The sequence below is a fragment of the Setaria viridis genome, chromosome 7, assembly GCF_005286985.2.
Source record: "Setaria viridis chromosome 7, Setaria_viridis_v4.0, whole genome shotgun sequence".
Taxonomy (NCBI): domain Eukaryota; kingdom Viridiplantae; phylum Streptophyta; class Magnoliopsida; order Poales; family Poaceae; genus Setaria; species Setaria viridis.
Genome location: NC_048269.2, coordinates 21,765,787 through 21,825,599, shown reverse-complemented (window position 1 = coordinate 21,825,599; position 59,813 = coordinate 21,765,787). Strand labels below are relative to the sequence as shown.

Genomic DNA, 59,813 nt, shown 5'->3' with positions numbered 1-59,813 from the left:
AAAATCAGCACCAGAGTCCATTTTGAAAATTAATTTCTGACAAATTTTCCAAATAAGTGGACCAAGACAACTATACAGTGATGAAGTATGAACTTTGGACAAATAGATTCGGGTGTTGTTGATCAGGAACAGTAAAGGGAACAAATTCAAAATTTAGCTCAAAGTCAGCACTTTGTCACAGTAAACTGAATTGCTGAATCTGTCTAAGTCTGAAACAGCAATAGGTAGCTAAGTTTGGAGCCGATTTCAGAAGAATGTAGAACAAAAGTTGTGAGTGTTTATGAGCAAAATGGAATCCCTGATGGTTGTATAGTGTAATTAGTTTGTAGTTGGACTTAAAGGAAGGGATTTGGACCACTGAAATTATTTACAAAGTTGGGTAAGTGACCATGACCAAGTGACTGACGAACTGAATCGGAGTTCAATGAAGTTCAGTTACTTGAGGGCAAACATTTTGAAATTGCCAACAAATGGATGATAATCTCGGGCAAGAGTTTAAATATGAGTTGTAGAGCTCGAGTTTATCTACAACTTTGTTTAAGTGACTTGTGGACCGTCGGATTCAAAATCAGCCGTGGTGAAGCTCTGAACTTCGGGCGTCAGAAACAAAAGAGGGGGGGGGGGGTGACAGAGCCGCGCCCGACGTGTTGCCGCCGGCGTTCTCGGTCGACCACCAGCGCAGCAGCTACGCCACCTCCTCACCACGCAAGCCTAGCACTAGGCCACAGTGTCGCCCATGCGCGCGGTAAGTCTTTCGTATATCTACCGCTCCCGCCGCCGCCCTTTTTATCGCCTGTTTTTCTACCGCCGCCGCCCTCTCTGTCAAGCCACCGCCGCCAACCAAATTCCACTGCCACACCTTACCTCCCGTCGATTCCTCTCACCCACTCCTCCACAGATACCCCAGCTACACCCCGGTCAACTTGTTGCCCAGCATCCTTGCCGGAGTACCCGTACTCGCCGTCGTTTCCGTCTGCCACCGCCGCACCTCCTGCTCACGGTGAGCACCTCCTTGCCATCGTTTTTGTTCTGTATGGGTAGTCGTAGGCGAGTCCTGGGGGCACTAGGAAGCCATAGAGGGAGTTGTCGGGGTAGGCCGAGCCGTCGTCGTGCTTAGCCACGACCGGCCGTAGGCGCCGCCGCCTGCCGCCGTAGAGGGAATGGCTCCGGCCATCTCCCGGGGAGCTGTCACCGCGCACGGGTGTGCTAGTGCATGGGGATGCTTCCCCGGCCTAGCCCCGTCGCCGGTAGGGTGCCTGCCAGCGAACCGCACCGCCCCTGTCGCGCCCGGTTTTTGGCGGGAGGAGGAAGAAGGTGCTGGTGCCACGGGCCCGCGCGTCAGAGAAGAAAGAGAGAAGGGAGGCCGGTCAGGCGCGGGCGTCAGTTGGGCCGGAGTCCCGGAGGCCCAGGTGCTGGTGCGGTCGGCCGTTGGAGAAAAAGGCCGGAGGCCCAGGGGTCCAGCAGGCCGGCCTTGCAGGGGAAGAGGACAAGGAAAGATGGGTCGTCGGGCCGTCGCCGGTTGGAGAAAAGAAAAAGAAAACGAAGATGGCCCAGTAGGCCCAGTAGAAGGTTGAGTAGGCCGGCGGGTGAGATGAATAGGAGAAGGGGGTGGGTCCGAGCCGCGGGCCCAGCGTAAGAGAGAGGGGGTAGAGTAGGGACGCGTGAGAAAAGTAGACCGGGGGTTTTTCGGGAAAAAGTTAGATTTCCTTTGTAGAATAAATAGTTTAAATCCGAATCTCACCATTTAAATCACAGAAATTTCTAGGGATGTCCAAAATTAGTGAAACCAATTTTGTTAGGCTTATTTTATTTTCCTTTATGCATTAAATTTTTTATACCCTAGGAAAATAATAAAAATTTGGGTATTTATTTAATGCCTTTCTTTTAAGGTATTTAAATAAATACTTAATCTTTATTAAATGCATAAAATATGGAATAACATTTTCATAATCACAAATTATTGTTAACTCATAGGAAATTAGGTTTCAAGATTAGAAAATAATTATAATGTCTTCTAAAAATAAAAGAAAAAGCCCTAAGTAAGGATAGTTAAGGAAATTAACTTGTGGGCTAATCTTTCCGGGTTTTTATGTGTTGGCTTGCAACTTTATCATGATAAATTGTATAGTCCTTGTTGGCTTGCAACTTTATCATGAAGGAAAGTTGTATAGTCTTGTATTCAAAAAGTTGCATTCCTAACCCCTGCATATGCTTTGTCATAGACACCGAAGCACCAAAGGGAGATTTCTCGGGATTTTCAGAAGAATCTCTAGAGTTTGAAGAAGTCTTTGAATTGGTTCCCTACGAGGCCAACCCTTCATACAGTGCTAACTTTTTTAGCGAACAAGGCAAGCCCCGGTGCATTATACCTATTATTTTGGAGTCGATATTTCATGTGTCCAATTATCGGTTATTTGTTATATGTATGCACTAAGTCTAGGAGTTGCTTGAAACCCATTCTTGTGCATTATCATACCTTGCTTTAAGGACATCTTTGCCACTTGTTCAAAACATTTAGTAAATAACCCAAATCTAGAATATGCTTAGTTGCCTAAGTAATTGGTTTACCAAACCTTAAGGTGAATATTGAGTCATGCATGTTATTTTATGGAAAGATAACTTGGAAATTAAGAAGCGGACAGAAGCTAAGGATATAGTTCTGTCTGCTAGATTAATTTGGTTAAGGCCCGATTCGTTGTCTTAACCTTTGATCAAGTGAAAGACATCTGATCACTTACTGGGTATGGGACCAGTAAAGCCTAGTAGATTAGTAAACCCTCTGATCAGGAATATTTCGTACCCGCGCTTGACGTGCTGGAGATTGGCAGGGGCGTAGCCTGAAACTCACATGGTGATCAGGCTAGACGTGGGGTCCCATGTGGGGGTGCGTCCCTGGGTCCGGGTAGTCTTATTCCCAATCATTGGATTTGCTAATCGAAAAGTCGTTATGTACGACCTGGACAGTCGTATATAGCTGGTGATCAGGGTACTCTCCTGCAGGATGTAATTTGATCCGGATCGCCGCAATTCTCGGTTATGAATGCACTTGATCACTATTGAGCATCGTAGTATAAATTCATGAATGATATATCTTTCCACTAATGTTTTGGTGTATGGCTTAATACCTTGTTGTTGCAATTAATCTTTTGTCATCATTTAGAATGGTTAGGTAATAACTTAACAAAATAAAATACAAAGCTAAGGTCTCACTCTTAGTAAGCTCTTTTGCCAAAAATGTGTCAGCCAAGCACACTGAAAAAGCTATCATATAGTTCCAAGAAAAACTACTATATTGGTTAGTCGGGTAAGCCTTGCTGAGTACCTCGTACTCAGAGTTATCCCTTGTGGTTATTTTCAGAGGCACCGCAGGAATCCACCGAGGAGGAAGCTCCGAAAAACTAGGGTATTGTTATGAGTCTCACAATACCCTTAGAAGAAATCTTAAATGCTCATCTTCCACCTGAACCGTTTATGTTTAAAATCCTAGAACTTCTGTCTAACCTGCACTGTTAAGTTTATTTCAAACTATGTCTTGTAATAACTCGTACCTCGTGTATGTATGTAAAAATGTAATATTTGTTGATGCTTTCCCATCGCGGAAACAATCCTGATGTATGGCTGAGACATGACGTGGATCATTCGAGGAGTCCTAGGGACACTCGACGGACGATCGGACTTATACTGTTTTAAGTGTGTTTCGGATAATTGCTGCATCGGCAGCGATTAGGCGCATTTAAACCAGTTTAAGTTGGACGGTTCCGCCACAGTCCGTTGGGGTGTGGCTGCTGCTATGTACCTGCAGCAATCGGTCAGCCCCGGTGATGCCGACGAGGTCTTGGCGGCTAGCCTATGGTGGGTGCTGGGCGAAAGCTTTGCCTAGCATAATGCCAAGGCTGGCAATGGTGATGCCTTGGGGCATCATCTTCCTTCTTGAAGGCGTCGTCGTAGCACCCTTGCTCCAATTTCGCTCGGGGGGACTTTGGGTGTAAACCCATTTTCAATCTTCCAATTCAGCGATGGCGGCGTGTGTTCGACGTCGTCCCCGCATCACTTTGGAGATCCCCTCCTGCCGCTTCTCGGGACCGCTCATGGTGATGCTCGTTCTCTTATTCTGCATCATCCATCCATACACTTCTTCTATCGGCGGATAATGGTTTTCGACTTCTATCGTGGTTTGGTGAGTGTTCCCCATTTGGCACCTCTACTAGTGCCATCAAATCTTATGCCGGGTGGTGTTTCCACCTCTACTACCATTCCCCTCGAGGTTTCCTCCCCTTGTACGGCGTTGTGTGGTAGCACGTGGAGTCCAGATGTGCAGCGAATGATGTTAATGTCAGCTTCAAGGGAGGTCCTGTGTCCAGCGCGTTTTGATTTGCTTGCTTCCTGCCACCTTTGGTCCCCATTTCGTTGGCCTGACTCTTAGATGGAGGGTGACAACAAAGGACGTAGTTATGAGGGGTGGATGGATATGCAATGGCCATGATGTACCTGGTGAGCATGTCGTTCAATGGTGACTCAAATCGGGAATCGATGGTTCTTCAGCCTGAATCATGGCCTGTTATTTGAAGTGTCTTTGTGAGTATGTATTATGTTTCTACGTTATGTTGTACTCTGGTTGTAAACCTCTCGTGTTTTTTATTGCTAAAAATCTTGTACCAGTTTTGACGTAAGCTTACAAGGGCTACCATCCACTGCAGGAAAACAAGAAAGGAAAATGAGGCACCTAACAGGAAAAATGGGAAGAATCAGATTAATGCCAAAGAACAAAAACATAAGAGCAAGAGAGCATGATCCTAACTGATTTCAGTTATGGGTCTTAACACTCTTACGCCTGAAGGACATGGTTAGAGAAAACATTTGACAGTAGAAGCTTATGAATCATGACCAAACTTGTTGTGACATAAAACTCCATACAAGCAGCCACAACAGAGAACATTCAGACACTGGTGGCTATGGTGATATTGCAGAACAGAAGAAAATTCAAGATTTCATCCGTTCGACCACCCACTGGGATACACAGAAAAGTAAGCATAATTATACAAGACTACAACAGTAGCATGGACCATATCACACCTCACAATAGCAGCTGCAAATCCTACAAACTCAAGCAGAAAGCCAATAGCCCGATATTCTTTGGTCCTCGAGAAGAGAACCAGGAATGCCCATAGGCATCACATCATGCCATGGCAAGTGTTGGAAGAAGAGCAGCAGTGGCAGAGCATTGGCACGTTTGGCTAGCAGCTATGGAAGCAGCAGACAAAGTGAAGGAGGACAAGCCTAAGGTGGACTTTCTCCCCTCCCCAACCATGAATTACAGCCGCGAATTCATCGCATGGACATGAGATTGCGCCTCTGGGTGGCCCTTCTAGAGGCCTGAGCAGCCTTTGGTGTTCGCTTCAGGTTTCTCCTCACCAACCTCTCTATCTTCTCTATTGAGGTGGACAGTTTCTTTTCGTCAATGCCAGCAACGGCAGGATCCATGGGTTTGGATGGAGTCTTCGATGAGCTTTCCGCTGGCGAGGAAGACACCTTCAGATTATCACCAGCCAAGACAGTTGCAGGGCTTGCAACAGTTTCTCTTTCAGTTGAGCCAGAACCAGAGGCAACTGCCATGGAAGCTTCAGCGCTGTGAGGTGCATCCTGCTCTGCTTGTCCTGGAGTAGTCACGTTTACGGATTGCGGAGACTGCTCAGGCCTTTGGCTTTGCTGCTGAGCAGCAGCAATCCTTAAACGGCTTCTCTGAATAGCCTGCATGCTAGTCAGTCAGAATAAGATTGCAGCTATCAAGGGGCAAAGACGTAAGCTGAATGCGTAGTTCAGAATCTTGTAATGAACTAATAATGCAGGAATGAGCTTTAGGATGCCTTAACAAATGAACCAGAATATTGACAAAACAGTAATGACAGCTAAGTGAACAATTTAACTTTCGTGATGACATATATAAATATGTGCAAAAAAGGTAAGTGTACCAGAGGAATCTCTAAGCAGATGACATGTGCACTTTAAAATGCAGATCCGCTTGTAAAAGGTAAGGTTGATTAAAAGTAAGCCAGTCCACCCAGCAAATGGACATTCAGAATATAGTTGGAAGTCCAGCTATATGGGCAATATTTCAGAAGCATTTTAATTTTGGACATACAAATTGTACATTGCACAGTAATAAGATGGAAAGCACAAGGTGATGAAGTATAGCTTGTACTCCATTTTGACTGGTGCCAATTTGGTCAGCTTGTTGAGTCAAATATTCTCACTAGATTCATCAGAATATCCCAAAAATTAAAGGACACCTGAAAGTAGGAAATTGTATGGCAGATTTATCATCCCCCATTAAATACTTGCTATTGACAGTACTATATGGTTTTAACTTCACTACATAAACAAAACAAAGAAATGTTTTCAAAAGGATCGATGACAGCATTCAGAAGCTGAAGTCCTTATCAGATGGTATCAGGCACAATAACTTTAAATGATGAACCAGTACCACTGGCATCCTTTTTACTCTATCTCGCACTCAACATAGGTCGTGGGCTCATGTCTCTGGAACTATGGGTATGCTGAAGTTAACAGGGGACTAATTTGGTAGGATTCCAGTGATCACCATAAGAAACGAAGAATGCTACAATTTCTATTTTAGTACTGTTCAAGTAAAAATTCCTTAGTACAATTTGTTAGTAAAAGCGCATCACTGCAGTCCAGTAAGGCAAATGAATAACTGTGCTGAAATCCCGCAAGCCCACTTTGGCGACAACTGTACTCTGATTTACAATCAGCAGGTCAACTACAATTGCAAATCTTCGAATAGTTCAACATCTCACATCATCGCAGCAATGGAATACTGTCCGTTACCTTTGCAATTGCCGTGATGTCACGGAGCGGCGTCCTGGGATACCATTCAGGAAGCGGGCTCCTCCTCTTCTTCGGCGTGGCCCTCAAGGCCCAAACCGGCAGCAGGTTCTCCTTGTTCCTCGAGGGCGAAATATACCGCCGCGCCAGCGGCTTCCGGATGCCTCTCGCTGCCAGGGATCCCGGCGAGGCCACCCTCCTGATGAAGAACCCGCCGCCGCCAGCCCCGCCGGAGAGGTCGGCGAGGGCCGCCCTCCTGCCGTCCGTGGACTCGGGCATCTCGGGGGCCCTGCATGACGCACACAGCGGGGGAGAGACATATTGGTGAGATGAGAAGCCAGTAAACGCATCAAAAAGTGGAGAAGGGGGCCAGCGGCGAATAGCGGCCGCTGGGACGGGGACGCGGGCGGAGGCGAAGGCGCGGCGGCGGGTGGTGGACCAAATCCGGCGACGGCGGTGAGGTCCGGAGGTCGCGGGATGGGAGTAAGAGACGGGCGCCCTGGACGGCGCTGACTGACCTGACGGCGGCGCGGCGGGCGACCGAAGCTTCCGAAAGCCCCCGCGCCCCTCCCTCCCTCCCACCCTCCGGCGACCAAGGCAGCAACCCAAAGTTTCTCCCTTTCCTCACTTGCCTGGCCCAAATCTCTGCTCCGGCTCCGGCTCCGGCCGCTGATCCTAGAGCTTCACCATTGCAAAAAAAAAAAAAAAAGAACCTTGAATCACATCAGAACACCAAGGAATGGGAGGGAAAAGGGGTCTAAAATCCCGAAATTTCTCACAGTTTGCTCGGCCTGAAATCCAATCTGGGCGCCTGGCGGGCGGAAGGGTGTGGTTCCGCCCCGGTGGTGGCGGCTCTGGTTCAAAAAGGAAGAAATCCGAATCGAAAATGCGAGACGCGCGGGATGCCGAAATTTTGCGCCAGAGCTCGAAATTTTCCTGGTACGCGCGGGCTTTAGCCGCCCTGAGTGTTTTTCGGTTCGAAATTTTGAAACGCTGGCATTTTGCTCCTGCACTGGCTGCACGTGCGTCACGTGCACCTGGGTCTGGGCCCTGCCCCGCGCGCGCGCTCTCTCTCTCTCTCACGGAAACAACCCCCCCCCCCCCCCCCCCCCCCCCCCCCCCCGGGGTCTCTTTTCTTTTTCCCCGAGAGGGGAATTGTATTAAAATCGAAATTAAGTTTTCTTTTTCCAAAAGCTAAATCAAATCACAGCGCCTCGAAACATTGACGTAAGTATTGCTTGACCTGGAGCTTCACCGAGTTTCGGAGGAACTCCTCCGTTCATTTTAGTTTTTTTAGATGCATAGTTTATATTATTCGCTTAGATATAGTATATGCCTAGATATATAATAATATCTATAAACTAAAAAGATAAAAGACCTACAATTTGGAGGAGTATATAAGATGCTTAGGACAGGATAATTAGTTTAATTCTTAGTGTTGCATATTTAAAAACACAAGGAATATATTTTAATGTTTTCGTCAAACCTTTTGATCTTGGACCAATAGTTATTTCATCTATTTCAAATATTAGTCATTTCGTTTTTGTCAAGTCAAACCTCTCTAAATTTGATAAAAATTATAGAAAAATATATAAATATTCACCATAAAAATAAATACACTACTAAAACATAATTCATGGTAAATTTGATGAAACTAATTTTATGTTGTTACTTTTTTCTATAAATTTGATTAAAATTAGATAAGTTTGACGTAGCTCAAAACTAAAGTGACAGGTAAGTTTCCATGTGATGCCAATTTTATGGTGTCATGATATCGTATATAAGAGTGAGAACGTGACGTACCGGATCAAACCGTGCATTATAAAACAAGAAAATGAGCAGGTAGTAAATTGCATAATTCTTTTCATTAAGTGTTAATATAATTTAGCATTGAATTTTAACTGTCATCAGTATATGACTCATTAGTGAAATAGCTTTCATGATTGTTAAACTACAAAAATGTGTATTCTCATTGCATATATGGGTAAAGACACGGCTTGTATCAAATCCCGTACATCACGACCGTTTGACAAATTTTATTTAGTAGATATTTATATCAAACAGTGTTCTATGCTGGTTGTCACTTGTCAGTAAAAAGCTAGTTGTACTACTTCGGCACGGAAGAACAAGATGTATAATCACCAAACACAAAACACGTTAGAGAACTTCTACAATATATGATTAGGAGTGATTTGGGGAGCATAAAGCTTACGTTCATCCTCCAATCCAGTGCCACTTTTTGACTACGCATCGCACTAGCATTTTCTACATTATTTAATCATCAGAAGGATGCGGATCTTGCCTTTAACGAAAATTTACAAAACCACACTAAGATTCCAGGCAACGTCGGGCCACAATGAACCCAAGAAGGGTAGTGACAGGAAAAGAAAAGGTCAGGTCGACTGTTCCCACCGCAAGCTCGGTCTTCTACTGTTCATGGTCGCGTTTTGTGAATGCGATCAGGTGGCAGGAACAGAATTGAACTTGGAATTGTAGAACTGGAATTGAGTCAGGCTGAATGTGGCTGTTGGGACGCTCCTGGAATCGGAATTGGAATTCAACCACGTTTCCGGCTGAATTGGGTTACACCTAGGAGATGGCCTCAACGATTCCGAGTTTCAGACCCATGGCCCTCTGATTTGGAACACCCGACTCAACGCAGCCACCTAGCGAGTTCGTGAATCGTGACCAGTGTCGGACTTCGCCGTCGAACGCCACCGGCGCCGGACTCGGACACCGAGGGTAGGGACGAGCCTGCTCCTTACTCTACGTCGATAGGCTGCTAGCATTTACGTCGACAGGATCCTAAGTGAGTTGGGCTCTTGAGCTGCCTGCGAACTGCCTGTAGTTGATTAGAAAATTGCCTGATCAGGATCCAAAGGAGAAATGCAGTTGAGCTCTTGAGCACGGAAGACAAGCAGCACTGGAGCGGGGAAAGGACTTCTAGACTTCTAGTTGCAAAGCTTCGCCATTTATGCCCAGGCAGGTGGAGCCAGCAGCCAGGCAGTCGATTTGCTCGGCCTGGCGTCCGGCAGCCAGCACGGGCGAGGCAAGTTCCAGGCAGTGCTCAGGACTGCGACCAGGCAGATTCCAGGCAGTGCCCTAGACCCAGGCAACATGTCCAGTGTTGGAGCGTCCCAGCACGTTCGTCGATCCTGTACACCCAGATGAACACCGAGCAGGCAAACTGGTCGTTCACCGCGTCCCAGCACGGTCATGGCGTGCCCTTATGTACAGGCTTCCGTGCAGGTGCTCACAATGGCAAACAATTTCAAACATTTGCAGAGACAACGTAATAAGGCTTTTCCAAGACTCGATTGAGATCCCATTTGCAAATACTATAACAAGTTCAGCATCCTAATATCACTGAAGCAACTCCCAAACAACCAGGAAACTGATTTTGTTATCAGCTGGAAAGCAAACTTTCCTCCACACACATGTATTTTGTTATCAGCTGGAAATGCTAGATTGAAGTTGCATAAAGAAACCAAAACATGCTGACATTCATAATTCTGCTTAATTTATAAGCGCATCCTACACTCTGGTTGCATGAAAACGTCTAGTTGTCCTTCGGTGGACGGCAAAATTAGAGCAACTGAGCATCAGCAGTTTAGCACCTCCGTGATTCATACTAGCTAACATTCTACTTGAGATTTTGGGACTTGTCCTCAATGGCTCACTTATGCGTCATTTTCTGTTTTTCTTCCATCGCCGTCGGCGCTCGCAATCTTGTCGTTCAAGAAGAACCAGCAGACTGGCCGTCGTGCTGGACACGGTGCTCCGGCAGCCAATGGATGCAGAGTGGATGTTCTGGTGGCCATGTCGAACACCATAGGCTCAAACCTCGACTGCTCGTCGATACAGTACACGCAGTTGGGCCTCACCCCTGACGCGTCCTCTGGTCGCAGCACCACAGGGTAGTTCTTGCGACGAACACCGAGCAGCCTCCCAGGTCGCTCACCGCGTCCCAGCACGGCCGCCGCTTGGGGTCGTACTTGAGGACGAAGACCTCGTCTTTCGCCATGCTGAACCTGTCGCCATCCGGCGTCATCGAAGAGACTGCGACGGTGGTGTTCCGCCACACTTGGTACAGGGTACCGCCGGAGAGGAAGATATTCTTGGCGCCGGTGAGCTTGCACGCGGCGTCGTAGGGCGGGGCGAAGAGGCCGGCGCGCTGGGCCTCTGAGTGTAAGGGCGAGACCCTCGGCCTTCGCCGCCGGCAGCCGGGGACGTGGAACACGTGCACGTATCCGTACCTGGTGACGCAGTACACCTTGCCGCCGCCGCCGGCGGCGGCGCCGTCGTAGGCCAGGTCGACGAGCTGGTCGCGCTGCTCTGCCATGGCGACGTCCATGACCGTCCACTTCATGTCCCGTGCCTTGGCGTAGGCGAGCCTGCGCGGGCCGCAGATCGCCACGGCGGTGTAGTCGTCGGGCGCGGGGTTCGGCGCTAACACGACCTTGAGCACCGGCTGATCGTCGCCGTTCCTCAGCGGGAAGAGGTGGAACCGGGGGCTTCCCCGGCGAGAGGGTTCAGGAGGAAGACCCCCTGGGGTCGACGGCGATCCAGCCGTTGCTCGAGCCGACGAGTTCGCCGCCAGTGGGAACCTCGGAGAGGTGGAACGAGCGGCCCGCCGTGAGGAACGAAGCGGACACGAGCTGGCCGGGCTGGACCTGGCGGTGGCGGGGAGCGTCGAAACCGGAAACGGTGAGGAGCAAAGGGGTCGGTGGCGGGAGGGCGGAGCGCCACGCCGTGCAGACGCCGCGGACGCAGGAGTAGGACTCTAACGGGAGGCCGAAGCCATCGCTGCTGATGAAGCGGAGGAGATCCGGTGGAAGAGTCGCCCAAGGCCCGGACGACGCCATGGCGGCGGGCAACCAACAGATCGAGTTTTGGATACCTGGGAAAGGAAACTCGGGAACTTTTACAGTCCAATGTATATCTAGTCTACTTTTGCACTTCGTATGCGTGTCAGTTTCTAGCACCTTGAGTCCTTGACTCTCGTCCACTCGCATAAGAGTTCCTTGTCCAATTAACATGGTTACCAGGTTTGTTTGTTCTATGTGTAAACGATTCTACGTTTTTTAGTTGCTCAGAAAAATAGCGTTCAAATGCATGATTTCAATTTTTAAGGGAAAGTCGCAAAAAAAGAGCACATGCATGCACAAGCACACACAATTTGATGACCTTTCAAATTCCCTTGGCAGCGTTGGCCTCTAATATGACTCTGTTGCTCCAGCATGAATCAGATGCCATTTATTACATATATATGGAGCATTGCAATTTCAGTCCAAGAGCAACAATTTATACCAAAAAATGCCACACGCATGCATAATATCGTTGGACAAGATCAAGAAGAGTAAGATGATTTGTTACAATCGTGTGGTCGAGGAGAATTACATGATCGACCTAGAGCTACAGCCTACAGCGCTACACACTGAAGGCTTAACTGAAAACTACATGAATTTTCAAATGACTAAATAATCCAAGCCATGTTGAGCAAAAAGGTTGTCTTCGCCCACCAAATCATATCAATCTTAATGCACCACTCATGTAGTTAATTTGGCCTATTTATATCTTTCTCCAGCATAGCCGAGCCAAACTTGGGACAAATAGCCCATTTGGCATGTATACTGGCAAATTTTGATCAGTTGTTTTGCTCAATCTTGTCATTTTGAGATACAAGAACTACAATTATGATGTGGCTAATTGTTGATTTCAGATGGAAATCTGCTCAGAACTCTTGGTTCAAGTTGTGAAAATAATGCAGAAACTATCAAGAAGCTTAAAATGATAAATGATGAAGTAAAGGAAGGGCTAATTGCAGAACTGAAATATGTTAGCCTGCTCCTTGCAGCTTCTTGCGGCTAAGGCTCCCAGCCATTCGGCTGCCCCAAGTAGCATCATCTGCAGCCCAGCAGCTCGATGATTTTTGCACCACGGTGCCGTTCAAATAAGCAGTAGCTGGATGTAGCTGCTGTAGCAACTGTCTCCAGCACTACCGAGCAACATCTGTAAACTCTAGCAAATGTCTGGTTGAAATAGTTTCTTTCGTGAGCTCTTTTACGGTACGTAATACTACTATATTTTTATATTAGCCCTTTTCGAACATTAGTATAGTCTAGTATTATGTACCGTAAAAGAGCTCTTCTTTCATTTGCTTCATTTGCTAGTTCAACCTTTCTTCTACTGGAATACAAGCTACGATTGAGGTATGTATGGTAGTAACAGTAGGGGCACCTGGTTTAACTAGTCATATCCTTTTCTCAAAAATATGCCCCTACTGTTACTTGCGATGGTTGCAGATCAAGAACCACCGGTGGTGCTATGAAGTGCTAGTGAGCACATCCATCTAAGACATAAGGATTGATTCGCTTGCTGATCTCCTTGCGATGTTTGTAATATTTCTAAAAAATTAGAAATATTAAATTGAGTGAAATTTCAAAAAAAATAAATTTTTTGTTTGAATTGTGTGCTCATTTGAAAATGGAAGATAAATTCTTCTCTCATCTAGAAATTCCCAAATAAATTAAATCTCAAATTAATTTCAAAACATGTGTGCTAGTTGATTTGGCTCTTTTTTATTTTATTTGGCTCTCAAATATGTGTGTGTTTGAATTTTGAATCTAATTTAAAATTCAAACTAAAAAACAAAATCCAAACCTAAAACTAACCTAACATCTAACCCCAGTCCGGCCCGACGCCAAACCGGCCTGACCCGCCAGCCGCCCGCCTAGCCTCACCGCCTGGGCCAGCAAGCCAGCCCGCTACGGTAGCCCAGCTAGCCCGCCAGCCTGCCAACACCACCGCTCCCCCTCTATTTCTCTCGCTGACGCGCTGGGTCCGTTCGTCAGCCGACACTACTCCCCTTTCTTCCTCCTCGCGCCGTACGCCTCACGCACGCGGCGTGCGGGGGTGACGGGGTGAGCTCGCCACGCTAGCGCACACTACGCAGCTGCGTGCGCACCCTTGACTCCTTCCAGAGTCTTCCGTCACGGGGAAAGCCTCGCTTTACCCTTGCCTCGTGCCTGCAAACCCTAGCGCCGAGCCGCTAGATGGCCGCCACGCCATGCCCCAGCGCGCCCGTCGAGGATCGACAGCGCGCAGCCCTTGGCGCGCTGCCCCACTGCCCTAGCCCCAGCCAGCAGCCTCTCCTCGCCATTCCACACCACTCAGGGCTTTTCCCCTTTTCGCTGCCAGCCGATCGAGAGAAGAGGGAGAGAAGGAGGAGAAGAGAAGGAGGGAGGAATAAGAAGGGCCGCTGCCGCCGGGGTGCCGCTCCGCCGAGGGAAGGAGCTGGAGCCGCTCGTCGCCACCATGCCGTCGAGGGGACTGCGAGCCGCCATCGTCACACCGAGGAGATCCGTGAGCTCGTCGCTGTCTTCATCAAGCAGTCTATTCTATATTTATGTATTGGATTTGTACTATCTAAGATAAGAACTCGCACGTGATAGCCTTCCTAGGACTATCACGGAGGTGCGTAGGCTTGAATTCTTAGAAATGGGAATTTGATCCGTTTTAGCTGGTATCATTGCCATACTTGATCGTAGGACGATCCCTAGCAATGAACATTAGTCTAGGAAGCCTAACTATCCTTGAACTGAGTATATATACTCCTTGACTGTTATACAACTCCTTGAACAATTATTATTATTACCTTGATTTCTCTAGCTTATCTGACTTACTAACAACCCTAACAATGTTTTTCAGATGTCGACCGAGGAGTGGCACCCGTTCACCAGAGGGGTGTGCTTTGGAGGCTTTTGCGCTCTGCTTAACGACGGCCTAGAGAGAGCCAGAGTCTACACCCAGGACGTGTGCTACGAGGGCCGCATGAAGGGCATCGTGGACACCATGCCCACCGAGGTGAAGTTGATTGTGCCCGCCGACCCCAAGGTACCAGAGTTTGACAAGGTCGCAATGCACGCGTTCGAGATATCCGTGATAGAGGCTCACCAGACCACCATCAGGAGAGCCATGCGTGAGGTGCACGCACAGCTCCATGAGAAATTGGTGAAGACCCCCTACCGTTGCCTACCCAGGGCCTGCTGCGGATCAAGGGATGTCAAGAGTGCGGCCCGTCGGTACTACGAGAAAAACCCGATGAGAAGTTTTGTGTGGCCTCTCGCTGCATCCACGCTTAGAACCGGGCACTATTCTGGATGGACAGTGAGGTTGAGTTGCTTAGCAAGGGGTGAGACAATTGTATCGCTACCAATGCAGCTCTCGAGGGTAAGGTACTAGGGCTCGAGTGCAGTTTGACAGCCATGAACTAGAGGAACCGTTGCCTGCAGCGCGAGGTGCACACTGCTCAGGTTACCCACTCAGAGAGAGACTCGCTAAGGATTGCCACTCTTGAGGCTCAAGTTGTTTGAAAGGAGGAGGAACTGAGGGACAAGGACAAGATCATTCAAGAGAAGGACGCCCTGCTCAAGTAGAAGGAGGAACTGACAGATACCTTAGACTCATCTTTGATCGCCAAGGATGGGATCTTGGAGCAGCTACACTAGCGCTTACACCGCAACTACTACAACTTGGTTCACCCTGGAGCACGTTGCTACCACGACAGAGACATGGCCGAGAGGATTCAGCTGGCGTGGGAGCGCTCGGATCGCAGGAGGGTGATGGAGCTGGAGGAGCTGAGTGTGTGGGTTCCAACAGAGCTTAGGAGGGAGCCCCGTTTGGAGAGCTTTGAGTTACCACCAACCAGACTGTACACTCAGGTGATGTCTCCACCCGTCAGAGTTGCTACCAAGGAGATGACCAAAGCACTGTCTACGCTCACCCAGCTGTACGGAGGAGCACCACTTGAGCTGCCGGTGTACTCAGACGAAGAGTCGGGTCCATTCTATGCCCCTACCCCAGGGTACCGCCTAGGGGACATGGACAACAACGGCGACTTCTAGTACTCCGAATAAGTGGACCGCTTCTGATCTGAGTAGTGCTAGGTTTGAGCTAGACTCACCATGATGTAGTAGCATTAGAGACTACCACCCCATGATTATCGATGTAGTAGTATGATGTTGATCCTTATGTAATCGTGAAGGTTTCTGGAGTAGATCTCGAGATACACCTCTTTTGTATGGTGCCATTGCGTGAGTGATGTGGAGTTTCATGGTTTCAGTGGTTCTTATGCTTCTTCTTGCTTGTGTGAAATTGTTTGCATGTTTTAGCTAGATACTCTTTTAATAATTAAATAACCCTGTCTAATCTCTTAAGAATACCCGCTGATCCACGATCTCATTTGGAACAAATGTCGGGTATGAGGAGGTTGGGACGATTGCTGCACCGTTTCGAGGAGGCGGCCAAAGAAGATGGGCCCAACCTCGGCAGAGGTCGTGGTTGCCGCGAAGGTCGTGCTCCCCGAGGTGGACGACATGGAGGCCGCCGCGAAGGGCGAGGAGGCCATGTCCCAGGGATGGATGACCAGGGAGACCAAGCTGACATAGAAGGGGAGGTCCACTAAGAGAACCAGGAGGAGCAGGAGCAGGACCTGAATGCTGGAGGGGCAGAGGACCAGCAGGCTCTGCCGTCACCCAACCTTGCAGAGGTGATGGCCATCCAGACTTAGCTGATACGTACTATAGCCAACACGTTGCTCCAATACAACCAACAATGAGGACCCTGTAGGAACCCCCCAATTGAGTCCTTGCAAGAAGAAGGTATAAGGTTTCACCAAGCTCCATCCACCCACGTTCAACAACTCAGATAATCCTCTGGAAGCAGACAACTAGTTGAGAGAGATTTAGAAGAAGCTGTACTTGACAGACTGCAATGATGATGAGTGCGTGGGGCTTGCCACCCACCAGCTGATTGGGACTGCACGCGCCTGGTGGGATAGCTTCTGTGACTCTCACGCAGACCCGGCGCACATCACTTGGGATGAGTTTACCGAGGCATTTAGCGACCACCATATCCCTGAGGCTATTATGGATCGAAATGCAGACGAGTTCTGCAACCTAAAGATGGGTAACATGAAAGTTCAGGAGTACACCAACAAGTTCTAGGAGCTAATGAGGTACGCACCAAATGACTCCAACATTGAAAAGAAGAAAATGCATTAGTTTCGCAAAGGACTCCACAGAGGCATGGAGATGCACTTGTCTGCCTACGACTGTCCTACCCTACACGCTCTAGTTGGCAAGGCACTTTGAGTTGAGAAGTGAAGACTTGAGTATGAGGAGGTACGAGGTAACAAGAGGAAGCGCTAGGACCAGTCTAGACGCTCAGGGCCATGTTAGAGGCCGAGGATAGGACCCCCATAGTTCCAGCAGCAAAAAACCCGCAACTACCCTACTCAACCATAGAAGTACAGGAACATCGGAGGAGGAAGTGAAAGTTCCGACACTTGGAAACAGAGGCCTCAGCAGTCTACCGCTCTTGAGGGCATGAAGTCAGTTGTCTGCTACTCGTGCTGCCAGCCCATGCACAAGTCATTCGAGTGTTCGCAGAAGACTCAGGCTGGAGGGCAGAACCGCACCAACCAGTACCAGACACCAGCTAAGTCACCAGCACTCGGAGGACTGCGGCAGAGGAACCCGGCAAGAACTGCACCGCCATCTACCCGAGGGCGCCTGAACCACCTGACGGACGAGGATGTTGCGACAACCCCAAACGTCACCCTCGGTGAGTTCCTTGTTGACTCAATCAAAGCTACAGTTTTGTTTGATACTGGTGCCAAGTTTTCGTATGTTTCAACCAAGTTTGTGAAAGAACGGTCTCTTCCTACTATGCCTCGACCAAGACCTATTATAACTAACTCTCCCTTGGGAGAAGTGAGGAGCACCCTAGAGTGCAAGGCAGTTTCGTTGATAATTGAGGTTGTTCCTAGCAGACTTGATAGTACTGAAGTCCTCAGGCATTGATGTGATTTTGGAGATGGATTGGATGGCCAAGCACAAAGGATTGATCTCGTGTAATCCCCAATTTCTTAGGTTGGAACAACCAAGTGGAGTTCAGGTGCAGTTTGAGCCGCTATACCCCAAGGCAGCCCCTATGCTATGCAACTTGAAGCCCAAGGCTATGGAAGAAGTACCCATGTTGTGTGAGTTCTCGGATATGTTTCCAGAAGAGTTGATAGAACTACCCCTAGACCGGGATGTTGAGTTTGTTATTGAGTTTATGCCCGGCGCAGGACCGGTAACAAAGAGACCGTACAGGATGTCGGCCGACGAACTAGATGAACTAAAGAAGCAGTTGAAGAAGTTGTTGAAGCAAGGATTCATTCGACTGAGTGCTTCACCTTGGGATTCACCCGTTCTGTTCGTGAGAAAGAAGGATGGCTCGATGAGGATGTGCGTGGATTACCGGACGCGCAACTCCATGACTATCAAGAATAAGTATCCGTTGCCAGGGATAGATGACCTGCTTGACCGGCTTAGAAAAGCTAAGTACTTCTCCAAGACTGACTTGAGGTCAGGATACCACCAAATGAAGATTCGAGAGAGTGACATATCCAAGACCGCCTTCACCACATGGTACCGTTGTTTCCTTCGATTTGACCAATGCACCAGCTTACTTCATGAACATGATGAACAAGATCTTTATAGAGGAGTTGGACAAGTTTGTATAGTATCCATTGATGACATTCTGATCTACTCAAAAATAGCAGAAGAGCACGAGGAACACCTTCGGATCGTGCTAGAGAGGTTACGACAACACTAGCTTTACGCTAAGTTCAGCAAGTGTGAGTTTTGGATGGAGGAAGTTGCCTTGCTAGGGCACATGTTGTTGGCTAAGGGAGTAGCCGTTGACCCCGCTAAGATTGAGGTAGTCACAGAGTGGGAGTAGCCTCGCAACGTGTCCAAGATCAGTAGTTTGCTTGGATTGGTAGGATACTATCGGGGGTTCATTGAGAACTTTTCCAAGATTGCCAAGCCCGTGACCGAGCTACTTAAGAACAATGTGAGGTTTGTGTGGTCAGAAGCTTGCGAGAAGAGCTTTCAGGAATTAAAGTTGAAACTTACCACCACCCCAGTACTAATCTTACCGGATATTAAGAAAGACTTTGTGGTGTACTGTGATACTTCCAAGTAAGGGTTAGGATGTGTGTTGATGCAGAAAGGAAAAGTCATGGTCTATGCGTCTAGACATCTAAATTGGTTGGGCGAAACTAGCCCCTGAACCACCCTAAGCCCCTTGACTCAAAGCATGCCCTTTTAACACGAGCAGCTAGGGACCCACATCCCCTTTGATGGGTGCTGTCGTGTGGGTTCCCCAAGCCCTTAATTGTCTTGATGTGACACCAAGCCATGGGGGCTCGCCATGCGGTAGGGAATCCTGGTTCACAGTTCCCACGCCCATGACCGAGCCCCGCTTCGAGACCCGGGAATGGGCCCCATATCTTAACTAGACGACGGGGGGAGGGGGGCGGGGAGAGGCGTCTCGTCTAGCCTTGGCGCCCCATCCGCTTTCATCCCTAATAACATTATATCTACTTTTGAATTGAAGTGTCTGACTCAGTATCCATTAGAATTGTACCCATGCCAATTTTCTTAAAGTATATCTGGTACCCACTTGAATCGTGTCCACGCCAATTTCCTTAAAGTATATCGTAAGAGGCACTTATCTCACAGACTTAATGGTTGTTAATGTCAGCAGGTATTGCTAGTTAGATATTCAGAATTGATTATTCCGGGTGAAACAGATATACACTCTTTCTTTTGTAAACATGAACTTTATAGAACTTGCCATTTACTAATGCTTGTTTTCAAGGGAGAATGGATAATTGTACTAGTAAGGTAGTAGCCGAAACTCTCGTACAAACTCCACCATGAACAACTACCTCCAAACTCCACCATGAACAACTACCTCAGATATGCATAAGCATAAACTGGCACACATGATGGCTTAAGTTGTAGTAGCATATATACATCAGATTCCGCAATTGCCCCATAAAACTCTTCTAGTAGCACTGTGACTTGTTTATTGAAGATCAAATGCTCCCTTTGTATTTGAATATATGATGTTTGTCAAGCTGATTAGTTTAAAAATGAGCTAATTAGCTTGTCAAAAAGAATCAAAATGCCATACATTTCAAAATAGAGGGAGTACCCAGCTAATCATCTTTACCAAAATTTACATGTTCCCCATCACCTATCACACTTTTCGCTTATCATTTTTGAAGCAGTCGACATTATTAAATTCTCAAGATTGCATGTTATTAAACAAAGTATGTACCCGAAGCAATTTGTCAGAATTATAGAGAAATAACTAAATACGTACTCCCTCCATCCCAAATTGTAGGTCGTTTTAGCATTTCTAGGTGCATAATTTTTACTATGCACCTAGATATAGTCTATGTCTAAATGCATAATAATGTCTATGAGCCTAGAAAAGCCAAAACGATCTATAATTTCAAACGGAGGGAGTACCACCTTCTCCACCCTGGTACTAAGGCCATTCTCAATGCAAAGTTTCATATTCATGTTTCGAAGAATGCCACATAAGCAAGAATATATTTAGTTCATAGATGAAATAGCTCATACGATGCATAGTTTCATCTTTTGTTTTTTTCAAGGCTACATGCAAGACACAAAGTTATTGGAAACAGTGTACATATGGTTTCATCCACATGAAACTATTTTCTTCTCTCACCTCACAAATAGTGTGCTATGTCATCAAAATTGCTTACGTGGAAGCTCATTTATTGTCCATGAAACTTCCATTAAGAATGGCCTAATGTGCTTCTTGACTCTTCGAGACTTGCACACAATCCTCTCCACCCATACTTCGTTTTCTTCCATTGTTCTCGACGCTCATAATTTTGTCATTCAAGAAGTACCAGCAGACTGGTCTGCACGAGGGATTCAGTGCTTTGTCGGCAGAGGGATGAAGAGTTGAGATTCCAGTGGCAATATCGAACACCATCGGCTTGTTCCTCGACCCCTCATTGATCCAGTAAACGCAGTTGGCCCTGACCCCTGGCGCATCCTCTGGTCGCAGCACCACAGGTTGGTTCTTGCCGACGAACACCGAGTACCCTCCCAAGTCCTTCACCGCATCCCAGCACGGCTGGCGCTCGGGGTCGTACTTGAGGACGAAGATCTCGCTTTTCGCCATGCGGAACTGGCCACCGCCCGGTATGTCCCAAGAGACGGCGCTGGTGGTGTTCCGCCACACTTGGTACAGGTTACCACCGAAGAAGGGGGTGTTTGGATCCCCGGACTAAATTTTAGTCCCTGTCACATCGAATGTTTGGACACTAATTAGGAGTATTAAACATAGGCTAATTACAAAACCAATTTCACAACCCCTAGGCTAAATCACGAGACGAATCTATTAAGCCTAATTAGTCCATGATTTGACACTATGATGCTACAGTAAACATTCGCTAATGATGGATTAATTAGGCTTAATAGATTCGTCTCGCGATTTAGCCTAGGGGTTCTGCAATTAGTTTTGTAATTAGCTCATGTTTAGTCCTCCTAATTAGCATCCGAATATCCGATGTGACACGTACTAAACTTTAGCTCCAGGATCCAAACACCCCCGAAGAAGACATTCTTGGCGGCTGTGAACTTGGACGCGGTGTCGTAGGGCGGGGCGTAGTCTGCGGCGGGGTCGTACGGCAGGCCTGCGCGCTCGGCGGCCTGCAAAGGGTTCAACGATGGGCCTCCGTCGCTGGCGCCGGGGGATGTGGAGCACGTGCACGTCTCCCAGCACGTTGACGCAGTAGACCTTGCCGGCGTCGGAGTCGTAGGCCAGGTCTACGAACCAGTCTCTCGCCCCGATGGCGACGTCTAGGATCATCCACTTCATGTCCCGCGTCTTGGTGTAGGCGAGCCTGAGCAGGTCGCAGATCGCCACCGCGACGTAGTCGTCTGGCGTGGGCTTCGGCGCGAACACGATCTTGGGCACCAGCTTGCCGTCGTTGTTCAGCTGGAGGAGAGGGACTTTCTTGTCCTCGCCGGCGATGAGGTAGATCCCCTGATAGGGGCAGCCGTCGACGGCCAGCCAGCCGTTGCTCGAGCCGACGACGCAGCGGCCTCTCCAGCGAAGCGTGGTGAGAGGGTACGAGCGCTCCGCCGGCAGGAACAGGGCGGACACGCGCGGAGGATCGTGTGCCGGAATGGAGACGGTGACGAGGGAAGGGATTGGCGGCGCGCCACGCGGTGCAGACGCCACGGGCGCGGCTGTAGGATTCTAGGAGGCCGAAGCCATCGCTGATGAGGAGGAGGAGCTCCGAGGGGATGCCCGCCCAAGGCCCAAACGGTGCCATGGCGACCTTGGCGGACTTCTGAAGATGGCAGTATGACAATCTGACGAACTAGGTTAGGGTTTATGGGAGATTGAGGGATTTTTATGCTCCAAAGTTCATCCGGCGGCTTCTGACTCGTGGGCTGCTCAGTACCGTGGACTGTCAGGAGAGGAAGTGCGCTGGAGAACCAGCCCGCCACACGGCCCAGTAAAAAAGCCACTTGTCACTTGTGTTGCTACTCTATTTCAATACTAATTTATATTGTTCAAGTTCGTTTAAGCCCTATCTCGAGATTTGTTTAGAGGCCACGGAAGTCCAACGTGAGTTGATTCCTGGCGATGACAACTACTCCATCCAACAACAAATATTTGACATCTGGAACAAGATTCTATACTTTGAAACTTGGATATCAGTTACTTTTAAAATAGTCTACCTGATTGCAAATACAGGCAACTTTGGAGCTAGGCATGAAGATTAGGAAGATAAACAGGCTCGGCACCATTTAATCCATAATCATGGGCGACTCATGTAAAGGTGATCACCTTGAATTCATAAGCGACTTATATTTAGAGAATAATATGGAAGGTGCGGCATTTAGTTCGAAAATGAGAATAATATATGTAAATCTATCATGAAAAGTACTTTCACAATCTTATAGATGTATTCTGATAAAAAATAGCAGTCAAATTCGTATATAGATGATAGTGAAAGGTAACACAAATGTCAAGTACGCCTGAGATAAAGAGAGCAATTGTTTTGCTTTTGTTTCGAACCCTGTCGATGCAGCTTGATCAATAGATATGAAAAATTGTATTTTTCATAACTTAAGTATTGCAAAAGTGTGACATTCATTCTTCATATTTTATTTGATGCAAATCAACCATTTAATTAACTAAACGGTTGCATTTATCATCCCACCTTAGTTTAATAATAATTTAGTGCCATCTAATAACAGTTTATGCGACGTAACCATCTGATTAATCATTGCTTAGCAATATAATATGCTGAGTTGAAGATATAAAGCCAAAAAAAATTAGTAAATCATCTAAATTGGTACCCATAATAATTTTATTAGAAAAATTATCGGAGCTGATTCACACCGAACTATTATAGAGACTGACTCAACATTGGACATGGCTAAACAATGATTAATAAGATTATTACATTGCCTAAACTGATGTTATATGACCCCAAGCCATCGTTAAACTAAGGTGGGGATGATAAATGCACCAGTTTAGTTAGTTAACGTGTTGATTTGCACCAAATAAAATATGAGGGATGAATGTCAAAGTTTTTGCAATACGTGAGGGATGAAAAATACACTTTTTCCGATAGATATTGCAATTGATGATTCATCGAGGTAGGGGCGGTGGAGGCGCCTACCCGCTGCGCAAGAGCATGAGGAAGCCCGAGAATTTCAGGGACTTGGTACACCTCCGTGCACGTACCAACACGTTAGGAAATCGTTCGCTTTCTGTATTACTTTCTTTGCTCAATTTGTCCTGACAGCCTTGAACTTGTACTCGGAGAACGCCAACTAGAGCTTTGCTGTGAAATTGTGATCTTACAGTGGGAAGTAGAGTTTCTGAACTTCGTACGGTATGAACTTCTTGGTGCATAGATCGAGTTGTAGAAGTAAATTACCGTTTCTTTTATTAGTAACCTATATTGCAGTATCTCTTTCAAAATGAGAACAATTCATGACGGTTGCAAACTTGCAATTCGAATTAAGATTTTGCAGATAAGCGCGGTTGCTCGGATAAGGCATCGACTGGCCTGTTCAACGCACAAATTTTTCGACAAGAATGGTTTTCTGTATGTCCACACACCCATAATTACCACAAGTGATTGTGAGGGTGCTGTCGAGATGTTTCAGGTCACAACGCTATTCAGCCAGGGTGGTGGAACTGTTCCATACAAGGATGATGGAACGATTGTCTGCCGGCAGTATATTCATTATTGGATATGTTTAGCACTTTAGCTTGTCTTACTGTTTCCTGAGTTTTAAAATTATTTCTCCACTCTGTCCAGCTTGTGGCTCTGCAACCTTAGAACAAGACGCTGGATGTGCTCTCCCTTAAAAAAAAAGGGCACCGGATAAGCTCACAGTCACAGCATTGGCTCTCCTGCCCTTTTTCCTCAAAGCCTGTCAGGAGTCCATTAGTGTTTCCTACTTGTGTTTAATTGGGCTGTAAGGGCTGCTGATCCTAGCTAATAAGCTTGATGGCAGCATTTTTTTGAGGTTTAATCTCGTCACTTCAACTATTGATCAAATGCTCTTTTCTTTTTCACGAATGTGGCAGGAGAGCGAAGGGTCCAAGGGCGCGTGCTTAAGATTTCAGAACAGATGTTGTCATGTTGACACTACTGTGTTTTTCGATGTTAACACTACTGTAAATGTTTCCCCAGGCCGTTCTTATTATTGTTGTTGTATAAATTCTGCAGACTAACATTACTAACTTAGCACCTTTTTGCTGATCAGCAAATTTCCTTTCAGGCTTAAAGCCTTGAATGCTCTACATACCTCTTCGAAAGGCCGAAATTCGCGTGGAAACCGCTGCCTGAGCACTGGAAACCGCGCACTGGAAATCCTAGTAACAGAAAACTCCGCCGCGCATCTTTCGGGCCTCTGTCAGAGACAAAGGCAAACCTGTCCCACCCACCCCGCGACCGCGCGCGCGGGAACCCCGCGAGTCCGGCGGGCCGCCAACCGCCGTGGTGGCTGGCACGCGGTACCCGTTTACCACGCGTCGTCTGCAAGCGTCACGCGACACCCCCACCCACTGCCTGCCTCGCTCACTCACTCACTCACACCGGGTGGCCTGCGCTGCGCAGGCCGGACGGCGACGACGGCCGCGTCATCGGCCCGGGGCAGGTGGACCATTTCGCGAAGGCAACGCAACCCGGAGGGGCTCGCCCGTAAAATCACACCCCCATCCGGAGGAAGAGAATGGATCATAAAATTCCCCACCACCCCCACCGGGGGGATCGCCCGCATCCGCCCCCTCCCCCGCCCCCGCCAAACCCTAGCGGCCCGAATCCGGCCGCCCCCATGGCGCCGTTCCGGCGCTGGGCGGACCTGCCGCCGGATCTCCTCTGCCGCATCGGCGACCGCCTCGACCTCAAGTGGTACGCCAGCGCGCGGGGCGCCTGCACGGCCTGGCGCTGCGCGCTCGCCCCGCCCTCCCCGGCGCTCCTCGTCGTCGCCGACGACGCACGCTGGTGCCCGCACGCCGCATCCCTTCCCACCCGGCGGTCCTTCGAGCTCACCGCCATCGTCTCGGGGAGCCGCTGCGTCGGCTCCAGCAACGGCTGGCTCGCGCTCTCCGTCGCGCTCTTCACAGGCCAGACCGCCTTCGTCCTCCTCAACCCCATCGCCGCCGTCGAGATCCTGCTCCCGCCCCTGATCTACGAGAGCCGATGGGTCTCCAAGGTCGTCTTCACCCCGAGCCCCGCCAAGGACGACTTCGCCGCCGCCGCCATCTGCGACATCGACAGGATCGCCTACGTCACCGCGGGGGCCAGGAGGTGGGCCGTCCTGGAGCCCGTCCGCCTCACCAGCGGGGACCAGCTCACGGATGTCGTGTACACGGACAAAGGTAAGGTCTACTGCCTCACCAAGTGCGGGGATGTCCACGTGCTCCGCCTCCCCGAGCGCCGCCGCCGCAAGCCCGCCAACGCCGACGAGGCGGGACCCTCGGAGCCGGAGTTCTCCGTGCTCCAGCCGCCCGCCGAGCGCTCCATTAATTTCCGCCCGATGCGGTGGCAGCAGCAGCGCAATTTTCGCTTGGTGCGCTATGAGCAGGCGCGGACAGGAAATCTGGAACCCATTCCCTTGAGGCTGACGCTCTGCGCGGAGTCGTTCTCGTACAAGAGAGTTCCACCTGAATCTCAAGGGCCGGACCTCAACGCGCCAGCCACGGTTGAGCCCCTCCTGTCCGAGGCCAACCTCCCGTTCAACCCTGCCACTGTCTTTGCGCCGCCCTATGACACTGTGTCCGCGTTCACTAGTGCCAAGAACTTGGTGTTCTGTGAGGGTAATCTGTACCAAGTCTGGAGGAACGCGAGCTGCACCGTTACTCTGCAGCTGCCCGCAGGCGGTCAGCGCCGCGTCGCAGAAAATGAGATATTGGTTCTGAGGTACTATCCCCGGCGCCAGCCTTGCTGGGATGTGGTGAAGGACTTGGGAGGCTACTCGCTCTTTGTGGGAAGGAACAATGCAGTGTCCATGTATGCAGAGGGCGTGCCAGGACTAAAAGGCAACTGTGTGTACTGGATCGGTGGGCGTGGCAGGGATCAGGGAATGGTCTTTGACATGGAATCTGGGAGGTCCACGCCATGCCGGGCTCCTCAGGTTGGCATTTTACCTGGGCATCCTCATAGCACGATCTGCTGGTACTTCTTGAGCGATTTAGTGAGCAACAACAGCAACTGCATCACCACCACCACCACCGTTGCCAGCAGTAGCAGCAATGGAGGAAGAAAAGTTTATCAGACCCGAGCAAGAGCCCGGGCCGATCTTGCACAGGACGTGGAAGAATGATGCGTCGCCGTACTGATTGGCGACATAGTGAGCACCACCAAGCACCTTGGTGGAAGTTGAGTTCATCACCAGGCTTTGCAAACCGCTTGCGGTCTTTGAGAGGCAGAGCTCCATCTCAACGTGAAGCAAAATCTTGCAGAGAAGCGACGAGGAACCGCTTCATGTGTAGCTGATAGTAGATTTCAATTCCTGTTTCTTATAATAATTTTCAGTCTGTTTGCCTGTCTGTAGCCTCTGCAATATTTGTATGTTCATGTCATGTAACCGAATAATTATCTTCTTCTTTGTATGCTTAATTTTCATGAAGTTGTGTTAAAATAATTCAATGGATTATGTAGTAGTTCTGAATTGTAGTATCAGCTTCTGTAATGCCTGCTGTTACCTTCCTAGTCTAAATCTGTGTTAGAGGTTACAGAACAAGCTTGGTGATCGCTGATCCCTTATTTCTCTTTATTCTGTTTCCGCACACTCGCATCCTCCTAGTGCCATGCTATATACAAAATTACAAATACAACAAGCAAGGGCTATGCAGTGATACATACTCTCTGAACTCTCTCTGGGCTTACCATGGGCAGAAGCAGGCGACCTCAACGTGCTTCTCCATTCAGGGCTCCAAAGCGATTTCAGTGGGCAGCGGCGTCTGCGGATGAACGCTGAAACACAGCGGCTGGAGCGACCGGACGACCTCATCCATGGCCGGTCTCTGGTCGGGCATCACCGACGTGCAGCGCAGAGCGAGCTCGAGGGCGGCCTGCATCCCCTGCCGCGCCGCGCGGGAGATGCTGGGGTCAAGTATCTCCGAGTCGGCCACGTTGATCCGCCGCCGCACCCACCTGACGATGTCGACGGAGTCGTCGTGGGACGCCGGCTGCTCCGCGGGCTTCCCGGTGACCAGCTCCAGGAGGATGACCCCGAAGCTGTACACGTCCATGAGGTGCGTTGGATTCTTGGCGCAGCTTTGCTCTGGTTTCAGAAAAAATAAAAAGAGGCAAAACGGCGTCAGTGAAATACTGAAATCTATTACCACCAGTTCTCTTTCGTACTGACATTGCCTGGTATCCGAACTACACACATGCATAGAATCTGGGTGGATTCACCGAACTGCAAAAATGCTTACCTGGTGCCATATAGCACTTGTAGTTCAGATCCGAAGCCATGGAAGTCTGGTACGCCATTTCCCCGACAACACGATCGATCCCAAATCCTGCAATCCTCGGCTCAAATTCGTCACCAAGAAGCACATTGCTCGCCTTCAGGTCTCTATGCAGAACCTGGGGAGTATGGTCATGGTGAAGGTGGGCCAAACCCTGGGCTACACCCATGGCGATCCTCACCCTGTCCTTCCACCCCACCGTGAATTTCGGCCCGCAGATCAGATCCTGCAAGCTTCCCGTCTGCAGGTAGTCGTATATGATGCTGACCTCCCCCTCGGAGTAGAAAAATCCAAGCATCTTGGCGATGTTCTTGTGCCTGACCTTCGCCAGCGCCTTCATCTCGTTCTTCACCGCTCTGAACTTCAGCTTCCCTGAGTTCACCAGCCTCTTCACCGCGATGTTCTGCCCGTCTTGGAGCTCGATCAGGTAAACCTTCCCGAACGCGCCCCTGCCGATGATGCTCCTGTCGTGGAACCCAGCGAGCAGCTCCTCTCCGGTGATCTTGACGGGGTGGAACAGCACGAGCTTCCACGGTGAGGGCTCGCCGCCGTGCAACCTCCTGCAAACTGCGAGTGCTCCTACGGCGAGCAGCGCCACGCCGGTGAGGAACGACGCCACGGTTGCGGCCAGCGCTAGTCCCCGATGCTTCGTCGATGGCGCGTCGTCGCAATCGTTCGGCAATCCGGGGCCACAGAGGCCGGGATTGCCTTGGAGGAACACGGCTGGGAGCTCGGAGATCAGAGACGGCGGCACGCGGCCGGAGAGCCGGTTGTACGAGACGTTCAGCAGCGCGAGCTTCAGGTTCTGGAGCTCCGCCGGGACGCCGCCGGTGAGGCCGTTGCTGGACAGGTCGATGTACGTCAGCACCGGCAGGTCCCCAAGCGACGCCGGTATCGGCCCGGTGAGGCCGTTCCCGGCGAGGCACAGCGACACCAGCCTCTTGCAGTTCCTGAGCTCCGGGATCGTGCCGGAGAGCGCGTTGCGGGAGATGTTGACGATGCTCATCGCCGGGGAGTCGCAGACGTTGTCCGGCAAGCTGCCGTTGAGCCCGTTCAGGGAGGCGGAGAACCGGTACAGGGTGCGGACCAGGCCGATGCTCCCAGGTATCACGCCGGAGAAGCTGTTGTTGTCGAGCTGGACCTGCTCGAGCCGAGACTGGCCGCCGGAGAACTCCGGCAACCGGCCGGTGAACCGGTTGTTCTGGGCCCGGATCACGCGCAGGTCCGGCAGTGACCAGAGCCCGGCGGGGAGCTCGCCGGTGAAGGCGTTGTCGTGCACCTCGAACCTCTGGAGCATCAAACACTTACCAATCTCCTCCGGGAACGGTCCGGAGAGGCCGTTCTGCGACAAATCCAGGGTCATGAGCTTCTGAAACCTGACGCTGAATCGGGGTGGCACGGCTCCCGTCAGGCTGTTCATGGACAGGTCAAGAACCTGCAGCTGCTCCAGGCCGAGGAAGGATTCGGGGATCGCGCCGGCGAACCCCGACCCCTGCAGGAACAGCCACCGGAGGCTGCTCATCTCGCCGATCTCCGGCGGCAGCTCGGACTCCGTGAACTGGTTCCCGGACAGGTCGAGGAGGTGCAGGCCGGTGAGGTTGCGGAGCAGCGCCGGGTGGAGCACGCCGGAGAGCCGGTTGCCGCCGAGGTTCAGCACCTCGAGCCGGCTCCCCAGCGCGGCGAGGCCGGTGGGCACCTGGCCCTCGATGCTGTTGCCGCTGAGGTCGAGCGACACGAGCGCGGGGAGCGCGGCGAGCTGCTCGGGGAGAGGGCCCCAGAAGCCGGCGGAGCTGAGGTTCAGGGACGCGAGCGAGGCGCACCGCGACAGGTCCAGCGGGACGGTCTGGTTGAAGGCGTTGGACGCGAGGCTGAGCGCGGCGAGGCCAGGGACGCGGCAGAGCGAGGCGGCCGAGAGCTCGCCCGAGAGGCCCAGCCCCTGGAGGGAGAGGGAGACGGAGACGGTGGCGTTGGCGGCGGCCGTGGCGCTGGTGCAGGAGACGTGCGGCCAGTTGCAGTAGGGTGCCGAGCGCGACCAGGACGAGAGCGCGCCCGACGGGTCCTGCAGGGACGCCTTGAAGTCGAGCAGGAGGTCCTGCGGCGTCTGCGCCGCCGCCGCCGAAGACGGCGGGGTTGAGGCGGCGATCAATGTCGAAACGAGGAGGAAGAGAGGGAAGCTGGTGGCGGCGGCGGCGGATGCCATGGACGACGGAGCTGGTGAGTGGTGTTGCACGGAGAGGCGGAGTTGCGGATGGACTAGTGGAGTGGCAACTACAGAGTGTGCACGCTGCCCTCTGTTTGGTATCACTCGCTGCAGGACTGATCGTGTCGTCGGACAGGGCGTGACTACTGTGTCGTGTCATGGATCATTCACTCGCTCATCGCCAGCGGCTCGTCTAATCCTCTGCAAAAAGGATGAGCACGTCCGGTCATTATACTATAGGCTTATCTAGGTGATTAGGTAGTGGTGGTGTTTGTAACATATCACCTGCAGGGATGGCAGTACATTCTTGCCGGCCGAGTCATGGCGCCGGACGGCCTCGCCTTTTGCATTATTTCGTTTGGACTTTGGGATGGTGACGCACTGGCAGTGGCACTTTTGGACTTGGAGTGGCGCCCTTGTCCTGCTCGTTGGACGCGATGTGACGTTCAGGTAGTACTGGCCACTGGGACCGGCCACCATGGCATTGGCAATGGCATGGCCATGGGCTGGGTCTACTACTGGTGGCTGCAGCAGCAGCTCTGGGTTCGGCAGAAGGCGAGAGAGATGTCAATGGCGCCAAAACCTTTGACTGGATAGCAGTAGTTCGTTTAGTTTTTACGCCTGGGTAGGTTAGGTGTGACTAGTGAGCTGACTGATCATTGATACTCGCTACTATTATTCCCTGCTAGTATCATCTAAGAACCCTACCTCCACCCCCAACCTTTTGCCGTTAGGGTGAAAAGGATCTGATTTAGAGGCAAAACCGGGTAGCTTTCCTAAGCAAAGGTGCTGTCAGTTAAACCAAGTTGCCTCCAATAATGGATTTGGATTAGTGATGATGAAAAAAGGCCAAGTACAATCAGTAAACCAGCTGCCCTGATATTTTAATCCTCAGCGGCGCGCGTCACGGGCGCTGCACCACCTACGGATACAAACAAAACAAGTAAAGAAACAGGGGAGGGCAGCAGAGTACACAACAAAATCTGCCGGCAGATATGAGCAGCTTGAGGGGCTAACTAGTAAAGATGAGGGTTACGACAGAGGTGGTTGTCCTTGTCTTCCGATCACCTGACTTTGATGACTCGGTGGTCAGTATGAACAGTCCTTGGATTTCAGCAACCCGTGAGTTTCGCTGATTCCAAGATAAAATGCACTCTTCTCTGACAAAAACAGGTACAGCCACCCAGATTTCACAGGTGTTGCACTCTTTTCTGACAAAAATTGACAAACTAGGGCCATGTTTAGTTACCTCCCAACACCCAACTTTGGCACTATGCAAAAAGAAGATTCCCCATCACATCAAACTTGCGGTACATGCATGAAATACTAAATGTAGACGAAATTAAAAACTAATTGCACAGTTTTGTTGTACTTTACGAGACGAATCTTTTGAGCCTAATTAGTCAATATTTGGACAATAATTCACAAATACAAACGAAACGCTACAGTGTGCTACAGTGCTGGCACAGTAATTTTGGCACCTCCCAATTTGGCCAACTAAACAAGGCCTAGGAAAGACAACGTTGTAGAAACACGTACATGCCTGTACAATTGATGGCAGCCAGATCTCAGAGGTAGTAGTGAGGTACTATTATGTTTTGTATATTTACAAAACTGGCCCAAGAGAGTGAAAGGAAAATATACCCTCCAGTAGAAATAAGATGAATCTCGTTACTGAAACTACAGGTTTGGACATGATCACCATTCGATATGGATACCGTGGAGGCCGAATAATCTATCAATAATAATAAAAGTTCCAGCGTTCCCATCGCTTTCATCTCTTCCTCGACTATTTTTTATATATATTCTACTCTCCAGAAACTCCACACAGCCAGCCAGCACAGCATGTGTGCCGATGGGAAAAAGGCACAAAAGCCTCTCAGAGTATGGCTCAAAGTTTGACGTCCACAAAAAAACAGCCTCCTACAAACTAAGATCTGCAGCTATTTAAATATGTACCAAAAGTGGCCGAATGAAGCACGAAACAGCCATCAATCACGAGCTCTTTCTGCGAGATTTCATCAGGATCAGTGGCATGCTGCGCCTGGCCAGTCATGCCATCGCACCATCATTTGATTTCGGCTCAGTGCGTGTGTAGGTGAAGCTTCTTGTGATTGGGGTGACCAACTGATTCCCAGGAGCTGCAGGTGCAGTTTGACTAGGTTTTCCGGCATCGGTGGAATCAGCAGCGCCACGCTTCCACTGGAAACTCCGGGCACCACCTCTGAGTGGCAGTCGCCCGCGGATAGCACCAGGAAAGGTCGGCCTTGGGTATGCAGTTCTAATGAGCCTTGAAGCGAAGGGTGACCCCCGAGAAGCGCGGGGCAAGCCAGACAGCTGGGTTGCTTCAGTGGAGCTTTTTCGAACGACCTGCAGCACAATATGATTTGAGTTACTTCTAAGATCTTGCTGCTGGGAATAGTTTCACCAGAACACTAAAAAGCACAATCAACTAAAAACAACCTGAGTATAATTTGTCGCCATAATTTACCAATACGGAAAATGCTAATAAAGCTACTGACAAAAGTAATGCACATTTTGTGCAACCCTTAGCTCAGAACAGAATGTATATACGCGAGCGTCGGAGAATTACTTAGCAAATCTTACTAAAGTAGCTAGGTCATGTGTACCATATAGGGCCTGTTTGGATGTGCTATTGCTAAAGTTTAGCTCATCTAAAGTTTAGCACTTCCACCCATTAGCACTCCCGTTTGAAGACATGGCTAATGGATAGAGCTAAAGTCCATGAAAAGTCAGTTTTGCCCTTTTATCTCCTCACCTCCTCCCTTTCTCTCTCCCTCTTTTGGTCTTTTCACAAGCCATTAGCACCCATTAGCTCCTCCCCACCAGCTAATGCTTTTGCACCTTTTTGGGGTGGGCTAAAGTTTAGCCCTCCCATTAACCTTCCCGTTTGGATGTGCTAATGTATAAAGGTGCTAAACTTTAGCACTTTCACCCATTAGCCATGGGATCCAAACAGGCCCATAGTCTACTAGAAAAACCATGCTGTACAATTAAACATTCAGTTAGGTTGAGGTATTTACCTTCAAAATGCGTGACATAAAAGATGTGCCGTTCAGGGTTAATGCCCGCTCTGCCGATTCTTTATGCAAGAACTCAATATACGCTGAGCTGATAAGTCAGAAGGAGAAAAAAATGAGGATACCGACTAATAAAGCTGCTTTTTCAGAATTGCATATAGAAATAGAATTCATACCCTGTTGGCTGGCCAGTGATGCCATCAGACACAAGAAGGGTCTTTAGGACAGCCCCAAACTTATTGAAGTGACGAGTAAGAGCATCTTTTGATGCACCAAAATGTACCTAAAATGAAACAAAACAAGTAAACAACTAGTAAAGAATGAAGTCTTCAGCTACATGAACATAATGGAATAAGCAAAGGACCACATACATTGTTAACAAAGACAGTTCTAGAATCAGGGCCACCTTCAGGTTGACCTGTAGTATTTGATCCAGCAGCTGGAGGAAAAGAACAGAAACTTTAATCATCAAGGGAAATTAGAAAAAGAAGAAATAATACGAAAAATATATTCACAAATATAAGCACTTTAGGCCATCCACACGGTACTAATTTCAATAAAAACATATTGTTTCAAAAAGAAAAGGTTTTATGTTACAAAATTGCTGTTCGTGATTAATCTAGTAGCCTCAAGCTTAGATTGCAAAACTATGTGGATGGTTAGCTATTGATGGTCAAAGTTAAAAAAAGAGTTTAGACTTAGGAAAAACTTAAAACTACTTATAATTGTGAACGGAGGGAGTAGCAATTTAACATGGTTAAAAAAATAAATATCAATGGGAGAACAAAAGGTTCATATTAAGTGATGGTACAACAAAGATCTTTTAAAGAAAAATGTATTCTGAGGGCTCATATCAAAGCTTAATACATCAGAAAATTAACATGTCAAATCTCTTGCAAATTTTGTTATAATCTAGCATTAAAAAATTGTTTATGGAAAGCATGTCCCTATCAATAAATTGCAGGTAAGTTCAGAGGCAAGAACTATAAGCCAATCAAATAGTAGTACCAATGACATCATAACTTGTAGCTAGCCTTTCCAAATCCCTACTGGAACAGTATTTTTTTAACTTGATATCAAGCACTACAGGAAACACCAATTAAAGCACATCTCTAATAGGATAAAAAGAATGCTTCCACATAAACACTCCCCAAAGTTACCAATTAAAGCAGTTGTCGCTTCCAAAAAAAAAAACGAGCAGCTTTACATACCAAGTGACGAAGCCTTTTGCGCCTCCAGCATAGAACCTGAATGTATAAAATCCTGGAATGTATTTTTAACAAATTAGAATAGAATGACACACCACAAATGATCCAGAAAATACAATGCTTCATGAATCATCACAAAAGAAATATAGGCAGTAAACATGAAAAAATATGAGTAAACAATTAGTTGAAAATCTGATATATTCCTTGCCAATGCCACGTGTAGTCCAAAAAACATGAGTATCAAATGGCGTGGCATGGTTTGTCTAAAGGATATGCAGTAGCATCCTGGTCTGAATGCTTTGACTTGAAACATTAAATTTAGGGAAGACTATACCAATAAACCTCTAAGCACGGAACATGCGAGGAACTCGAATGTTTGTTAATTCTACACTTAATCACATATACAATTTAAGGGGGGAAAATAAGCCACGGGAAAAGACAGATAAAAACTTACTTTGGACTTATCAGTCATGACCGTATCATTAACATGCGTAATTTTCACATTTGAGTTCCTTGCATCAGCAACCTTCTTCTCCATTGGCACTTGAGGGTCAGATACGACAGCATCCCTAGTTTGATGAGTTGGAAGTTTCCGCATACTAGTGTTAGCAGACATATTTAAGTTCTTTCCGGATGGACTTGGTCCTGAACCAGCATGTGTGCCCTGAGCCATCAATCTTCTGCCTCTTACTTCAACAGCTCCCCTTACATACCCTAATACTAATGACTCTTTGCCTGCACTAGAAGACAATCTACTTTGGCGAGAACCCAATCCATTATACCTTTCATACTCATCAATATTGGGAGCAGAACCTGTAGCTTCCTCTGATTCCTGGTCATGCATGTAAGCATCACTGCCACCATACTGATTTCTTTCATAAAATTCAACTTGATTTTCTGCTCGTATGTTATCTATATTCTCATATTCTTCACCTTCTGGGTCTTGTTCTCTAAGAGCGTCAGTATGATTTATTGTGGGCATCCTTCCCAATCTATTAAAAACACTCCCCGAAAAGCTACCCTTGATAGCATCTTCAGCCGCCTCAGCTGCAGCTCTTAATGCTGGTATTCTCACATCTGAATTTGTTTTCTGCAACCTAATATGAGTAATATCAAGTGCCGAATCTGACGCCAATGTAGACACCACAGAACGAAGTCGCTTGGAAGCTGATTCTGATCTAGGAGTCACTGGCTGCACAGTTCTGACAGCATCGCGGACAGCAAACTGGAGAAGTCGGCGTGGTGCGTCAATAACTGGGTTGGATACCCTCTGGAAATATGTTAAGAGTATTATCACAAAGAAGATATAAAGGGCTACTTCCACTGAGAGAGCTTACAGCAATTCATAAATCATATCAGTAATGGTATAATAAACAAGATAAAGCACAACAACATACTTTTGATCATTCCAGAGCATCATTCAAGTTGGGGACTTTAGTCAAGCTCTCTTTTGTAGATTTCTCAAACCTAAAACTATTTTTATCTTTGTTCCTACCAAAATAGGAAAAGACTCACATTGCCCATACTGTCCTCACCTCCTATGAACACCTCAACCCCACATGACTGCGTACCAACATGGAATAAGTTTTCAAAATGGATTATGTGACTAGAAATCTATAATACCATTTGTGTAACTTTCAGGGTTGCCATTAATCCAGATTCAAATGTCTAATGTACATCTGATTGCATAGTTTCGAGGGTCCAAAAATACATGCTAAGAAATAGAGCAGAGATATGCAATTCCAGTAGGTGCATTAAATAAAAAATAATAAGCAGAGGCTCCCATAACGCAAATCCTATAACAGGATTATACATGGGCATGGTTATACGACTGTAAAGAAAAAGGGTAAAGTCCCATCCAGATGTCCTATTAAAGGTTATACAACTGTACATGATCAGATTTCAAAATTCAAAATTACAAGACTAGGCTCAACAAAAAAAGAAGACATTTTTGTAGAATTTTATCTAACCAAGAAAAACAAACCAGTGGAACATTCACATTCTTGGGGCATACACATAAACAGGGACCAATTAACAGAATGCAAATGACATAACTAGTTTGCCCTGGGGTTTTACTTATGTTTTCACCAGAAATGAAGACAATACTTATGTTCTAGTTGTAAAAACCAAAACAAGACTACATGTGGTGTAAACTGGGAAAAGCACTCTGGTGTACCATGTAAGCGGTAATATAGACAGAGAAAATAAAACTCTATTATACTATTAGCACTTCCATTTAGCAGATTTTGAAGACTATAAGAATCATATACCTAGCATATTCATCTGTTTCATACTATGAGACTATCTGTTATGACATGATAATTAGCAAATGCATATATAAAAAAAAGAAATAAATGGTATTGTCAATGTTGCTAAGCTTTGCAAAACAACCAGCATAAATTAAAGAGGATTAGAAACCTTGGTAGATCGTGAATCTGCCTCTCTGCTCCTCTTTCTGTGGTTATGCATGTCAGGAGAGCGGGTTCGTCTTCCAGCATGTGATTTATGAGAATCCCTTTCCTCTGCATGTGATTCATGAAAATCCTTTTCCTCTGCATGAGAAACATTGGCTACAACACTTCGAAGAGGAACTGCTTCTGACTGTTCTCGAATAATTCTTCCCCAATCTCTTTTCTGATGAGCTATAGTTGTTTTCTGGGCTTCAGCTTCAGGTTCACAATTAACTTGCACGCTGCTAGTCAAACTGCGAACAGGCAATCCTCTACCAGCACTGCGAGTGCTTTTAGGTTCATCATTAGAAGTGGTGGCTTTAGGTTGAACATAAAGGTGCAAATTTGAGGAGAGGTGATCCCATAACCTGCATAATCGCAGATAGATTGATGGTGTTGTCAGAGGAAATACATGGCAGAGGAAGAGAAATGAAGTGCGAAAGCTTCGGGTGAAAGAAGATGACCAGGATACAAATGCATCATTGTCGTCACCCAAAAAAACCTGCAGCTCCTTTGCCGCCTCATCCTTGCACCTCCCATTCCTTAGCAATACTACGACATACTCCTGAGCAACAACGAGAAGAAATTGATAGATCAGCAATCTTAATGGATTATGATTTGCCGCAACGAGAGAAGAGCGCACCTAATATCAATCATATAAATTGTCCATTACAATGTTCATCAACAAAATTGAAAGAGCTCAGCCATGCGCTTTAACCTCCACTCCAGACATCCTGGAGTTTGCTAAAACACACACAACAATATAAACACACTTTGTTCAAAGATTATATGTATAACCGATTCCATATATGGCTAAATGCCATGTATCAGACTACAAAATCCAAGTTCCAAAACGTGCGGGGGTAATCGTGTGCCGCTAATCCTCAAAAGCACATGAACCACACTAAACCCCAAATGCTGATAACTAACACGACAGCACACGAAACCGCAAGTGCGGATAACTAACACGCCACAGCGCACCACGACCCTATAAAGGAAACCAATCAGATAGCCGCGATTCCGCGACATCCCATATAGCCGCGCCACCGTCCCCTACGGGACCGCATTCCACGGAAGTGCCGGGCGACGCTAGGGTTTTAGCAGCGGATCGGGGGATCGCGCCGCGGCGCGGGAGGATAGGGGAAGGGGGGCGGGGCGGGGCGGGGCGCTCACCGCGAGTGTGTCGTCGGAGTAGTCGCCCATGAGCTCCCTGAGCTTCTCCTTGACGCGGTCCTGCAGCAGGGTCACCCCCTTGCCGGTGAAGTTCGCGTTGAACGTCCGGCCCTCGCCGCCGTCCATGGGGGAGGAACCCTAGCTGGCTCGACGACGCCGCCCCCCCTCCCGCACCGGCCGCGGCACCCCCGGAAGTTCACCCGGCCGAAGCAGCCGCGTCCTACGGTATGGCGCAAGGGGGGGTACGGGGCGGAGGCGGCGGGGATGGGGGGAGGGTGGACGGATACGGCGGGGAGGCGGCGGCACCCGAACGCGAGCGGCGCTGGGGTCTGGGACTCTGGACTCTGGACCGTCGCGGGGGACGGACGCTTCCCGTGGGTCGTGCGCGCGAGGTGTGAGGTTGCTTTGATGGGTTCTCGCGTGTTCTGGGCCCTGAACGAACTGATTTGCAGTTGCAGGTGCGCACGAGCGAGCGGCGGATGGAGCGTGTGTTGGGCTGTGTATCAGACGAGATTTTCCGGCCCAGTTAGGCGGCTCCAATTGGATTTTGCTTAGCTCAGTGGACCGCCCAGTTCGTTGTACGCACCCTAACAGCCCAGACACAACTGAACGTGAAAACTGTTCAACCCGACAAGACCAAACCCAGAATGGGTTTGGTTGGGTTTGCTTCAAGAACTCGGTCTGTAATTATTTTCTTGGTTAAAACAATGTCCAATTATTCCAAGAAAGTTCACGTAGCTAACACATAAAATGAGAAAAGAGTAAAAGTTTGGACATCAACATCATCTGCCCTTTGAGAGCTGCAATTCATCTGCCTTGGATTGCACTTGGGAAGACAACCAAGCATCAATTCTTAATGGTGTAACACATCTGTAGCAACTTTTAGTTGAAGCAGCATTATATAGGATAACCTCATCGCAAATTAAACTCCTCGTGAAAACTTTAGATAGATCTTGATCTTGATGTAGATGTGTGTTGACAACGACAACACTTGAACTTGTGCTGGCTAGCATCCGGGTATGCCTAAGGGGTTGAAAGGGGGGCATGCCCCCCCCCCCCCCCCCCGAAGCTGTTTTAACATGCTAATCATTAAAAATGAAATCAATTCTGTGTTTGTAATAGGTGATTTGTTACAAATTGAATCCCCCAATGGTTTTGTTCTGGCTTCACTACCCTTGTACGTGTAGTGTCTGGGGCCTTGAGTTGGCTTCTGAGAACTTGTTGCAACATTTTGTGAATCAATATATGTATCAAAAATGTATGTCTAAGCTATGTAGTGATGCATTTCTGAAACATATATATAGAGCAATTTGCAGGCACCTGAAAAGCACAAGGAATAAGATGGGTCTCATGCCGTCACAATCGCTGCTTGCCCTTATATAGAACCCATTTGTATAAAAGGTAAAGTTTTCTCTGTGATATCTTGCTTAATTTGGAAATAAAGCAACAGTTGCACAAAAATAATGGAAGGATTTGAATGGCGTGGGACTTTGCCTACTTGTGCACTTAAAAGGAAAAAAAAACAAGGAACCAGGTGTATGCAGGGTTTGGTTATTTGCATTGAGGTGTGTAGGTCGTCAAGGCCCATTTCGAGTCTTTGACACTAGTATGAGTGAGTTCACCTTCAGGTTTCGGGGGAATTTCCTTTTATATGCCACCGTGAAAACCTATAATTTCTCGCTCATATGCCATCGATGTGTGTGTGACACATAGGATCCCGCAGTCACTAACGATGGTATATGATGGATTTAGGGTTTAACCAATGGCATACGTGTGGATTTTTTCTTCTTCACTTTATCCTCTAAACTCGCACTCGAGAACAACCTCACTGTTCACCGTAATTCTTCCATCATGTTCATGTTTTAGTATGCGTTTTGATTGTTGGGCTTGCAGAACTCTACGGCGACGTATGCCTCTCTGGGTCGGATCCAGGCTTCACCTGCCACAGCCCGTGCATGCAATGCAACACCCACTGCCCTCCACCAAGCAAGTGCCGCCTACCTGGTGGCAGACTAGCAGTACAGTACCTCTCACCCTCGATCAGGATCCACTGCACGAGCGATCGACCAGCGGACGTCCACAAATTTTCAGAATCATCCACTTTCCAAAAGCGCACGGCCGATCCTGCGGCCGTGAACCCCCTGCAGCCCCTGCTAGCTCCGGGATTGCATCCAGGACCGCAGCAGCAGCAGCAGCAGCACATGCAGTTGTTGGTTTGGTTGCCTGGTTGGTATATACGCCGTGCGACCGTGTCCGGTGTCCATACACGCAAAAGGCGCCGGCCTTTCTACGAGCCTTTCACCGACGTTGCCACTGGCGGGCACGCACGCTTGCTCTACCTGCTACTATCTCGGAACTGTGCACTTGCGATGACAAGTACTACTCGTCCAGTCATCTGAAGTTCTGAACCCAAGTCGTCGGCGCCCACATGCAGAGTGGCACCATGATCGGAGGCATGCATGCCCAAGTCAAAGCCTTGGCTTTCCAGCAGCTAGAGCTACCTGCACGCGCTGGTTTACCAGCTACAGTACTAGAAACTATCCCTGCAGGCGGGCAAAACGATCGTGCAGGAGAAGAAGCAGCAGCCTGAAAAAAATCCAGCGTTCACGTCTGGCAGATCGCCGATCGATCGATGAGATAACTGCAGATGGCCGAGCAGTTGTTTTCGGCCGTGATGACCAGCCCTCCACTAACCTCTCGTGCGCGACCTTTCCCAGCTTTCGCGAGTGCTCGTCCCTCCCCACAGCCCCACCCAGTCCACCACCAGCCTTTTACCTTTCGAGAAAAAGACTCCTGTCCAAGTCCTCTTAACCTTGTCATAGCTGCCATGAGGGCTTCGTTAGCTTACGAGTGAGGCAAGTGGCCAACCGTGTATATAAACCAGACATGGCTCCGATCGAGCTCTCCAAGATGTCATCGAAGCTGTTGCCTCACGAGAGAAGAGTAGCTCTTGCAGTTTGAGCTGGCAGAAAAAAAGGGGGGCTGGCCGGCAACCAGGGTCAGGCCGGTTTCTTCATTGCAATCCAGAGAGAGACCGATCTGCAGTAGTTCTCATCTCCTGGGCTCTGCTGAGCTATGTGGGGAGGCGTGCTGTCGCTCGTGCGACAGGGCCTGCGGCGCCGGCCGAGGCGGCGGACCGCGCAGGTGGTGGACGACGAGAGCGCGACGGCCGGCGGCGGCGCGCGAAGTCCCCGGCGCCCCGCTGGCCAGGGCGGTCCTGGCGATGGCGCGCGGCGCCGTCGGCCTGGACGACGGCGGCGGCGGCGCGGAGGAGGCGTGGGCCGCGGCGAGCGGGTGGCGGCCCGCGCGCGCCGCCGACGAGGTCCGCCACCTCATGGCGCGCGAGAGCTTGCACTTCGTCATCTACGCCTAAGAACAACACGCCCGATCGCCGCGCGCATGTCTGCGTGCGTGCGTGTGTGTGTGTGTGTGTGCAGGAGGCAGGAGCAGAGAAGATACATGTAATTAAAACCATTGCTCGTGTCGTGATTACCCCGTATCTTAACCAATCGAGATCGTATTTAATCTGCTCCAAGATGATTAGTTCTTTCGTGCTTGGATCCAGACCGGATCATCAGCCAAGGCCCCTCCCGTTTCTCCTGGCCGCGACGAACTCTGGCAAATGGCAGCCGGCGAACTTGCCAAGCCAGCAGGGGATCCGGGCACGCTGACCACCGTGCCCGAGCGAGCAGCGATTACATACCGTGCGTCTGACTTTGCGCGAGGATCGCACGTGGTGGACGTGGAACCGACGGCCACGCGGGCCGTGACCGGCGAACAAGTGGCCAAGAATCACGGCGGCGCGCGCCTCCAAAGGAAGACAAGGGAACCGTGTCCGTGACCCGGGGCTCGCGTGCCACGACATGATAAGGTTTTGTTTGGAACGGGTGCTAAAGTTTAGTACCCCACTTTTAATCTTATTTTAGCACTTATGGTGCCAAACAGGGATGCTAAAGGTAGAGTGCTAAAGTTTAGCACCCTTTCCTTTAGCCCCTCCAAGAGGTGCTAAAGGGGCTAAAAGTAATCCCTGGTCCCATTTTTTTCATGGTTGCCCCCTTCCCCGCACTCCCCCTCTCTCCTCCCCACCACACCCCTGCCGCCCTCCGCCGGCCACGCCTGGCCCTGCCTCCTCCACCGGCCCCACCACCTCCGCACCCAGCCGTAAATCCCCACCCCTCCCTCCCTCCGTCCCCACTCCCGCGCCGCCGCCTCACGCTCTCCGGTGTCCCCCGCGGCGGCTCCGTCGGCGGAGAAGAGGGAGGCGACAACGAGGTCGAGCCACGCGAGGAGGTCGTGGAAGTAGGGCGGCGGCAGGGATCCGGGTAGGCGGAAGGAGGCACGCGGCGGGTGAAGGCGGCGCGGAGGAGCGGGAGGGCGAGCGCGGCGGAGGCGAGGGTCTCCTGCTCCCGCTGCTCGTGCACCTCCGGGGAGGGGTTGGCGGGAGGTCGCGGGGTCCGCCTCCAACAAGTGCCCCATCGTGTTGGTTTTGGTTAGATCTCGAGCTTGATCCACGCTAGGCACCGCGACGAGGAGCTCCAGCCCCGATAGCGATTGGAGGCAAGGGCAGGCAGTCCGGCAGCTAGGGAGCGGCGACCGACGTGGGCCAGACGCGGCGTGGAAGGTGGCGGTGGAGCGGCGGCCCCCGTGTTCTGGCTCTGGAGATCTGTGTGGCAAGAACAGGAGAGGAGGAGAAAGAGAATTGGAGAGAAGGAGAGAGAACAATGCAGTTGAATGGAGGGGTAAATATGTCTTTGCAAACCAAGTTGCTAAAGTTTAGCACTGTATTCAAACACCTCAAGGGGCTAAACTTTAGCACTAAACTTTAGCCATGGGCTAAACTTTAGCACTGGTTCCCAATCAGGATCTAACTAGATAAGCCATGCCAATGAGCAAGTTGCTTAACCTTAGCTTTCAGATGAAAAAACGAAAAGACGATGGCGGGGTTGTTCACACACACGAGCAAGAAGGATCAGGTGCTTTTTTTTCCTGGACAACTTATGCATGGATTAGACATCAGATATACTTAGTAGCGATCAATGTGGCCGAGGGCATCGCTGTGCTTACCCGAACAGGGTCATTACTCGCATGGGAGGAACCAGCTAGAGTTTCAGGATTATTACAGGTCGGTATCGGCGTCAGGCATATGTATAATGCTAGAGTTTCAGGGTCATATAGCGCACATGTGCAATCCAACCAGGCGCCTATGTATAATGCTTGCGTTGTCATGCGCGGATGTAGCACTATAAGAAACTATTTTATCAGTGACAGGTTTTTCGTGACGTTTGCAGAGAACGTTCAACTGCATCTATGAAATTTTTCTATTTTACGTTATGGATATGCATTGGTGGATATTGAAGCTCAAAACACAATGACATTTTGTTAAATTCGTCACAATCCGACCCACAACGTTGTGACGTTTTAGCAAATTCATCACGATGAATAAATTAAAAATCATCATGTTATGTATGGAAAAAATAGAAAAATTGAGGGGGGGAATCAGAAAAATATGATCAGTAAATTAAAAATCATCATGTTGCGTATGGAAAAAAAAAGAAAATCAGCATAGGTCTTGAATCAAACATGCGACCTCCAAGATAGAATGCATTTGCCATTGAGCTACTTGTTGTTTTGTCCACTTTCATGATGCCAACCCATCTGTCAGTCTTTCATCTGTCGGGGGCCGTCATTGGTTTATTAGAATTGACGTGAAAAAGGAAATTTATTATAATTTACGTGAAAAGGAAAAAAAAGGTGGTGGCCAAGGGAATCAAACCCAAGACCTCAAACCAAAGCCAAGTGCACCATATCATTGCACCACTTCATTCTTTGTGATTTGCTTCGGCATACGTTATTCTTATCATATTTTCTGCGTCTGGATATCTTGACACACGGCAACGAGCTATTGGCTAAGCGGCTTCGCCACGAATCCCGCCTAGGGCGATCCGTGTGCCACCGGTTAGGCCAATCTCGTTGTACCACGAGGCTAGATTGGAGAACAAACAAACAATTCGTATTTCTCATTTTAATCCGGAATTTAAACTTGTATCTGGTATTTCTCCTTCATGGCGACTTCAAATTTGATGATCCTTTTTTCTAAACATGTATGCCCTAGCAATTGGTAAGCTGCAACTGCAAGCATGGTAGAGGTGCAGCCATTGCTGTAGGGTTGTTGTCGGGCATGGACGATCCATGGGTACTTGATAACCCAACAAGCATGCACTACTAGGAAAGTTCCTATCACAGCCGGTCCTAAAACCCCTATCACCGCCGTTTTGAGCCGGTGGGTGTGTTATCACCGTCTGTTCGAAAGAAATTTAAAATACGTAAAAAAGATAGTTTCAACCGGAGCACCTACCACACAATCACCTGTCACAAGGGCCAACACGTAGTATTTTTAATGCAAAATTAGCAAGTGTACGGAATCGTGACTCAAACTCAAAACCACTAGCCTCGTGATAGTTTTCTTACCATCACACCACACAATCAATAGTGACTTAGAAAAGGATGATATTTCTTTTGAATTAATTGTTTTGAATCTTGTATGTAATATTTATACACTAAAATAATTTTGAATGAAAAAGTTATCAACTACAAAATTGTAGATCTCGTTGAGTGCTACAACTTTACTGTTGACTTTGTTACCATTTGAGATCGTTTGATAGGTGTGATACTTATACCAAATATTTAGGCATCTAAATAATTTTAAATGAAAAAAGTTGTCACTAGAAAATTTTAGACCTCGTCGAGCTCTATAATTTTTGTATGAAGTTTGTATTCATCCGACTTTATAGAGCTATAGAAGCTATTAGCCTGGGGTCGTGACATTTGTGGTTCTGTAAACCTAGAAACGTCTTCGCCACTGGTTCAAATCAAATCGGCAGTGATAATTCGTTGGTGATGATAGTTTCTGTAGTGATGAGTTTTTAAATAGGTTTAGATAGGTTTCACGTTTGTAGCGACGAGACCTATCACGCGTGGGGACAAAACGAATACGGAAAAATACGAACTCCAATTCGAGCGAGCCGGAGATGCATTGAAGTATTGCAATGATTACGACCGTCTCGTGGTAATTGCGGGGGTGTTTGGTTCCTCCCGTTAAACTTTAGTCCTCATCATATCGAATGTTTAGATACTAATTAGAAGTATTAAATGTAGACTATTTACAAAACCCATTACATAAGTGGAGGCTAAACGGCGAGATGAATCTATTAAGCCTAATTAGTTCATGATTTGATAATGTGTTGCTACAGTAAACATTTGCTAATGATGGATTAATTAGGCTTAATGGATTCGTCTCGTCGTTTAGCCTCGATATGTGCAATTAGTTTTATAATTAACTTATATTTATTCCTCCTAATTAGTCTCCGAATATTCGATGTGACACGGACTTGAGAAACCAAACACCCAACCATTTTCTTTTAAGTTCCAGCAGCCAAGCGAAAAAAGCATTTTGAATTTTGAACGAGGCGGCGACCGGCGAGAGGAGACGTAGACCGCCGGCGTGCAGGAGAAGCCATCTCGCTGGTGTGGTGGGCCCTCCAGCCCTGCGGGTGTTAGGCTCTACAAAAACCCCTCTCACCGCCTCAACCCCGCCTCGCATTTCCAACGCCGCCTCGCCTCGCTCGCCCCCTCTTCTCCGACGACACCACGCCGCGTTCGCGAGAGAAAGCCTCCACCGCCAATCCGCCATGGCGACCAGTGCTCCTCCCGTAGCCCCCTCGCCGTCGAAGGAGCTCCTCGTCGACGACGTCTACCCGAGATCCTGCTCCGCCTCCCCGCCGACCGCCCCAAGTTGATGTACCGCTTCACCGCCGTCTGCAAGACAGATGGCGCCGCCTCCTCGCCGACCCGGCCTTCGTCCGCCGCTACCGCAAGTTCCACGGACTACCGCACATGATCGGCTACATCCACGACGGCGGGGAAGGACACCATCTGGAATCTGGTTGCGAGCTTCGTCACCACCGCCACCACCCCCTTCAGCCCGCGCGTGCCCGAGAACGGCGTCGGTCTCCATGTCCTGGACAGACGCCACGGCCGCGTGCTCTTCGAGAAGTTCGCCGAGGGATGGGGCGAGGAATCGTCGCTCGTCGTATGGGACCCCGTCGCCGACCTTCACGAGGAGGTGCGCCTGCCGGAGGCGTTCCGGTTGGACGCCTTCAACTTCACCGCCACCGTCCTCTGCGACACCCCGGGATGCGACCACCTCGGCTGCCACGGCGGCCCGTTCCGCGTGGTGTTCGTCGGCATCCACGACGAGGAGGGTACGTGGGCCACGTCCGCCTTCATTACGCCTCCGCGTCCGGTGCCTGGACTGCTTCGCCCGCCGCCGCCGCCGCCGCCGCCGTCGCCGACGAGGACGACTGGGGGTTTCTCGAGACGGCACCTGCCACCTTGGTGGGGAGCACGCTCTACTTCAGGAGCCCAGGGAGGACTCTCCTGTACCAGTTCGGCGACGAGGTGGAGCAGTTGGCCTACGTCGACATCCCGCCGTTCATCACCCAGCAGGCCTGCGGAACGGTCCTCATGCCGGCGGCGGACGGGAGGCTCAGCTTCGCGGCTATGTACGGCGGCGCCGGCGCCGGCGACATGAGAATCCAGTTCTGGGAAACGGAGGTCCACGCTGGCGGTGATGTTGATTGGGTCCACATCCAGAACGCGCTTGTGAAGATCCCTGTGCCTGGAGTTCAACCCATTGGCGTCGCCGCGAGCTCGCTGTTCATCCGCACACAGGATGATGGAATCATCAGCATCGACGTGGGGAGCGGACGGTTCCAGAAGCTACCCCAGCCAGGCGCTACCCAGATCTCTGCCCTCGTTCCCTTCATGAGCTTCGGTACCCCATCAGGTAATGCTCAAACCTGCCGGGTCTGACGTTTTACACTGAAGTTGCTGCTGTTTGGTTCAGAGTCCATTCCAATTTGCTTCGGATTGTGATTCCGCCTAGTTTATAGTTTTGTTTCCTGGTGTTTGTCATGTCGTATCTTGTAAAGTCTGCGCTGTTAAATGCTTTCAGTTATGAAACCTCTGAATGTTTCCAGCTTAAGCAGATGAATCTTTAATCATGTTCAGTTACTAGTAAGTTTTGTTTCCAGCTGTGGAATTAAAGAGAGGACAGAACAGTTTATGTTGATTTGTTTTGGGATCATGAATCTCTGCAGGTTAATATTTCTGAATAAATTTTCATTTTGGTGATATGGTGAGTGCATGTGATTCCTGCTGAAATTGCTCGTGTCCGAAGGCTTACCCTCTGTTGATGCGTGCATGTGATTCCCCTAGTTTCTAGTTTCTGTTCCCGGCCTGTAACTGTTCTGTCAGGGTTTACGTTTCAGACTTGGTAACTACTGTTTCAGAGTCCAATTGTTATGTTGGAATTGCAGTTCAGTCTTCAGTTTCAGCGTTCTATATTGTTCCGGTTGTCAAATATCGGTCTACACTGATTTGCTATGCTTGCTAGCTCGTTCCTAAACTGTCTTATCTACGTTTAGAGTTACTGGTGATCTACAGGTCCACAACTCTTTCATGTTTACGTCTACAGTTACGGGTCGTTTCTGGTCCAAGCATTCAGATCATGATTTCTGTTTATCTCAGAGCAGTTGTACTCGTACATTCATGGCTTGTTTGCTGTTCTTACTCATTCCTGACGTATTTGGACAGATGGTGGAAATGAAAAGAGTGGTTCCATTGAAGTATCAGGCCCACGCTATGCTGATGCTGTTCCTGTCTCTGATAGCAACAACTCCGATGATGCTAAAGAAGAAGAGACTGCTTCCTCACAGGTGATCTTCAGGTTCACAACTCTGTCATGTGTTTTTCGAGTTACTGGTGATTAGCGCTTGTGATCATGATTGCTTTTCATCTCAGACTAATTGTACATTCAGGGCTTGTTTGACTGTCGAGCAATGCAAAAGATTTACACTATCAGTTGTGTCTTTTCAGATTCTTCTCACCAGCTGATGCCGAGGCAGAATGACCAGGAAAAGAAGCTGATGGCTACCTGTGGCATTCTGGTGGAAATGAATTAGCTTGTGGAACTGAAGCTTGAATGGGGAAATTGCTCATGTTGCCGGGCATATGTGATTCGCCTATTTTCCTAGTTTTGGTTTTCGGTGTTTGTTGTGTGACTCGTGTCACATCCTGCAAAGTCTTTGCTGTTAAACGCTTTCAGTCACTGAAAACTCTGAATATCTGCTCAAATATTTGGTTCATGGTAAAGTATTTGTTCGGTGTAGACTGAGGGGCCGGGGTGTTTGGATCTTTAGTCCTGACTAAAATTTATATCACATCGAATATTCGGAGGCTAATTAGGAGGACTAAATATGAGCTAATTATAAAACTAATTACATAGATGGAGGCTAATTCACGAGATGAATCTATTAAACCTAATTAATCCATCATTAGCACATGTTTACTGTAGCATCATATTGTCAAATCATGGACTAATTAGGCTTAATAGATTCGTCTCGCAAATTAGTCTCCATCTGTGCAATTGGTTTTTTAATTAGCCTATGTTTAATACTTCTAATTAGTATCTAAACATTCGATGTGACAGGAATTTTAGGAGGGGCTAAAGAAACAAACACCCCCTGAGTTAGTAAAAAATAATGAGGCATTGTGGTTGATTATGATTCTTATTGTCCGATCGTTCATGTCCACCTATCTCAGTTGATACATAAATCTCACTTTGACATGACAAGTTTGAAGTTACGATATAACTCTTTTCTTGATTAATCTGTTCTCTGCAACAGTTAATTTTTATCCCTTCAACAAGGTTGACCCAGTGCTATTTGCAGCCTTTTGGGGCATGCATTTGAAACTGAGAAAAATCCATAAATTACTTTAAAAAGTTGCCTGGATAATGAAGCTGCTAGTTTCAGTATTTCATGACTCTTGAATGAGATTTGTCTGCACAGTACTTTCAGCCTATGAAGACAACCTTTTTGTTCTGCTGAATGTGTTTTGTTTCATTGTCTTTTAACTACTGAATGTGTTTTGTCCATCTAGTGCTATCAGCTTGGAACTGAAAAAGTTGGACTTGCAGTTCAGTTTCTGCATATAGTGAATCAGGTGGACAACTTTCTGAACAAACATGGAATTGATTCTTGGATACAAGAATTTAAGCTGGCCTGTTGCTTGTTGGGTAATTTATTTTTGGGAAAAGCTAAATTGATTAGTTCTTCTGCTGGAATAAACCGGAGAGAATCCGAAACAAGCAGTTTCATGGAGCTGCTGGAAATAAGAGCTGGTTCTCTTGCCTCAACTCATATCTATCTTTTGTTGGGGGATTGTGCTGATTGTTTTTTTTTAATAATTGATTGTGCTTATTGTTGGGTGAAGGCTTCATAATCAATGAGCTGCGGTGCGCAATTGCGCTTTTATCCACACTCTGTAAAACTCCAGGACACCTTCATTGCGGTAATTAATTTATTGCAACAGGAAAAGGTTAAATAGCTTGAGGATACCAGGTTTTGACAAAAAAGAAAAAAAATCAAGTCATGATCCGTAGCTACTGCAGTGTACAATCTTGGCAAAACTTTGCTAGAATGGAAAATTGGAAACCAAAATAAGCATCCATGACATCGAGAGCTCGAGGCCATTCATCTGACTCCTTGACCCCACCTTACAGACTCTCTCTATTGTAAGTTGGTTGAACCCAACCAAGTAGTAGCCTCCTAATCCGCACCCAACCCGACGAAGCAGACAGATGGCGCCGCCGGAGCTGATGGGCGACCTCGTCGGCAGCGAGATCCTCCTCCTCCGCCTCCCGCCGCCTCTAGCAGTTTTCTTTCCCGCGTACACTATCTTAATTCTAATAAAATGTTTCAATTGTTACAATATGGTTGTCTCTCACACACACACACATATATATATATATATTATATGAAATAGTAGAGATAAAAATTCATCACAAATATTAACTAGAGTACATCACATATGAAATTCATCGTACATATTAAATCTTACATAAATAAGATACTTAGAACCTAAGATGGTCCACATCATGACCGTTAATCATCGCAACATACAAACTACGATTTATATCGATAATGTCGATTCCTAAGATCCATCGACATAATCTAGCGCATATATTAAGTCTTACTATATGAAATATTTAGAACATAGGATCGTCCACGTCACGACCGTTAATTTAGGAGACAAAAAGATACACCAATTCTAAAATAATGGTACAATTGAGATCTACGAGTCCACCTACTCTAGCTGAATATCATAAAGGAATCTTGAAATAATTGTCTAAACGTCTTTTGGAGCAAGTGTCACATTTTCATAATATAAGTATGGTGGTCCAATAGCCTATCCAAGCAAAAGATTTGTTTCCTAAGCATGACCCATTTTGGCAATCCAAAACCAACCATAAGCCGATGGGTCAAGGTCAGTGAACAAATCTCTGGCTGAATCGGTTATTTGCCACCATATTTCTATTATGAAAATCTAGCTCCAAAAAGTGTTTGGAAATCTATTTCAAGATTCTTTTATGATGTTCAGCTAGAGTTTGTGGATTCGAAGTTCTTCTGTTCTCTAGTATTGGAGGAGCAGAGGTGTTACATCCATTGCCGGTTTATCTGCATTGTATTACGTGAAAAATGGACATAGAGCTTCGTATTAGATAAAGAACTTGATCAATATTAGGTAGGGGAAAGATAGATTAAATGTGTTTATAATATTTAGTCCACGCTCTGAAATACTCTCCATTCTCCTCATTTCTAAAAGATCAACAAGTACTCCATTTGTAACATAAAACTTATTCTAAAAAACTCTCCATTCTTCTCACTTAAAAAACTTTCCATTCTCCTCGTTCTGAAAAATCAACAAGCTAGTAGTACTCCATTTGTAACATAAAACTCATTCTAAAAAACAATTTGAACCAAGTATAAAGAATCGTTAACAATTTGAACCAAGTATATGAAACCATATATAGTTATCTTGGTTCTTATGAGATTGCAAGCTTTTGATTTCATATAGTAATCTCTTACCTAAAAAGCGATGCATCATTATACATTTTGTTTGCTCATCTGATTGAATATTCATGGATCATGACTTCCCAAAACATATCGGAGTCACGTGGTAAAGTCTAGGCCTCTAGGGTTAAAGATATGTGTGAGTAACTTGTTACATATGAAGCTGCAAGCTTCTAGTTGCCCAAGCCGATTGGTGCTGAATCAAGAGCAGGGGAGCCATTGGTCATGCGTTTATGCTAGCTACTAAATGAAGTATTACTTGTTGTCATATGTTGGAAGAAACTTATGTAGATCACAACAATGAAAAACATGCATGTGTAAGGTACGGAAGTTAAAGAAAGGGCACACAAGTGGTACCTGGAGTGTAAAAGCATGTATAAGGTAAGATGTCATAGTCCTATCTTTCTTTCAGCGACCTTTGTTGTCTTGAGGTCGAGTGTGAAGACTCCCCAAACTACGTAATTATTAGGTGAATAAAATAGTATTTGTTCCTTCTACGAAGCGAATCACATCACTTGGGTGATCTCGGTATGGTGAGCCACGATGTTGGGGGATCAATGTCTGGAGCTCCGCAACATTGTGTAGCATCCATCCTCCAATCCCATCCTGCTATGACCACGTATAGATGTACTTATCGACGAACCCTAGCCCTCCATCAATATCAATGGGAACAGACTTGTGAAACAATCGCGGTATTTCGATCACGGACAACCCATGCCTACTTAAGTCATACTTGAGGATCCTCATCGCACCAAGGGTGAAGTAGAGCGCACCTCCGATAAGAAGGCTGGGTTCCCTGACCGCAATATTATAGTAATGTTGTTTATTAGTACCAGAGGTTTGGGCGCTCCATTCTCCAGTCTCTGACAAGTACACGCTCGCCCACGTGTACCTGACATGATCCACGTCGATGGGATGCGCCCCCTCTGTCCCACCCACAAAGACCACGAGGAACGGACCGCCATGACAATCGAGGTGGTCGCAGCCATCCACAGCGCATAGCACAGCCCCAGTATAACAGCACAAATTCTCTTGTGCGTGAGCGAGAAAGCTCAGGTGCTGCCGGTCGCCAGTGATGGGGTCCCAAACAATGAAGCCTGGTGGGCCGCTAGTGTCGATCAGCAGGCCATGGCGGCAGTCAAGGGCCCTGTAGGAGTTGCGGCTAGCCGCCAGCGACGGCGGGAAGAAAGTAGTGGTTGGGACGAACTCGAGGCCTGCACGGAAGCCGAAGTTGTGGATGTAGCCTAGCAGGGGACGCGTTCGATGGAACGTGCAGTAGCGGCAGCGGAACCCGCTGTCGAAGAGGATGCGCCTCCAGGCCTTGCAGACGACGGCTGCGCGGATGAGGTGCGCCGGCTCGTCAGGTGGGACGCGGAGGAGGATCTCTTCGACGAGATCCTCCATCAACGCCGGCAGCGCCATGTCGCGTGCTAGCGTTGATCAGGTTGGCTCCGATGCGGACGGCGACGGCGAGACGATGCGACAGTATCGGGACAAGGAGGAGGAGGAGTCGGTTCCGGACTTGGGTTCGATCGACTTGGGCGACATATATGGAACCAAAGAATAGAGTTCGCCCAACAGAAAATCAGCAAGAAGCTTCAGACTGAATTTTCCCAGCCTTGTACACATCTGCCATGCCTTTCCATCACAATTCGCTGCGGCCTGTTCGTGATCTTTCAGAGCCCGTGTCCAGGTACGCGTGTGGTTATATTGGATACAAGAACAAGGCACTTCATCCCAAACATCTCTCTCTCTCTCTCTCTCTCTCTCTCTCTCTCTCTCTCTCTCTCTCTCTCTCTCTCTCTCTCTCTCTCCTTGCCTTGCCTCTTCTTTTTCCTTATCTAGCGTGTCTCGATCTCTAGGGCAGTTCATCCCTAGGCACTGTTCACTCAGTATGTCAGTAACCAACTGTAACCAACGGAGAGCATCCTTTAAACTTTTCAGGCACCGTATACGCTAGTTGCTTTATAAAATTGCCTATGCACAACAGTGCATTCTTTGAATCCCATAGTAATATGGGATTGCATCTCCAACGCTAGGTGCGAGCACAGAGACCAAACTAATGCGCAAGTTTCTAGGACTACTTAAGGGGAGCAACCATTACACCATAAAGCATTTGTGCTGGCAGCTAGAACAGATTTGTGTTGGCGGGTATCGCACCTACCAGCAACCTTGAGCCAGCACAAATGTTGTCTGTGCTGGCGGGCGACGTTAGCCACCTGCCAGCACAGATACTTTCTGTGCTGACGGATGGTTACATCACCCGCCAGCACAGATGGTTCCAGGAATACGTGTTTTCCCGTTCAATATATTATTTCCCGTGAGTTATTTATAATTTCTATTTTCTGCCAGTTTTTAGCTGTCAAATTGAAATATGTATCTCCAACCATATAACAACAAACTTGAATAATAAATAGTTCACATTATCTATGCTAGCGGGTGCTTATATCGCCCGCCAGCATAATGCCAAATTTGGTCGTGTAAGAGTTAGGTATTGAAGAGCTCCTACTATACTCATGTATTTAGTGCTATCTTCTGGGCTTAACACTTCTCCTTCATAACTAGAGAGCTTCTCAGATGTGGACAAAGGAGTAGGAGACGGTTTATAGCTAGCCATACCAACTCGGTTGAGAATCTCAAGTGCATACTTCTCCTGACACAATTGTATACCTTGATTGTTTCTTTGAACTTCAATATAATCTTCAAGATGTGGACAAAGGAGGAGGAGACGGTTTACAGCTAGCCATACCAACTCGGTTGAGAATCTCAAGTGCATACTTCTCCTGACACAATTGTATATCTCGATTATTTCTTTGAACTTCAATCCCCAAGAAGTGGTGTAGGTCACCAAGATCTTTTAACCCAAAATCTTGCCTTAAATCTTGTAGTAACGCCAAGACTGCTTCTGTAGAGGAACTTGTGACAATTATATCGTCTACGTATACTAGCATATAAATAGTAACACCAGACTTCTGATAAATAAACAAAAAAGTATCTGATTTAGATGATCTAAACCCTAGAGCAATGAGTTTAGAACTTAGCTTAGCATACCAAGCTCCGGGAGCTTGTTTTAAACCATAGATTGCTTTTATCAAGTCGACACACAAGACGTGGAGCATCTGCCTTTTCAAACCCAGGTGGTTGTTTCATATAAACCTCCTTTTCCAGAATACCATGAAGAAACGCATTCTGAACATCCAATTATCTAAGACACTAACCTCTTGACACATCAACTGAAAGAACAAGTCTCACTGTAGCAATCTTAACAACCGGGCTAAAAGTATCTTCGTAATCAATACCATAATGTTGTCAAAAACCTTTAACCACAAGACGTGCTTTGTATCTATCTATTGTACCATCTGCTCTCCTTTTGATTTAAAAAACCCACTTGCAATCTATCAAATTTTTACCTTTACTTTCTTCAACAAGATGCCAAGTATTATTTCTTAGCAATGCTTTATACTCTTCTTCCATAGCTTGCTTCCACTTAGAATCCCTGAGTGCTTCTTGTAGATTGTCAGGTTCTCCTGTAGCACAAAAATGTCCAAAGCGTCTCATGCCATCACCTAAAGACTTAGGTTTCAATATCCCATGTTGTGAGCGAGTGCATCACCTTGGAGGAGAGGGAGTAGCTGCATTTGTTGGCGCATCCAATCCTAGGACAGCCTTAGAAGATCCTCCAAGCACCTCCGATGGCAAGGGGACAGAAGCTGTCCGCGCTGGCGGGTGCTCCTGTACACGTGGCGGAGTCGGAGAGGCAGCTGGAGACCGTGTCAGGGCAGGCGAGGCAGCAGCTGTCGGAGGAGAATCTCGCACCCCTCCTCCGCGCATCGAGCTAGGGTTGGCTTCAGCTGGGTCGGATGCAGCAGCACGGCCAAGGAGATCCACTTCGGGATCAGCTCTCGATACGCTGTGGAGATCTTCATGGGATCATGCGCCACGATCTTCTGTGGCAGCTGCAACACCCTCATCTCCATTATTTGATGCTCCTGTTGGAGATTGCTACACCAAATCTTCTACAGAAAATTCTTGTATACCGGAATTATCTCCAAAACCATTAGTAACATTAGACTTAAGATAACCTACACCCCCAGGATTGAGAAGATGGCTTGGAAGGAGAATTATTTCTTTGCGAAGTTGAGATCCAGCATTAGGGTGAAGATGAGCAAAAGGGAAGAGATCTTCATCAAAACCAACATCCTTGGATATGTATATGCACCCACTAGAGACACCTAGGCATTTAAATCCTTTGTGCATAGAGATGTAACCCAAGAAAACACATCCTGTAAACCGAAAGGAAAGCTTCTTGGAGTTGTAGGGCCTCAAGTTGGGCCAACAAGCACAGCCAAAAGTGCGAAGAGAGGTATACTCTGGTTTTTGATGAAGGAGGTGCTCAACTAGGGTTTTGTATCCAATAACCTTGCTAGGGAGAAGATTGATGAGATAAGTAGCTGTGAGAAAGGCTTGCCCCCCAAAATTTGAGGGGCATAGATGCATTTGCTAGCAAAGATAGCCCAACTTCAACGATGTGCCTATGCTTTCTCTCAACTGCGCTATTTTGTTGATGAGCATGGGGGCAAGAGACTTGATGAGTAATTCCTATTGTTTGAAAGAAGGAGTTCAACCTTTCATACTCTCCTCCCCAATCAGATTGCATAACTTTAGTTTTTCTATCAAATTTTCTTTCAACGAGTTCCTAGAATTCTTGGAACACACCAAAAACATCAGATTTTATTTTTAGAAGATATATCCAAGTGTACTTACTATAATCATCAATTAAACTAGCATAGTAATTATGCTGATCTGCAGAAAAGGTGTTGGGTCCCAAACCTCAGAGAAAATAAGATCAAGAGGAGCACTTGAAACACTCATTGATTTTGGATACGGAAGCTGATGGCTCTTGGCCATTTGACAAGAGTCACAAATTGATTGAGAACTATTATCACTAACACAAGGAAGCTTATTTGAACTAATAATCTTCTCCACAATAGGAAGAGCAGGATGACCTAATCTATTATGCTATCTCGAAGTAGATAGCTTATTGCCTCCAGAAACTTTCTTATTTTGACCTTCTCCTGAAGGATGAGGCGCTAGAGGATATAGACCACCACGGCATCTACCTTGATGATGGGTTTTCTTCATTTTTCGGTCCTTGATAAAAAAGAAGTTAGGATGAAATTCCAGGAAAGCATTGTTATCATGAGCCAATTTATGAATAGAACAAGATTCTTGCTAGCACTAGGCACGTGGAGGATATTTTTCAGATGGAGATTTCTACTTGGGGTATGTAAGATTGCTTGACCAATGTTACTTATGGACATACCTGAGCTATTGGCAGTGTGCACTTGATCCCGTCCATTATATTTATCAGGAACGGTTAGCTTCTCAAGTTCTGAAGTGACGTGATCTGTAGCTCCGCTATCTGCGTACCAATTGGTGTTGTAGCCATAGCCCGAGGTTGCAGCTCCTGCCGACTTGTTGTAATTTGTTGTTCTTCCTCATCATCATACCTGTACCAGCATCGGGACACGTCATGCCCAATTTTCTTGCATATCTGGCAGACTATCTTGGTGTTGCGAGCTCCTTGCTTGGATGAGTTGGGATTGTAGTTATTGTTGCGGTTCTGCTCTCCTCGACCGCCACGGCTGCAACCACCATGGTTATTTCCATGTCCTCGATCGCCACGGCCTCGCCCAGCCATGTTGGCGGAGGACTGAAACTGCCCACCATCATGGTACATCTCCATGCGCAAGTCATAGGAAAGAAGCTGGCAGTACAGATCACTCAAAGAGATAGATCCAACACAACCAAGCATTGATGATACGAAAGGATTGTAATCAAAGTCAAGGCGATTCAGACTATATTGGACCATCTCATCATCATCTATGGGCTTACCAATTGTGGTGAGCTCATCCTTGATTGTGAACATCTCGGCGAAGTAGTTTTGAGATGTCATGCCACCCTTCTTGAGCGTGGCCAACTGCATGCGCAGGTTAGTAACCCGAGCCTTAGAGTGCACTGAAAACATTGTAGCGAGAGCCTCCCATGCTTCTGCTGAAGTAGTCACTGTAGCCACCGTCGCCAAAGCTTCTTCGATGAGGGAGTTCAATAGGTAACTCAACACTTGTTGATCTTTTGCAACCCACACATCATAGTTGGGGTTGGGGACGATCTGCTTCTTGCCTTCGCCTTTGGCCACCTCCATAGTCTTGGGTGGCTCTATGGTAGATCCATCTAGGATCCCCATCAGCTGAGCTCCTCAAATAGCAAGAAGGAATTGCGCCTTCCATAGTAGATAGTTCTCTCAAGTTAGTTTCTCAGAGACACTACCCAGCCGTCGACATAGATGAGGAAGAAGACGCCATGGACGAGCTTGGGAGGATTTGTGGATGTTTGTGGAAAAGGATGCTCTGATTACCATGTAAAATTGGTAAACATGGTTTATATAGGGGCCAATGGCCAAGAGATATACAAGAGGAATTCGGTTGTAGCTAGATTAGACTCGTTTGGTGTTTACATCGACAGGAGATCTATCTCTATAACTTATCTCTAACCAAACTGAGTCTTGATCAAGTACAGATCTGCTAATTCTAGCAAGTCGTTCGTCTCCGATCCCGTCCGTCGTTTGCTATGCCGCCGACGTTACCATTCTGTTCTGTTCGCGATGCTGGTTGTTTTGTGTTTCATCACAATAAAAAAAAGGGAGCATGCACAAGCATGCCGTGTGTGTGCATCACGTCATCCCTTCTTGTTGTAGTAGCCAACCAGGCGAGGAGAGCATTCGGTGTGCATCTCTTCCTTGGCATGCGTCACATATCCACACTATTTACTGTAAATGGGCCCGTGCTTGCGAGTCGTCTGGGCCGTTCATCAACGACAATTCTTTTGTTTTCTCGGAACAATTATTGACAGGTCCCCTCCCGCCCCTTGCACTGGATGCTCAAACTGCTCTGCGAGCGGATGCGTCGTGGCTGTACCGTACCGACCGTTGTTTGATCTGACACGAAGCAGGGGAGGAGGCTCCTGGTCCTGGCCTCCGGTGCGGTTCGCTAATGATTTGCTCGAGGCCGGCCGCTGGGATGACGAGCCAGGACCGACGCCTGCGGCGTGCTGCACCCGTCCTCACTCCTCACTCAGGCATCCTCGTCATCTCTTGCCAGTTCTTTCCCCCCGCACGTTGAGAGTCCACTTCCCAAAAGCGCGCGGCAGAGATCTTCCAACCATCTTGAACCCAAGTCTGCAGACGGACCGGCATGCAGAGACCCATACTATACGAGATGGCGCACGAGTCATGCGTTCCGAGTTGAATTCTTAGCTTTCTAATAGCATCTCCAGCAGTCTCGCTTTCCACAATCCAACTACCATATATTAGTAGAGTTGATAAGAAAATAGTGCTCGAGCAGTCTCATCTTACTTTTTCATTTTCCCAATAATTATAGGGAAACTCAATAATTCACCATCAATCTCTCTAAATAAAGGAGGAGTTGTGACTTTCCCGATACGGTAATTGGATTGGGATGAAATATTCCTATTAACGGAAACATTTATTAGGAGCTGTAGATGCTCTAATACTAGCTGCTAGCTAGCCTAACCTAGGGTTGGCTACTGCTTGGCTGTCTAGATTCTAGCCCGGCCGGCAAAACGAGCGATTAAGGAGCCTGAAAACCCTGCGCTAATTCCTGGCCGTGGCCGGCGCCGAGCAGTAGTTTTCGGCCAATGACCGTCCCTCCTCCACTAACCTCGCAACCTTTTCAGCTTTAGCGAGTGCTCGTCCCTGTCCCACAGGCCACAGCCACAGCAGACCCCCACCACACCCGTCCTTGTGCCTTCATCCTCAAGACTCTGAACAGTCCAAGACCCTTTAACCCTGAAAGTTCCCATGCGTGCTCCGTTAGCTCACAAGCGAGATCGATCGTGTATATATACGCGGCACTACACGCCTTCGATCGGGGCGAGCTCTCCACTCCAACAGATGTTCCCGAGTCTGTGGACTCACAAGCGACGAAGATCTCCATCCAAGTAACCAGCGAACGAGCGTGCGTGAGCTTTGGGAGCAGAGAACCAAAAGGGAAAGCTGGTTACTTGGCAGTCTGATTCATCAGCGAGATCGTGTCGCTGATCTGATCGTCTTCCTTTGGCGATGTGGGGCGTTCTGTCTCTTGTGCGGCAAGGCCTGCGGCGGCCGCGTCGTCGGCAGCGGGGCGCGCGGGTGGTCGACGGCAGCGAGCTCGGCTACGGCGGCGAGGACGAGATAGGCGCCGGCGACGTCATAGTGGCGCCGCGAGAACCCGCGGCAGCGGCGGCGCCTGCAGGCGCCCTAGCCAGGGCGCTCCTGGCGATGGCGTGCGGCGCCGTCCGCCTCGGCGGCGAGGATGCCGGCAGCGCAGAGGAGGCGTGGGCGGCGAGCGGCTGGCGCCCGGCACGCGCGGCCGACGAGGTCAGCCACCTCATGGTGCGCGAGGGCATGCGCTACGCCATCTACGCCTAGGCGAGGCGCCTCTCTGCCGCGTCCTGTGTGTTGCACATGTGTGCTTGTATTCGTAGATACACACTAGCACGTTCACAGCAGTAGTGACCTGTACATAAACGTGCATGCCTTGTATGCACTACTTGTCCTATCATGCTTTCTAGTTTTTTTTATTTCCTTTCTCTTTGAGCTGATCATAGCTAGCTTATTGGCGTGTTCTTGTGCTGGACAGTTTGACCCCTGTCCCGGCGTCCCCCTCTCTGTTTCATGCTTTGTTCGAAACTTGGAAGTTCATGGAACTCGGCATGCTCGCCACAACATTTGATGATTTCACACCGATCAGTGCGTACTACCTTGGATATAACAGTTTCTGTTGGAGTGTCTATTTGGGATCTTGACACTCGAAAGTAACCGGACCGATGTTCTTGCGTTCTTTTGGAAGCAGCAGCAGGATAGAACATGGATGTGACTTGTGAGACGCTCCTGCCCAAACTCGTACTAGTGATTATCCCTGTTGTAAAAATTCAGGCATGAACCCCTCGATATTGGGTTCTTTTTATTT

General features: G+C 48.2%; 8 protein-coding genes and 1 pseudogene across 8 annotated transcripts; 3 read left to right on the top strand and 6 right to left on the bottom strand.

Annotated features, from left to right (window-relative positions):
- Positions 1-4,856: 4,856 nt before the first annotated feature.
- Positions 4,857-7,812, bottom strand: LOC117862552 (uncharacterized). The gene is made up of 4 exons (XM_034746044.2): positions 7,623-7,812; positions 7,362-7,524; positions 6,847-7,132; positions 4,857-5,748 (listed from the first exon to the last, which is right to left on the bottom strand). The coding sequence occupies exons 3-4, from the start codon at positions 7,120-7,122 to the stop codon at positions 5,326-5,328; spliced, it is 699 nt and encodes a 232-aa protein (XP_034601935.1). The 5' UTR covers positions 7,123-7,132; positions 7,362-7,524; positions 7,623-7,812; the 3' UTR covers positions 4,857-5,325.
- A 12,708-nt stretch (positions 7,813-20,520) lies between these two features.
- On the bottom strand, positions 20,521-22,138 carry LOC117864750 (uncharacterized). Its single transcript, XM_072295314.1, has 3 exons — positions 21,922-22,138; positions 21,490-21,830; positions 20,521-21,006 (listed from the first exon to the last, which is right to left on the bottom strand). The coding sequence occupies exons 1-3, from the start codon at positions 22,061-22,063 to the stop codon at positions 20,521-20,523; spliced, it is 969 nt and encodes a 322-aa protein (XP_072151415.1). The 5' UTR covers positions 22,064-22,138.
- Positions 22,139-25,028: 2,890 nt separating this feature from the next.
- Positions 25,029-26,938, top strand: LOC117863957 (uncharacterized). The gene has a single exon (XM_034747893.2). The coding sequence runs from the start codon at positions 25,095-25,097 to the stop codon at positions 26,583-26,585; it is 1,491 nt and encodes a 496-aa protein (XP_034603784.1). The 5' UTR covers positions 25,029-25,094; the 3' UTR covers positions 26,586-26,938.
- Positions 26,939-27,011: 73 nt separating this feature from the next.
- Positions 27,012-30,406, bottom strand: LOC117863956 (uncharacterized). Its single transcript, XM_034747892.2, has 2 exons — positions 27,703-30,406; positions 27,012-27,548 (listed from the first exon to the last, which is right to left on the bottom strand). The coding sequence occupies exons 1-2, from the start codon at positions 29,936-29,938 to the stop codon at positions 27,190-27,192; spliced, it is 2,595 nt and encodes an 864-aa protein (XP_034603783.1). The 5' UTR covers positions 29,939-30,406; the 3' UTR covers positions 27,012-27,189.
- Positions 30,407-31,649: 1,243 nt separating this feature from the next.
- Positions 31,650-38,164, bottom strand: LOC117864028 (uncharacterized). The gene is made up of 9 exons (XM_034747993.2): positions 37,811-38,164; positions 37,102-37,202; positions 36,606-37,005; positions 34,642-35,457; positions 34,191-34,242; positions 33,351-33,418; positions 33,156-33,262; positions 32,983-33,070; positions 31,650-32,308 (listed from the first exon to the last, which is right to left on the bottom strand). Exons 1-9 carry the CDS (start codon positions 37,934-37,936, stop codon positions 31,991-31,993), a joined length of 2,076 nt encoding a protein of 691 aa, XP_034603884.1. The 5' UTR covers positions 37,937-38,164; the 3' UTR covers positions 31,650-31,990.
- Positions 38,165-45,317: 7,153 nt separating this feature from the next.
- LOC117864749 (uncharacterized) lies at positions 45,318-48,022 on the top strand. The gene is made up of 3 exons (XM_072294846.1): positions 45,318-46,655; positions 47,465-47,586; positions 47,747-48,022. The coding sequence occupies exons 1-3, from the start codon at positions 45,704-45,706 to the stop codon at positions 47,762-47,764; spliced, it is 1,092 nt and encodes a 363-aa protein (XP_072150947.1). The 5' UTR covers positions 45,318-45,703; the 3' UTR covers positions 47,765-48,022.
- A 3,371-nt stretch (positions 48,023-51,393) lies between these two features.
- Positions 51,394-52,206, bottom strand: LOC117864748 (uncharacterized). The gene has a single exon (XM_034748849.1). It carries the CDS (start codon positions 52,204-52,206, stop codon positions 51,394-51,396), a length of 813 nt encoding a protein of 270 aa, XP_034604740.1.
- A 4,337-nt stretch (positions 52,207-56,543) lies between these two features.
- Positions 56,544-56,674, bottom strand: LOC117866085 (small nucleolar RNA Z247; annotated as a pseudogene).
- Positions 56,675-58,638: 1,964 nt separating this feature from the next.
- On the top strand, positions 58,639-59,584 carry LOC117864189 (uncharacterized). Its single transcript, XM_034748212.2, has one exon. The coding sequence runs from the start codon at positions 58,925-58,927 to the stop codon at positions 59,270-59,272; it is 348 nt and encodes a 115-aa protein (XP_034604103.1). The 5' UTR covers positions 58,639-58,924; the 3' UTR covers positions 59,273-59,584.
- Positions 59,585-59,813: the final 229 nt, after the last annotated feature.

What these genes read in the sequence shown, in the direction of transcription:
- LOC117864748 (XM_034748849.1), bottom strand. Translation starts at nt 52,206, where the DNA reads ATGGCGCTGCCGGCGTTGATGGAGGATCTCGTCGAAGAGATCCTCCTC.
- LOC117862552 (XM_034746044.2), bottom strand. Translation starts at nt 7,122, where the DNA reads ATGCCCGAGTCCACGGACGGCAGGAGGGCGGCCCTCGCCGACCTCTCC. An exon ending in ACATCACGGCAATTGCAAAG is followed by an intron (nt 5,749 to 6,846) that starts GTAACGGACAGT and finishes ACTAGCATGCAG; the next exon opens with GCTATTCAGAGAAGCCGTTT.
- LOC117864750 (XM_072295314.1), bottom strand. Translation starts at nt 22,063, where the DNA reads ATGGCACCGTTTGGGCCTTGGGCGGGCATCCCCTCGGAGCTCCTCCTC. An exon ending in CAATCCCTTCCCTCGTCACC is followed by an intron (nt 21,831 to 21,921) that starts GTCTCCATTCCG and finishes TTCGCTGGAGAG; the next exon opens with GCCGCTGCGTCGTCGGCTCG. An exon ending in ACGTGCTGGGAGACGTGCAC is followed by an intron (nt 21,007 to 21,489) that starts GTGCTCCACATC and finishes AAAATTTAGTCC; the next exon opens with GGGGATCCAAACACCCCCTT.
- LOC117864749 (XM_072294846.1), top strand. Translation starts at nt 45,704, where the DNA reads ATGATCGGCTACATCCACGACGGCGGGGAAGGACACCATCTGGAATCT. An exon ending in GAGCTTCGGTACCCCATCAG is followed by an intron (nt 46,656 to 47,464) that starts GTAATGCTCAAA and finishes GTATTTGGACAG; the next exon opens with ATGGTGGAAATGAAAAGAGT.
- LOC117864189 (XM_034748212.2), top strand. Translation starts at nt 58,925, where the DNA reads ATGTGGGGCGTTCTGTCTCTTGTGCGGCAAGGCCTGCGGCGGCCGCGT.
- LOC117864028 (XM_034747993.2), bottom strand. Translation starts at nt 37,936, where the DNA reads ATGGACGGCGGCGAGGGCCGGACGTTCAACGCGAACTTCACCGGCAAG. An exon ending in CAGATTCACGATCTACCAAG is followed by an intron (nt 35,458 to 36,605) that starts GTTTCTAATCCT and finishes ACATATTTCCAG; the next exon opens with AGGGTATCCAACCCAGTTAT. An exon ending in GAACTGTCTTTGTTAACAAT is followed by an intron (nt 33,263 to 33,350) that starts GTATGTGGTCCT and finishes GTTTCATTTTAG; the next exon opens with GTACATTTTGGTGCATCAAA.
- LOC117863957 (XM_034747893.2), top strand. Translation starts at nt 25,095, where the DNA reads ATGGCGCCGTTCCGGCGCTGGGCGGACCTGCCGCCGGATCTCCTCTGC.
- LOC117863956 (XM_034747892.2), bottom strand. Translation starts at nt 29,938, where the DNA reads ATGGCATCCGCCGCCGCCGCCACCAGCTTCCCTCTCTTCCTCCTCGTT. An exon ending in CAAGTGCTATATGGCACCAG is followed by an intron (nt 27,549 to 27,702) that starts GTAAGCATTTTT and finishes TTCTGAAACCAG; the next exon opens with AGCAAAGCTGCGCCAAGAAT.